The sequence below is a fragment of the Triticum urartu genome, chromosome 4A (genome assembly GCF_056163025.1).
Source record: "Triticum urartu cultivar PI428250 chromosome 4A, HENAU_Tu73, whole genome shotgun sequence".
Taxonomy (NCBI): Eukaryota; Viridiplantae; Streptophyta; class Magnoliopsida; order Poales; family Poaceae; genus Triticum; species Triticum urartu.
The window spans coordinates 78545315-78617403 of NC_141876.1; positions in this window are offsets into that span (position 1 = coordinate 78545315).

Below are 72089 nucleotides of genomic sequence, written 5' to 3' on the forward strand. Positions count from 1 at the left end.
CTAAAAATCAAAAAGCAATCACTATACTACGTTGTGGTTTTGATGCATAGGTAAGAACGGTTCTTGCTAGAAGCCCGTAGCAGCCACGTAAAACTTGCAACAACAAAGTAGAGGACGTCTAACTTGTTTTTGTATGGCATGTTCTGATGTGATATGGTCAAGACGTGAATATATAAATTGTTGTATGAGATGATCATGTTTTGTAACACAGTTATCGGCAACTAGCAGGAGCCTTATGGTTGTCGCTTTATTGTATGAAATGCAATCGCCATGTAATTGCTTTACTTTATCACTAAGCGGTAGCGATAGTCATAGAAGCAATAGTTGGCGAGAAGACAATGATGCTTCGATGGAGATCAAGGTGTCCAGCCTGCGACGATGGTGATCATGACGGTGCTTTGGAGATGGAGATCAAAGGCACAAGATGATCATGGCCATATCATATCACTTATATTTGGTTGCATGTGATGTTTATCTTTTATGCATCTTATTTTGCTTAGGTCGATGATAGCATTATAAGATGATCTCTCACTAAATTTCCAAGTATAAGTGTTCTCCCTGAGTATGCACCATTGCTACAGTTCGTCGTGCTGAGACAGCACATGATGATCGGGTGTGATAAGCTCTACGTTCACATACAACGGGTGGAAGCCAGTTTTGCACATGCAGAATACTCGGGTTAAACTTGACAAGCCTAGCATATGCAGATATGGCCTCGGAACACTAAGACCGAAAGGTCGAGCGTGAATCATATAGTAGATATGATCAAAATAGTGATGTTCACCATTGCAAACTACTCCATCTCACGTGAAGATCAGACATGGTTTAGTTGATATGGATCACGTGATCACTTAGATGATTAGAGGGATGTCTATCTAAGTGGGAGTTCTTAAGTAATATGATTAATTGAACTTTAATTTATCATGAACTTAGTACCTGAGAGTTTTTTGCATGTCATTGTTGTTGTAGCTTAATGGGTTGTGCTACTGTTCCTTTGAATTTTAATGCCTTCCTAGAGAAAGCTAAGTTGAAAGATGAAGGTACTAACTACACAGACTGGATCCGTAACTTGAGGATTATCCTCATTGCTGCGCAGAAGAATTATGTCCTGGAAGCACCGCTGGGTGACAAGCCTGTTGCAGATGCTGCTAATGACGTTAAGAACGTCTGGCAAAGCAAAGCTGATGACTACTCGATAGTTCAGTGTGCCATGCTTTACGTCTTAGAACCTGGACTTCAACAACGTTTTGAACATCATGGAGCATATGAGATGTTCCAGGAGTTGAAGTTAATATTTCAAGCAAATGCCCAGATTGAGAGATATGAAGTCTCCAATAAGTTCTACACCTGCAAAATGGAGGAGAATAGTTCTGTCAGTGAACATATACTTAGAATGTCTGGGCAACACAACGACTTGACTCAGCTGGGAGTTAATCTTCCAGATGATAGTATCATTGACAGAATTCTTCTATCACTGCCACCAAGCTATAAGAGCTTCATGATGAACTATAATATGCAAGGGATAGATAAGATAATTCCTGAGCTCTTCGCAATGCTAAAGGCTGCGGAGGTAGAAATCAAGAAGGGGCGTCAAGTGTTGATGGTCAACAAGACCGCCAATTGCAAGAAGAAGGGCAAAGGGAAGAAGGGGAACTTCAAGAAGAACAACAAGCAAGTTGCTGCTCAAGTAAAGAAGCCCAAGTCTGGACCTAAGCCCGAGACTGAGTGCTTCTACTGCAAAGGGATAGGTCACTGGAAGCGAAACTGCCCCAAGTATTTGGCGGATAAGAAGGATGGCAAAGTGAAAGGTATATTTGATATTCATGTTATTAATGTGTACCTTACTAATGCTCGCAGTAGCGCCTGGGTATTTGATACTGGTTCTGTTACTAATATTTGCAACTCGAAACAGGGGCTACGGATGAAGCGAAGATTGGCTAAGGACGAGGTGACGATGCGCGTGGGAAATGGTCCCAAAGTCGATGTGATCGCCGTCGGCACGCTACCTCTACATCTACCTTCAGGATTAGTTTTAGACCTGAATAATTGTTATTTGGTGCCAGCGTTAAGCATGAACATTATATCTGGGTCTTATTTGATGTGAGACAGTTATTCATTTAAATCAGAGAATAATGGTTGTTCTATTTATATGAGTAATGTCTTTTATGGTCATGCACGCTTGATGAGTGGTCTACTTTTACTAAATATTGATAGGAGTGATACACATCATATATACTTAAGAAGTTCATCCCCACTACTCTATTTATCTTCACAAGCAGACTATCCATGTCATCAAGTAGACCCCACATGTAAAATTCTTCCCCACTAGCCCATGAAGCCTGCCATGTCATCAGAGTCCTCCTTGATTTTCTTTCTCTGTACAGTAGGAACCCGAGGCAACGGTCTACACTTCCAAAGCATGTAGGACCGGCAGGTTCGCCTCCTCCGCTTCCACTCCACCTAAATTTCAGGGTGTCGTCTCCCCTTCACTTCTCGAAACAGTTCCTTTCCATGTGTATATATTCACTTCCTTTCCACGCCCCACCAGCGCCAGTTTACTGCCTTTCATTCAAGCTTCCTGCGATTGTAGGCATGCCTAGGCTCTTGCTCTCCTTCAAGCGTTAGCTCTTGCGCCAAATCCATGCCATCATTCCTGGAAGGAGAGATCGATGCCCCAAAACCAATGGTCATATATTCATCTTCATCTACCCTGATGAACCCCCATGGCTATTGCCCTCTTCTTCATCCCTCGGTCATCGCATCAAGCATGTTTCTCCCCCACCACACCAATACCGATCTTGTGCGGAGCAGAGGACTTCTTCTATGCAGTTTTTTTTATGATATCATCTTCCATATGCATGTGTGCAGATCGTTGAAAAAGGAAAAACATTACTCATCAGGCTGCCCCGTAGATGTGTTCGTTGTGTATTTCGCCATCGCACTGTTCTTTGTACGTGATGATGTGATGTATGCGTGGGTGGTTTTGATCCCTTACCTGATGGATGCAGGTATGGTGTTGATCCTTGACCTGATGGATGCATGGGTCCTGACTCCTGATCGATGCAGTAGCTGCAATCTCCTGTGGCTCAACTATCTCCACCTCTCCATGCTATGTTGCAATGGAGCGACCTGAGAGCACGACAACCTTTTATTTTCCTTTTCTCCCCCTCCCTACTATGTGTTATCTGATTATCTCTCTTAGTACTAACATGTCCACTCTCTTCTACATAAATAATTCATGGCAACCAGGAGAATCTATTCTTAAAAATACTCCTAACTGAAATAGGGTGGGATTTCATCATACGATGCTTGTGATTTCTTCTCTATCAACTGTAGTAATTATCCCGCGCATTCAGACAGGCATGTACGGGTGCGTGAGTGCGCTGCGGAGGCTAGCGGGTCGGCACGAAGGGCGAAGTAAGCCGACAAGGTCCGCAACAATAGCTACATGGACGTACATGCGTTCTCTTCTGTGGAGAACCCGAGCGATTATTTTGGGGTTGATCTCCACGTATTAACAGCCCCACTTTTTTTGAGGGATTAACTAGCCTCTAATTAATTATCTAACTAGGGCATTAGTCTTTTAATTAGGATGCATTCTACAATTTTGTTCTATCCAAGCTTTGATCGATTGCGTGTTAGATGCTCGGCAAAATTCCTCGACTACCTAACAAATTTCTTAGGTAATAAAAATTGTTACTCCCTTACCTACAATATTATCGTGTTAGCTATGCTACTTGGTAGAGTTGGAATCTTCCTAATATATGATTGCAACTTTACAAGTAATCTAGCGACGGGACTGAATAGACTATTGTTCTCTTTCTTTTAGTCTTACTTCTTTGTACTTTTTTTTGTGCAATATAATAAAAATTGCCGTAGAAACAATTGTTCTACTGTTTGTGCTTAATAAAACTTTTCACGTAATCAACATTGATCCGATTTCTCAATACTTGGACACTCTGCCCTCCAAACAGTGGGATGAATGGACAATTGAAAAATACATCTATTAAGTTTTTTCACTACACATGTTTCTATTTTTGCATATGTGCTTCTACCCTAATGAATGAACCACAATACACCTTACCCTAGTGTAACATGCCAAATTTTCAATTTGAAATGTTATACACTAGATCATCATTGCATATCATATTTATTGCATTTTGGTTGATCCTAGAAATTTCACGCAACTCAAGGACCCTCGGAGAGAGTTGGGGATTTCGTTATTTTCATATTTGAGTTGTGTCAAAATTTGAAAATAAGATCATTTGATTTTATTTATTTTATCATCAATTATTTCTATTACAAAAAATTATGAGAGGGAATAAAATGACTTTCCTAAACATAAATAAATATTGAGGATTTAATAAAAAAAATCAAATAAGATATTATTTGGATTTATTTGCTATTTTATTTGAATTTAGGAAAAATGCGCGTTTTTCAAAATCGCATTTAGGCCTCAAATAAATGTTCATCCTTTGCGGCTTGATTTTAGAAGCCGGAGAAAATTTATTTCGTGATTTTTGGAGTCCTTTTAGTATTTCTTTTGTTTTTTTCCCGAGCGTAATTATTAAAAAAAACGTCCGAACCGACCTTGGGCCGTAACCGACCAGGACTCTCCTGGCCGGGCCTCTTATAAGCCGCCGCCCCGCCCCGGCCAAAGCCCAAGTCGCCCCCCCGCCCTAACCCTAGCGTCGCCGCCGCCGCGCCCCGCCGCCGCCACGCCGCCGCACCACCGTCGCCGCGCCGCCGCCTTGCCGCTCCGCCGCCGCCGCGCCGCCGCCTCGCCGCCCCGCCACCGGAGTTGCCGGAGGTATTTTTCGCCTCCGGTTTTTCTCGAAAAACCGTTCGGTTTTTCCGACGGTTTTGTTCGTTTTTTTAGTTTTGGTTTTTTTAAATAGATCGGTTTTTCCGATTTATTTAAATAGTGAGCGTTCGTCCGTTCGTTCGTTTTAACGAACGTTCGTCGTTTTTCTTTTTCTCGGATTAAATCCGCGTTTTTTTGATCGCGATTTCTGATCCGATTTTTGTTTTAGTCTAACTTTTCGCTCGTTTATCGGAATCAGGCGATTCAAGCGCCTGGATTTACGTCTCGAAACCCTCTTTCCATTTAACCAACTAAAACAAGTTTTTGCCACTGTAAAAATTGCCCTAGATCCAGAATAGTAAACGAAGCTTGTTTCTTTTGTTGTTTGTCTTTCGTTGCTTCGTTCGATTTGATTATTTTTGCCAACCGAAGTTCTTAAGTTGAACTTTCTGGTTAGATCTCTTATTCGAGTTTTACCTGTGCATTAGATGAGTACTTATTGTATGCATGTTTGTTTGCGATAGAGTACCTGGAGTGCGCCGCTTGCTACTTCGAATCGCTAGGTTTCCCGGATCATCAGCAAGGCAATTAACACTTTGATCATGTATTCCCTCTACCCAGTTTTATTGCATTAGATCAATCCTCACACATTGCATGATTAGGATCTAATTAAATTGTGGGTTCGGGAAGTAGTTGAGGTAGTACCTATTACCTGTTTATTATCAAATATTTGGGAGTTACTTCTACGTTTGCTTATTATGCCATGCTATGCTAGTAGACGTGGATTGGGTGAGTGTATCCATAACAGATGTGAGATTGTTAATGAATGGTTTATCTAAGGTGGCAACTTAAACACATATCTGGGTGGATTGAGGCACCTGGGTATTCCAGGATTGCCTGTTTTCTTTTGGACCGCCACCTAGACTCAAAGGGATCATGAGATTATTCATGCTAGAAACTTCTATGTGCAGCCACAAGCTATTATGGGCTCTAGCATAGTTGACTATATTGTGCGAACTCTTACAGTGGTAGACTAACAGATGTAGGGGAAAGTAGGTGTAACGGTCTACCTGATCGTAAGGTGCTAGCGCTTCTGAAATACTATGTCTTGGTCATCCGTCTTCTCAAACACCATGAAGTGCGAGAAACCAAACGGAGGCGATCGAGTCTTGTGGGGAAAAGTGCGCAAACCTCTGCAAAGTGTATAAACTAATCATGATTAGCCGTGTCCCCGGTTATGGACATCTTAAGTATCTAGTACCTGGATTATCATGTGAATCTCAACATGTTACTCAAAATTTTTATTTTGTTGGGTTTTGTCTAATGTTGATGCTTAATTGGGATTGAGAATGCTGTCAACCATTCTCAATGTTTAACAACTACCATGATAGTTAAATAAATTTATTCCTTTGTAGTATGGAAAAATTGGCTTTACGCAAAACTGTAACCATAGAGCTTTCCACCAGCCAAATATGCATGTAGAATAGCTGTTTCATTCCATTACTCTCTATGTGTTACTTTGCCAGCATATTCCATGTGCTGGCCCGTTTCGGGCTGCAACGTTAATGTTGCAGACTTTTCAGACGATTATTAAGGAGTTTTTAGGTTGTGGTTCTATACTCAGTGATGCCGTTGGAGTTGATGGACTCACTTATCTTCCAAGCCTTCCGTTGTTATCGTTATTAGATGGCCTTAAGCCATATCTATTGTAATAAGTTCTCTTTTGAGACATTCGATGTAATAAGTGTGTGATTGCTACTCTGTTATAAATCCTTCAAGTACTGTGTGGTGTCAGCATTACTGATCCAGGGATGACACCTGAGCACAGAGATTGGTCCGTTTGAGGTCTGGTCGCTACAAGATGGTATCGGAGCATACGCTGACTGTAGGACACGACCACTAAGCTAAAGACCTAGATCACTACTCACTCTCTTCTCTTTTCTGACTTCTCATCTTTTCTACTCTTTTAGGATGGCGGATACAAGGAACAAGTTTACGCAACCGGATGAAAATACACCCTTTGGACGTCACTTGAAGGAAGTCACTAGATACCTGAACATAGGAGTACCAAGCTTCACCGGAACCTACAACGCCACTTTATCTGAAGAAGAGCGCTGGATGATTCAAGTTCAAGTTCCAGGAAGGACGTTCATGCCAGTCACTAAGCCCATAGAGTTTTCTTTTGATGCACCAACTTGGAGTCTAGGAAAGAGCATGGCAGCTCACATCGCCATGGGACGCATTGGAGAAGTCTACCGCAATGATCTTAAGGATACTATCTACCAGATTTGTGGGCGCCGAGATGAGCAATGGGAGATGATCAGCACTAGAAAGGATAGATCAGTTGCAGCTTTTATCCAGGATTTAAACCAGCGCATTCGACGTCAGGAGAACCAGATGTGCGCCGACATGATAGACCTGAAGAAGGCAAAGACAAGAATTAACGAACTGGAGGAAGAACTTAACACTACACGTGAAGATTATGAAGAGGAAATTGAAGTATTAGTGGAGAAGAATGACGATCTGATCAAGAAGATCGGAATATTCATGGGAGGCCCTACACCGGTAGAAGAAGACGAAGAACCCAAGGAGATTCGCCTGGAAGACTACATCATCATCGACGACACCGACTCGGATCCAGATGATAGCGATGATGACTATGTTGATGAAGCTGGAGCAGATATCATGGAGTCTGCAACCGAAGAATATTTCTAGTAGACCACCTCCTCAGTAGTAATAGTCCACCATGTAAATATAGTAGTCCAATAACTTTTGCGATAGTTAGATCATTTGTATGCCCATGTTTGATTGATTGAATGAAGTGAATTGTTTGCTTTTGCCTCATGAGCATATGGGTAGTGTTTTCTCTTTAGACCCCTCTCTATTCTTAAATCTCATCTTTTCTAAAACCCTCAGATGCCTCCGAGACGTGACCCCGGATTTACTTTTCCACCGGAGCTCACCCAGTTGATCCAGCAGCAGAACACGTTGATGCAGTTGCTAGTCCAGAATCAGAATCAGGGGAACAATAGCAACAACCCACCACCACCACCACCACCTGTTGATCACTTAGCCTGTTTTCTTAGGCTGAATCCGCCGGTGTTTTCCAGTAGCACCGAGCCGATAGTAGCAGATGATTGGCTCCGCAAGACAGCTAGAGAGTTGACCACAACAGGATGCACGGATGCGGAAAAGGTGAAGTTTGCCGCGCATCAGCTTGAAGGACCCGCAACATCATGGTGGGAGAATTTCACAGCCACTTTCCCTGTCGACACTATCACGTGGGACCAGTTTCAGCAGGCTTTTCAAACTGCCCATGTTTCAGCAGGAGCTATGGCCATAAAGAAGCGAGAGTTTCGCAACTTGCATCAAGGAGGACGGACAGTTGGCCAGTATGTGGAGGACTTTAGTAAATTAGCACGTTATGCCCCAGATGACATTGCTACGGATGCAGCTAAGCATGAGAAGTTTCTGGAAGGACTGAATGATGAGTTGATCATGCAGTTGATGGTAGCAACCTTCAACAACTACCAGGAGTTGGTAGATCGTGCTCTTATGATTGAAGGGAAGCAACAACAAATTGAGAATCGCAAGAGGAAGTATGGACAAGGGAAGCACACTTTAGGAGCTCAGCAGAAGCCACGTTTTACCCCTAGACCGGGAGGACATTTTCAGCATACCCATGGAGGAGGTAGCTCACACAATCACAATGGCACCAAGAATGGTAATGGGAATGGAGGAAGCAACGGCCAGAACCGCACCAACCCATCGACCCCAGCCAAGAGAGACCTGAGCCAAGTCACTTCTTTTAAGTGCCAGAAGACCGGACATTATGCCAATGAATGTCCTGAATCACAGAATGGTAATGGCAATGGAAGCTTTGGGAAGAAGCCGAACCCTTTCAACAGGGGACAACTGAACCACGTTAACGTGGAGGAGGTTGAAGAGCAGCCGGATGTAGTAATCGGTAAGTTTTTGGTTAAGTCATTTACTGGACTTGTTCTTTTCGATACTGGTGCATCGCATTCATACATATCAAGGGGATTTGTGGATTAGTATAACCTGCCCACCAAAGTACTTAGAACACCTATGTTAGTAAGCTCACCAGGAGCGGAGTATATGGCTAGCCAGGGATGTTTTCAAGTGCCATTAAGTATAGGTAGGCATGTGTTTCCCTCAGATTTGATAATATTGGAATCACAAGGTTTGGATGTAATTCTGGGTATGGATTGGTTGTCGATGTATGGAGGAAACATCGATTGCGCCAGTAAGTCAATCTTGCTTACCACCCCAGAAGGGAGAAGGATCAAGTATGTATCCCGGCATGTGCCGAAGAGGACTCAAGTAAATTGTTTAACGGGAGTTGTGAAGGAGGAAGTACCAGTAGTGAAGGATTTCCCTAATGTATTTCCAGAGGAGTTGCCAGGCATGCCACTGGATAGAGATATTGAATTTTTGATTGAGCTTTTGCCAGGCACAGGGCCAATATCAAAGAGACCATATAGGATGCCTGCAAAGGATTTGGTGGAGATTAAGAAGCAAATTAAGGAGTTACTGGATAAAGGATATATTTGCCCAAGCTCTTCGCCTTGGGGATCACTAGTACTTCTAGTGGAGAAGAAGGATGGATCGTTAAGGATGGTTTTTGATTATCGAGGGTTGAATGAAGTAACCATCAAGAACAAGTACCCACTGCCAATGATCAATGATCTGTTTGATCGATTGCAAGGAGCTAAGGTGTTTTCCAAGATTGATCTACGATCAGGATACCACCAGTTGAAGATTCGAGAACAGGATATACCCAAGACAGCTTTTACCACCAGGTATGGGCTGTACGAGTATACCATTATGTCATTTGGTCTGACTAACGCACCTGCATATTTTATGAACATGATGAACAAAGTGTTTATGGAGTTCTTGGATAAGTTCGTCGTAGTGTTCATTGATGATATCCTGGTTTACTCAAAGAATGAAGAGGAGCATAAGGAGCATTTGCGTTTGGTTCTTGGAAACCTCAGAGAACATCAATTATATGCCAAATTTAGCAAATGTGAGTTTTGGTTGAAAGAAGTTGGATTTCTCGGACACGTTATATCCGGAGAAGGTATAGCAGTAGACCCCACTAAAGTTGATACCGTGACCAAGTGGGAAGCGCCAACCACAGTTGGAGAGATCCAGAGTTTTCTTGGACTCGCAGGATACTACCGGAGATTCATTGAGAATTTCTCAAAGATTGCGAAGCCTATGACGGAGTTGTTGAAGAAGGATACCAAGTTCATATGGACTGAGGAATGTGAGGCTAGTTTTCAGGAGTTGAAAAAATGTTTGGTTACCACACCAGTGTTGATTTTACCGGATCAGACCAAGGATTATGAGGTGTATTGTGACGCTTCACGTCGAGGACTTGGAGTAGTGCTTATGCAAGAAGGAAGAGTTGTTTCATATGCCTCGCGACAACTTAAGCCTCATGAGTTAAATTATGCTACGCATGATTTGGATTTAGCAGCCGTAGTGCATGCATTGAAGACTTGGAGACATTTTCCCATTGGAAACCATTGCGAGGTGTACACGGATCACAAGAGCTTGAAGTATATTTTCACACAGAAGGAGTTGAATCTCAGACAAAGGAGATGGTTGGAGCTCATCAAGGATTATGATATGAAATTGCATTATCACCCCGGAAAGGCTAACGTAGTAGCTGATGCATTGAGCCGCAAGAGTCATGTCAACACCCTAATGACGGGAGATTTACCAAGGGAGTTAGCTGAAAATCTTCGAGAGCTATGTTTGGAAATAGTCCCGAAAGGTTATGTAGCAGCATTGGAGATTCAGTCTACGTTGATGGATAAGATCAGAGAAGCTCAAAAGACTGACAAGGAGATTGCTTCTATTAAGGAGAAAATGAGCAAAGGAAAAGCTAAGGGATTTCGTGAGGATGAGCACGACACCCTATGGTTTGAAGAACGTGTTTATGTGCCTAATGACTCGGAGATCAGGAAGTTAATTTTATAAGAGGCCCATGATTCACCATATTCGATTCACCCAGGAAATACCAAGATGTATTTGGATTTGAAGGATATTTTCTGGTGGACCGGAATGAAGAAGGATATCACGGAATATGTAGCAGTTTGCGACGTATGTCAGAGAGTAAAGGCAGAGCATCAGAAGCCAGCAGGGTTGCTACAGCCATTGCTGATACCCAAATGGAAATGGGATAAGTTAGGCATGGATTTTATCACATGATTGCCCAGAACACGTTCAGGCTATGACTCGATATGGGTTGTAGTCGATCCTTTGACAAAGGTAGCTCATTTCATTCCAGTGAAGACTACCTATACCAGTGCAAAGTAGGCAAAGATATACATGACTAGAATCGTATGTCTGCATGGAGTTCCAAGGAGCATAGTATCAGACAGAGGAACCCAGTTTACCTCAAAGTTCTGGAATCAGTTGCATGAGACCTTGGGAACCAGACTGGAGTTTAGCACAGCTTTCCACCCACAGACAGATGCACAGACTGAGAGAGTCAATCAGATTTTGGAGGATATGCTAAGAGCTTGTGCGCTAGATTACGGATCTAGTTGGGATAAGAACTTGCCATATGCAGAGTTCTCTTACAACAACAGCTATCAGTCCAGTTTGAAGATGGCACCTTTCGAAGCCTTGTATGGAAGGAGGTGCAGGACCCCATTGTCTTGGGATGAAGTTGGAGACCGCCAGTTGTTCGGACCAGATCTGATAAAGGAGTCTGAACAGAAAGTGAAATTGATTCGCGATAGGCTCAAGGTAGCTCAATCCAGGCAGAAGAGTTATGCAGATTCTAAACGCAAGGAGATAGTTTACGAAGTCGGAGACCGAGTTTATCTTCGAGTATCACCACTTCGAGGAGTTAAGCGCTTTGGAGTTAAGGGAAAGTTAGCGCCACGTTTTGTAGGCCCATACAAGGTTTTGGAGCGTATGGGAGAAGTTGCCTATAAGTTGGAATTGCCCGAAGGATTGTATCCCATGACGTGTTCCATGTATCCCAGTTGAAGAAGTGCCATGCAGAGATGGCTGACATACCGCTGAGAGATACAGTACCACTAGAAGCAATTCAGTTGGACAGTGATTTGACCTATGAGGAGAAACCAGTTAAGATTCTAGAATATGCCAGTCGAGTCACCCGTAGCAAAGTTATCATGTTTTGCAAGGTTCAGTGGATCCATCACACGGAGGATGAAGCCACCTAGGAACGAGAGGAAGATTTGTTGAAGGACCACCCTCACCTATTTTCTAGCCAACCCGAATCTCGAGGGCGAGATTCATCTTAAGGGGGGTAGGTTTGTAACATCCCAAATTTTCAATTTGGAATGTTATACACTAGATCATCATTGCATATCATATTTATTGCATTTTGGTTGATCCTAGAAATTTCACGCAACTCAAGGACCCTTGGAGAGAGTTGGGGATTTCGTTATTTTCATATTTGAGTTGTCTCAAAATTTGAAAATAGAATCATTTGATTTTATTTATTTTATCATCAATTATTTCTATTACAAAAAAATTATGAGAGACGGAATAAAATGACTTTCCTAAAAATAAAGAATTATTGAGGATTTAATAAAAAAAATCAAATAAGATTTTATTTGGATTTATTTGCTATTTTATTTGAATTTAGGAAAAATGCGCGTTTTTCAAAATTGCATTTAGGCCCCAAATAAAGGTTCATCCTGTGCGGCTTGATTTTAGAAGCCGGGGAAAATTTATTTCGGGATTTTTGAAGTCTGTTTAGTATTTCTTTTGTTTTTTTTCCCGAGCGTAATTATTAATAAAAAAACGTCTGAACCGACCTTGGGCCGTAATCGACCAGGACTCTCCTGGCCGGGCCTCTTATAAGCCGCTGCCCCGCCCCGGCCAAAGCCCAAGTCACCGCCCCGCCCTAACCCTAGGGCTGCCGCCGCCGCCGTCGCGCCCCGCCGCCGCCTCGCCGCTCCACCGCCGCCGCCTCGCCGCCCCGCCGCCGGGCCGCCGCTGCCGCCGTCGCCGGAGTTGCCGGAGGTATTTTTCGCCTCCGGTTTTTCTCGAAAAACCGTTCGTTTTTTCCGATGGTTTTGTTCGTTTTTTTTAGTTTCGTTTTTTTAAATAGATCGGTTTTTCTGGTTTATTTAAATAGTGAGCGTTCGTCCATTCGTTCGTTTTAACGAACGTTCATCGTTTTTCTTTTTCTCGGATCAAATCCGCGTTTTTTCTGATCGCGATCTCTGATCCGATTTTCGTTTTAGTCTAACTTTTCGCTCGTTTATCGGAATCAGGCGATTCAAGCGCCTGGAGTTTCGTCTCGAAACCCTCTTTCCGTTTAACCAACTCAAACAAGTTTTTTCCACTGTAAAAATTGCCCTAGATCCAGAATAGTAAACGAAGCTTGTTTCTTTTGCCGTTTGTCTTTCGTTGCTTCGTTCGATTTGATTCTTTTGGCCAACCGAAGTTCTTAAGTTGAACTTTCTGTTAGATCTCTTATTCGAGTTTTACCTGTGCATTAGATGAGTACTTATTGTATGCATGTTTGTTTGTGATAGAGTACCCGGAGTGCGCCGCTTGCTACTTTGAATCACTAGGTTTCCCGGATCATCAGCAAGGCAAGTAACACTTTAATCATGTTTTCCCTCTACCTAGTTTTATTGCATTAGATCAATCCTCACACATTGCATGATTCGGGTCTAATTAAATTGTGGGTTCGGAAAGTAGTTGAGGTAGTACCTATTACCTGTTTATTATCAAACCTTTGGGAGTTACTTCTACGTTTTCTTATTATGCCATGCTATGCTAGTAGACGTGGATTGGGTGAGTGTATCCATGACAGATGTGAGATTGTTAATTAATGGTTTATCTAAGGTGGAAACTTAAACACACATCTGGGTGGATTGAGGTACCTGGGTATTCCAAGATTGCCTGTTTTCTTTTGGACCGCCACCCAGGCTCAAAGGGATCATGAGATTATTCATGCTAGAAACTTCCGTGTGTAGCCACAAGCTATTATGGGCTCTAGCATAGTTGACTAAGTTGTGCGAACTCTTACAGTGGTAGACTAGTAGATGTAGGGGAAAGTAGGTGTAACGGTCTACCCGATCGTACGGTGCTAGCGCTTCTGAAAGACTATGTCTCGGTCATCCGTCTTCTCAAACACCATGAAGTGCGAGAAACCAAATGGAGGCGATCGAGTCTTGTGGGGAAAAGTGCGCAAACCTCTGCAGAGTGTATAAACTAATCATGATTAGCCGTGTCCCCGGTTATGGACATCTTAAGTATCTAGTACCTGGATTATCATGTGAATCTCAACATGTTACTCAAAAATTTATTTTGTTGGGTTTTGTCTAATGTTTATGCTTAATTGGGATTGAGAATGCTGTCAACCATTCTCAATGTTTAACAACTACCATGATAGTTAAATAAATTTATTCCTTTACAGTAGGGAAAAATTGGATTTACGCAAAACTGTAACCATAGAGCTTTCCACCAGCCAAATATGCATGTAGAATAGCTGTTTCATTCCATTACTCTCTATGTGTTACTTTGCCAGCATATTCCATGTGCTGACCCGTTTCGGGCTGCAACGTTAATGTTGCAGACTTTTCAGACGACGATTAAGGAGTTTTTAGGTCGTGGTTCTATACTCAGTGATGCCGTTGGAGTTGATGGACTCACTTATCTTCCAAGCCTTCCGCTCTTATCGTTATTAGATGGCCTTAAGCCATATCTATTGTAATAAGTTCTCTTTTGAGACATTCGATGTAATAAGTGTGTGATTGCTACTCTGTTATAAATCCTTCAAGTATTGTGTGGTGTCAGCATTACTGATCCAGGGATGACACCTGAGCATAGAGATTGGACCGTTTGAGGTCTGGTCGCTACACCTAGGGTACCACCTAATTGACCCGCAACAGAAAAGAATGCCATCGAATTCATGAAACTTACATATATTGCTAAAATTAGAAAGTTGATAATACTATCGAAGAACCACATCTGTATGATTATGCAGATGTGAATGTTGATTGTGTACGAGAAGGGACAATATATTTCCGTCGATTTTACAGAGATCACCGATCATAATTCCAAAGCATTACCGAAATTAATTTTGAACAGGAATGGACGTAGTCTAACTCAGTGATCATGCAAAAATTCTGAATTATTTGTAATCACTTATCCATGTTTTCTCTTTCACCTCTCATATTGCGAGTCTAACTACTATTTTTTTTTGTGGGTGAACTATTCTACTTCACTATATGAAGAATGATCCTTTTTTATCCTATACATTGCTATGAATTTCCATAGCAACGCGTGGGGAACATATTATATTACACACAATCAAACCTAATGAAAGTATATTACAACCGATTCCCGCAGCAACTTATTGAAGCCAAATGATATAAGTTTAATAATGATAGTGCAACTTATTTGTGGCACTGCCATTTAGGTCATATTTGGTATAAAGCGCATGAAGAAAATCCATGCTGATGGTCTTTTGGAATCACTTGATTATATATCACTTGATGCTTGCGAACCATGCCTCATGGGTAAGATGACTGAGACCCCGTTCTCCGGAACAATGGAGCGAGCAATGGACTTATTGGAAATAATACATACTGATGAATGCGGTCTGATGAGTGTTGATGCTCGCAGCAGGTATCCTTATTTTCTGACCTTCACAGATGATTTGAGCAGATATGGGTATATCTACTTGATGAAACATAAGTTTGAAACATTTGAAAAGTTCAAAGAATTTCAGAGTGAAGTAGAAAATCATCATAACAAGAAAATAAAGTTTCTACGATCTGATTGGGGAGGAGAATATTTGATTTACGAATTTGGTCTTAATTTGAAACAATGCGGAATAGTTTCGCAACTCAAGCCACCTGGAACACCACAGTGCAATGGTGTGTCCGAATATCGTAACCACACTTTATTAGATATGGTGCAGTCTATGATGTCTCTTACTGATTTACCGCTATCGTTTTGGGGTTATGCTTTAGAGACGGCTGCAATCACGTTAAATAGGGCACCATCTAAATCCGTTGAGACGACACCTTATGAACTGTGGTTTGGCAAGAAACCCAAGTTGTCGTTTCTTAAAGTTTTGGGCTGCGATGCTTATGTGAAAAAGCTTCAACTTGATAAGCTCGAACCCAAATCAGAGAACTGTGTCTTCATAGAATACCCAAAGGAGACTGTTGGGTACACCTTCTATCACAGATCAGAAGGCAAGATATTTGTTGCTAAGAATGGATCCTGTCTAGAGAAGGAGTTTCTCTCGAAAGAAGTGAGTGGGAGGAAAGTAGAACTTGATGAGGTAATTGTTCCTGCTCCCTTATTGGAAAGTAGTCCATCACATCAATCAGTTCCTATGATTCCTACACCAATTAGTGAGGAAGCTAATGATCATGATCATGATCATGAAACTTTTGATCAAGTTACTACCGAACCTCGTAGGTCAACTAGAGTAAGATCCGCACCAGAGTGGTACGGTAATCCTGTTCCGGAGGTCATGTTACTTGACTATGACGAACCTATGAACTATGAGGAAGCGATGATGAGCCCAGATTCTGCGAAATGCCTTGAGACCATGAAATCTGAGATGGGATCCATGTATGAGAACAAAGTGTGGACTTTGGTTGACTTGCCCGATGATCCGCAAGCCATAGAGAATAAATGGATCTTCATGAAGAAGACCGACACTAACGGTAATGTTACTGTCTACAAAGCTCGACTTGTTGCGAAAGGTTTTCGACAAGTTCAAGGAGTTGACTACGATGAGACCTTCTCACCCGTAGCGATGCTTAAGTCCGTTCGAATCATGTTAGCAATTGCCACATTTTATGATTATGAAATTTGGCAAATGGATGTCAAAACTGCATTCCTTAATGGATATCTTAAAGAAGAGTTGTATATGATGCAACCAGAAGGTTTTGTCGATCCAAAAGGTGCTAACAAAGTGTGTAAGCTTCAGCGATCCATTTATGGACTGGTGCAAGCATCTCGGAGTTGGAATATATGCTTTGATAGTGTGATCAAAGCATATGGTTTTATACAGACTTTTGGAGAAGCCTGTATTTACAAGAAAGTGAGTGGGAGCTATGTAGCATTTCTGATATTATATGTGGATGACATATTGTTGATCGGAAATGATACTGAATTTCTGAATAGCATAAAATGATACTTGAATAAAATAATTTCAATGAAAGACCTCAGTGAAGCTGCTTATATATTGGGCATCAAGATCTATAGAGATAGATCAAGACGCTTAATTGGACTTTCACAAAGCACATACCTTGATAAAGTTTTGAAGAAGTTCAAAATGGATCAAACAAATAAAGGGTTCTTGCCTGTGTTACAAGGTGTGAAGTTGAGTCAGACTCAGTGCCCGACCACTGCAGAAGATAGAGAGAAAATGAAAGGGATTCCCTATGCTTCCGCCATAGGTTCTATCATGTATGCAATGTTGTGTACCAGACCTGATGTCTGCCTTCCTATTAGTTTATCAGGGAGGTACCAAAGTAATCCAGGAGCGGATCACTGGACAATGGTCAATAACATCCTGAAATACCTAAAGAGGACTAAGGATATATTTCTCATTTATGGAGGTGACAACGAGCTAGTCATAAACGGTTACGTCGATGCAAGCTTTGAGACTGATCCAGATGAGTCTAAGTCAGAAACCGGATACATATTTTTATTGAATGGTGGAGCTGTTAGTTGGTGCAGTTCCAAGCAGAGCGTCATGGCGGGATCTATGTGCGAAGTGGAGTACATAGCTGCTCCGAAAGCAGCAAATGAAGGAGTCTGGAGGAAGGAGTTCATATCTGATCTAGGTGTCATACCTAGTGCATCAGGTCCAATGAAAATCTTTTGTGACAATACTGGTGCAATTGCCTTGGCAAAGGAATCCAGATTTCACAAGAGAACCGAGCACATCAAGAGATGCTTCAATTCCATCCGCGATCAAGTCAAGGAGGGAGACATAGAGATTTGCAAGATACATACATATCTGAATGTTGGAGACCCATTGACTAAGCCTCTCTCACGAGCAAAACTTGATCAGCAACAAGACTCCATGGGTGTTAGAATCATTACTGTATAATCTAGATTACTGACTCTTGTGCAAGTGGGAGACTGAAGGAAATATGCCATAGAGGCAATAATAAAGTTTTTATTTATATTTCTTTATATCATGATAAATGTTTATTATTCATGCTAGAATTGTATTAACCGGAAACTTAGTACATGCGTGAATACATAGACAAATAGGGTGTCACAAGTATGCCTCTACTTGACTAGCTCGTTAATCAAAGATGGTTAAGTCTCCTAACCATAGACATGAGTTGTCATTTGTTGAATGGGATCACATCAGTAGAGAATGATGTGATTGAATTGACCCATCCGTTAGCTTAGCACTATGATCGTTTAGTTTATTGCTATTGGTTTCTTCATGACTTATACAAGTTCCTTTGACTATGAGATTATGCAACTCGCGGATACTGGAAGTACACTTAGTGTGCTATCAAACGTCATAATGTAACTGGGTGACTATAAAGATGCTCTACAGGGGTCTCCGATGTTGTTTGCTGAGTTGGCATAGATCGAGACTAGGATTTGCCACTCCGTGTATCGAAGAGGTGTCTCTGGGCCCTCTCGGTAATGCACATCACTATAAGACTTGCAAGCAATGTGACTAAAGAGTTAGTTGCGAGAAGTTGCATTACGAAACGAGTAAAGAGACTTGCCGGTAACGAGATTGAACTAGGTATTGAGATACCGACGATCGAATCTCGGGCAAGTAACATACCGATGACAAAGGGAACGGCATATGTTGTTATGTGGTTTGACCGATAAAGATCTTCGTAGAATATGTGGGAGCCAATATGAGCATCCAGGTTCCGCTATTGGTTATTTACCGGAGATGAGTCTCCGTCATGTCTACGTAGTTCTCAAAGCCGTAGGGTCCGCATGCTTAATGTTCGATGACGATCGGTATTATGAGTTTATGTGTTTTGATATACCGAATGTTGTTTAGAGTCCCGTATGTGATCACGGACATTACGAGGAGTCTTGAAACGGTCGAGACATAAAGATCGATATATTGGAAGGCTATGTTTGGACACCGGAATGGTTCTGGATGAGTTCGGGCATTTTCCGGAGTACCGGGTGGTTACCGGAACCCCCCGGGGGGTCAATGGGCCTTATTGGAAAAGAGGAGGAGGCTGCCAGGTGGAGGGCGCGCCCCTCAAGCCCAATCCCAATTGGGATGGGGGGCCGGCCCCCCTTTCCTTCTCTCCCTCTCTGCTTCCTTCTTCTCCTACTCCAACTAGGAAGGGGGGAAACCTACTCCTACTAGGAGTAGGACACCCCCCTTGGGCGTGCCCTATGAGGGCCGACCCTCTCCCCCTCCCCTCCTTTATATACGGGGGAGGGGGCACCCCATAGACACACAAGTTGATTGTTTAGCCGTGTGCGGTGCCCCCCTCCATAGATTTCCACCTCGGTCATATTGTTGTAGTGCTTAGGCGAATCCCTGCATCAGTAACTTCATCATCACCGTCATCACGCCGTCGTGTTGATGAAACTCTCCCTTGGCCTCAACTGGATGAGGAGTTCGAGGGACGTCACTGAGCTGAATGTGTGAAGATCACGGAGGTGCCGTGCGTTTGATACTTGGTCGGTTGGATTGCGAAGACGTTCGACTACATCAACTGCGTTTCGTAATGCTTCCGCTTTCGGTCTACGAGGGTACGTAGACATACTCTACCCTCTCATTGCTATGCATCTCCTAGATTGATCTAAGGATTTTTTTGAAATACTACGTTCCCCATCATATAGTAGATGAGCTTCCTTTTGCATTTACTGAAAAAACTGGTTTTAGAGAAGTGATGTCAATTACATGTCCATGTTTCAATATGCCTTCTAGAAGAACATGCACTCGAGATGTTGTCAAGCTTTATTTTGAAGAGAGAGCAAAGCTAAAACTTGTTTCAAAAAATCATGTTAAAGAGTGTGTCTCACTACTGATGGTTGGACTTCTCAAACACAAGATTGTTATATGACAAGTCAGAACACATTTTATTGACCCTGAATGGAATTTGCACAAGAAGATCATTAGTTTTTTCTTAGTAAAAGGTCATAAGGGAGATGATTTTGGAAAGGCCTTTGAGCAATTCTTGATGGAGTGGTGAATAAACAAAGTTATGACAATAACTGTTGACAATGCTAGCGCGAATGATGGTGGTGTAGGTTACATACGGAAGAAAATGATCAAAACTGGAAATAGCATAGCTGAAGGTAAATATTTGCAAATGAGATGTGCACCCCATATTATAAATCTGATTGTCACTGACGGTCTAAAAGAGTTGGATGAATCAGTTAAGCGTGTGCGAGCTGCAGTTAGATATATAAGACATGGGCCACCTAGGATTACAAGATTTAAAGAGCTTACTGCATTTAAAAAGTTGGACAGCGAGGCATTCTTGTGTTTGGATGTATGCACTAGATGGAATTCCACATACCTAATGTTTAAAACTGCAATCAACTTTGAGAAAGTGTTTGCGAGGTATGAGGAATAAGATCCACTCTATACATTGGATTTAATGAGTGAGAAAGCTCCTAGTATTCCTGTTGATAGTGATTGGGAGAATGCCAGGAAAATGGATGAATTTATTGGACATTTTTATGAGCTAACTCTTAGTGTTTCCGCCACACTCCATGTGACCGTGAATCAATTTGTCATGGAGATTGCTGAAGTTAATGTTGTGTTGGAAGAGTGGGCTGATAGTGATGATATTTTGCGCAAAATAATGTTCAAAAAAATGCAAGAAAAGTATGATAAGTATTGGGGATGTTGGCATGAGGAGGTGGAGAAGGAGAATGAAAAGGGGAAGGGGAGAGGGAAAGGAAAAAAGAAGGAAGAGGAGAATGTGAACATGTTTGTATTTACTGCAGCTGTTCTTGATCCTAGATTCAAGCTATCAAATTTCACAAAACTAGCAATTGAAGAAATGTATGGTGAGTTAAATGGGGGCAAAGCTTGGGAAGCAGCGAAAACATTTGTGCATGCTTTTTTTGAAGAGTACAAAGCTAAGTATGCACCAAGTGATGCAAGTAAGCATGTGGGTGCTCCACAATCTGAACCAACTCAAAAAAGGGAAGGAAGGAAATTGGTGTCTCGGATAAATAAAAAGTTGAGAATTGGTGATGGTGGTGAAACTAGCATGAGCAAATCTGAATTGGAGAAATACTTGCACGAAGAGAATGAAGTAAATATGGACGATTTTACACTCTAAAATGGTGGAAGAACAATGCTGCTAGATTCCCAATATTGGCAAGAATGGACTGTGATGTGTTAGCTGTTCCGGTATCAACAGTTGCATCCGAGTCAGCATTTAGCACAAGTGGACGCATCCTAAATGAGTTTAGAACCTCACTTACGCCATTCATAGTCCAAGCTCTTGTTTGTACCCAAGATTGGCTAAGGGGTGCTATTACTATCGACATTGAAGAGGATGAAGACGAATTGTTAATCTTGGAAAAGGGTAATATATTGCGACTGTTTTCCATATATTTTTCTTTATTTCCGACTTCCTATGCTTATAATATGTTTTTCATTCTTCTCCAGAATTAATTGAAGAATTTGGTAGTACAAATTCATTTGTGTCGAAGGCAAGCACTAGCAAGTGTGTTTGCAAGCCATCTGGGGTTGGGTTATCTTGCCCGCCTCCATCCTCTACTTAAATGTTGGTTAGTGAGTTGCAAGAGATGCTCTATGGTTTACACATGTTTCACTTTGTAGAAATCCTCTTAATCATGCACATGTTTCACTACATCTCTGTTCAGTTTACAAGAAGGATGCTCCTGTTCATCTTCTTATAGCTTTGTACTCATTTTTTGTATTATAAATACATATCCTGTTCATGTTGATATTTATATATGTTAGAAGTTAAAGTACTCATGTTCATGTTTACATATATTACAAGCAAGATGCTCCTGTACATGTTGTTTTCCTAGTTGTTCATTTCTAATTATAACTTGTAATTTTTCCTACTGTGGCTACAGAGACCTACATGTTGCTTGGTGGCTTGCTGGGAGTGGGAGTCCTACTGTTGGCCTATTGAGTGAGAGTCTTGCTAGCTGCTCTTGAAGACTCCAACTTAGGAACTGGAGCACATCTGCAGTGCACTTTTTGGTGGCGCTTCAAAATTTGGATGTTTGCCTATGTTTTAAAGTGTAATAAGTAGACTTTGATTTTGGTTGGTTGTGTGCTGCACTTCATTCTTGTGGAGAACTTATCAGTTTGTCCTGTCTTGGAATTTTAGTAGACGCACTTATGAGATATGCTATTATGCACTTACGAGATATGCTATTATGCTATTTTGCTGATTCCTTTCTTGCACTTATGAGATATGCTGGAACTTCGTTGGTTGTGTTGATATGCTGCCAAATTTTTTCTTTGCAATATGCATGCTATCAAAAAATGTTCTGAAAGTGAAACTAGAATTTCTGAATATGGTATAGAATTTGGTTAACACCGGAAACCGAACCGAATTTTCGGTTAGTACAATTTTAGTACCAAATCCGGTTACTATATCTGCCAACCGAATTGATGAAAAAACCGAACAACAAAAACCGAAATTTCGGTTTCTACCGAACGCCCAGGCCTACCCTTCATCTTGCTGGTGTGGCACATCCGTGACATTTTGGGCCAAACGAATTTTTTTCCTGTCATACTTATGACACTTCTATGACGATAATTGTGACAAAAACAGGTATCATCATAGATGCGGTGGGCTCCTACTTCCATGACAAAAAATCATGACAAAAATGGGCTTTCAGTCCTGGGCAGGCCGGAGACGCAGCTGCATGACATTCTTTTTGCCGTCCATGATGGAAAAAACCATGGTAGAAGCGAGGGCGAGGAAAATATCGGGGAGTTCTCAGTTACGGTGGGTGGTCGGGGGCCGAGTGATGCACGTTTCTCTCATACGTACGCGCGTGTGTGCGAGGCATTGCGCTCTAACTGAACCCGAGCGAGGCGTTGGGCTCTAACTGAACCCAAGCGATTGCACTGCAGGCTACGCGTTACTGAACCCGAGCGATCGATCGGTCCCTTGCTGTTAACTGAACCCGAGTGATTCCTTCGCTACTGCTGTTAACTGAACCCTACTGATTCCTTCGCTACTTCTGCTAACTAAAGTCGATCGATGCCGCCTCTGGATGAACAGTGAGCGTTGTTGGGGGGGGGGGTGGATGAACAGTTCCCGGTGGGGGTTGGATGAACAGGACCCCGTGGTAGTAGAGGGCGTTGCTGCTAGATGAACACTACCCTGATCGATCGAGCCGGTGGACGAACATGACCCCGTGGAGGGTTGGATGAACAGGACCCCGTGGAGGGCTGGTTGAACAGTAGCCGGTGGAGGGCTGGATGAACAGTAGCCCGCGGAGGGGTGGTTGAACAGGACCTCATGGAGAGGGTTGGTTGAACAGTAGCTGGTGGAGGAGCGCGCGGTGGAGGCTGGATGAACAGGAGCCCGTGGATGAACAGTCACATGTGGAGGCTGGAGGAGGTCGACAATGGATGAACAGTAGCCCGTGGAGGCAGTCGATGGTGGAGATGCACAGTATCCTATGGAGTCCCGTTTTGCGGTACGCCACACCCCTCCCGATGAACAAGACCCATGTTTTAACCGTAGCGCTCCAACACAAGTCCGTTTCCTCTGTTTTGCGGTACGCCACACCCCTCCCGATCAACAAGACCCCGTTTCGACTGTAGGAGGTCCGTTTCCTCCGTTTTGTGGTATGCCAGACCCCTCCCGATGAACATGATCTCGTTTCGACCGTGGTCGGTCGAACACAAGGCCGTTTCCTCCGTTCTGCGGCACGCCATGCCTCGTTTCCATCGGCTGTTCCGTCCAAGACGGTTGGCTCCCAATGAACACGACGTATTCCGTTGCCTCCCGATGAACACAACGCATTTCATTGCCTCCCCATGAACACGACGACGGCGTAGCTTCTCCGTTCTGACCCAGCCATGTACACGAGCTCTGGCCATACGTATGCGCGAGTAGGCGTTCGAGACCCCGCCTGTATGTACGTACGTGGCCGTATTTACTTTCTTGCACCCTGGCCGCTGTACATACGTGTACATGCTACGTGAGCGCCTCCACTACGACACGTGCGCGCCTCTACACGACACATGCCCTTCCTTACATGACCACGGTTCATCGCTGCAGCCTACAGACAGACCGATCGTATGTACGTACACGTTCGCGACAAGAATGACAACACAACGTACGCTTCGACCGTGGACCCAGCTTCCTTGCTTGCAAAGATGTAGGTGGTGGGTCCTAGAAGTCAGGGGGCGAATCATGTTTTTTCCCCATAATATGGACGCACTTCCTTGCGTGCGAAGATGTAGCTGGTGGGTCCCAGTAGTCAGGGGAAACGTTTTTTTTGTGAAATACAGTGGACCGTCTGGTGGGTCCCTGCTGTCAGGTGGAGGAATAATTATTTTGCGCGTAATAAGGAGGCACATCCTTGCTGCGGCCGTGGACCCAGCTGTCGGCCTCTCCACGTACAATACTCTTCCGACGAAAGTCGTTTGTTGACCACATTGACCATGCCATGCCGAGAGCACCAGGGCGGTGGACGATGACGAGGGCTAGGAAGGGGACGACGCGGAGCCGGTTAAGATGCGGCAATGGATGCCCACGCGGAGGGGAGTACGTGGGTTGACTGCTTCGGCTACGGTGTGAGGCTGCCGTCGCCGGAGAATAGCAGGAGGTGTGGGTGAGTATAGAGGGATGGCACGACCAGTGGTGGTAGCACACCTGGACACGGGAGGCAGGAGTAGGCGGCACGGCCGACGTTTGTTTGGGCGGCTGGAGCAAGAAGACCAGAGGTTGAAGAAGCACTACGGCCGTTGGATTGACATCGTACGGTCACTAGAGCTAGAATCGTTCATATTGACTAAGTTGACAAAGACCTCCATCCCCGTCATCTTAGTAGACCCACAAGCCAGCCTCCCACTATGGTGGGTCCCAGCTAGTAGGGGGAGTATTCATTTTTGTGTGCGTAATAATGAGGCACTTCCTTGCGTGCGAAGATATAGCTGGTGGGACCAACCTGTCAGCGAGGGAACGTTTTTTTCACGAAATACAGAGGCCCTTCTGGTGGGTCCCAGCTGTCAGGTGGAGGAATCATTATTTCGCGCGTAATAAGGAGGCATTTCCTTGCGTGCGGCCGTGGACCCAGCTGTCAGCCTCTCCACGTACAGTCCACTTCCAATGCATGTTGTTCGTTGACCATGTTGACCACGCCGCGCTGAGAGCACCAGGGCGGTGGACGACGGCGAGGCCTAGGAAAGGAATGACATGGAGCCAGGGAAGACTCGGCAGTTGTTTCCCATGTGGAGGGGAGTGCGAGGGTTTACTGGTTCATCTGCCATCGCTGGAGAATAACAGCAGGTGTGGGTGAGTAGAGGGATGGCTAGGCTAGCGACGGGAGAACGATGGGGCGGTGAGGCCTGCGCGGCAGCATAGCCGGCCACGGGAGGAGGGAGCAGGCAGTCCCGTTGGCGCTTGCTTGAGCGCCTGGAGCAGGAAGAGTAGAGATTGAAGAAGCACGACGGCCGCTAGGTGGACATCCAACTTTCACCGCTCTCATCTGTTGACTAAGTTGACACGGCGTTGCATGTGCGTCAATCTTATTTTTTAGGAAAGCATACGCGTCAACCTGTAGTAGGAGCACAAGTCAGCCTCAAATCTATGGAAAATAGCAAACATCCCATCTGCTATTATTTCTAACAATTTACAACCCATTTGCCAATTCTTAATAAATTTTTTGGAGCCCATCTTCTTTTTGTTAGCATTACACCCCATATTGTGGCCACGGTTACAAATTATACAAAATTTTGCATATTTCGGTCCAGTTAACTATTTTAATCCGAAATATCGAGTCAAATTCAAACTATTTTAAAAAATAATTCATATAAATATAAAATCCAAATAATTGTCCACGCATAAAAATCAATGGAATTTAAAATCTTGTAATGAAAAAATTTGAAACTAATTCCCGGTTTGATGTGTTTTAAAAATGTACAACCCATTTCTGGGCAAACCGAATGAAACTCTCCTCGTCTTGAAAGATTTGCAGCCCAGCAGGGCTGATAAAGCAAGTAGGCCTTGTTTGGGTATTTCTTAAAAAAATAGAACCGGGCTAGCCATTTTCAGCAAGAAAAAAACACAACTAGGCTCATGAGTGGTAAACATAAATAAAACCCTAGCTAGATGGGCCACAACCCCCGCATAGCCCCGTTGTTACCCTGATCCATCACTAAAACTAGTATAAATAACAACTGCTTGTTCCTCGAAAAATAGTAAATAACAACTTCGCGACCTGCTGGGTCCCTGGTGTCAGCCGCTCGTTGTGTAATTCTCTCGTTTATGGACTACGTTGACAATGGTGTGAGCCCCAGATGTCCAACCATTAGGAGGAACCATTTTTTGGGGCTTATAATAACAAGGCACTTGCTTTCGTACTGCCATGATGCTAGTAGGTCCCTATTGTCATCCTCTCCACGTACAGTCATATCCTTGTTCCTCTCGGTTGTTGACGATGTTGACAATGCAAGAGGGTGGCGCACCGCGCACAGCGAGCGAACCAAGGCCGAGGACGACAGCGAGGCCTCGAACGGAATGAATAGGAGCCGTGGAAGATGCGCAGGTCCAGTCGCAGGCGGAGGGGAGTATGTGGGTTGACTGGTTCGGGTGCGGGTGCGTGTTGGGGCTGACGTCACCGGAGAATAACAGGATGTGTGGGGGAACAGAGGGAGGGACTGGCCAACATTGGAGGGTATGGTAGGGCAGCGGAGGTGCAGCCAGCCATGGGAGGCGGAAGCAGGCGGAGCCGACGGGGTGGTTTGGTTTGCGCGGCTGGAGGAAGAAAACAAGAGATAGAAGATACATGACAGATGTTGGATGTCAATCCAATGGCTGGTAGGCAGAATTGTTTGTTGACTTGCTAGTAAGTCGACACCACATTGGATAGGCTATTTCCTCGTGGGTCCCAAATGTTAGAATCCAAATCTGTCATGGTCATGAAGTCTTTCCTATGAAAATTTATAGCCCATTTGGTGTGCTAGTTTCAAATAAGTTTGTGGTTGCTGGTGGGGGATAATCACTAGGCTTCTGTAATGCACAGTGAGCTCAAGCAACCGGCGAGAGTGATGTTATTTCCCTTGGTTGGGATTTGTTACAATATTTGACTCTAAATTAAATGAATGGCAAGCCATTTTCCTTGTTTCAAAGAAAATATTACAGTCACAGCCGAGTTGAAAAGGGCAACAACATCTAACTCCAGCTTACAAGCTGTACAAAAGCACGAGGGTTAATTATTCATCAGGTTTAGAAAAAACCCAGGTTGAAAAGGGCAACAACATCTAACTCCAGCATTGTTTTCGGCAGTCACGGTCAAATGGATCGGGCAGGTCCATAGAATGAACATCCGGGTCATAAAATTTACTGGATTATGACCACAATATGTTGTAAATAGAAGCTCGGTACGTTCAGAAGCTCTTTTGCCCACCTAAAACAACTTTTTTTCTCTTCGACATACCCATCCGTCAAAACCATGCTGCTGGTAAACTTAACCCTGATGGACAATAGTAACCTCGCATTCAGCAGGAAGAATGTGACAAATCTAGTGTTTGCATGGTTGGCTACATATTGTTCTAGCGTTATTGTCTTTAATCGAATGTCATGAGAAGTGAGAAAATCCCAGTGCTTACAAATCCACCGATTGGTTATAATTTTCTTACCCCGTCGTGTTGCCTAAATAGACATGAAGATTGAAAACAGTTAAGGTCTAAGGAAAGAGTGTGGAAAGAGCAACAGTTGAACGGTTAATTCTAGTACCATATGCGGGCTTCCAATGTGCGTGAAATTATCACCTTTATATACAACTTCTCCAGACATGGGAAGCATTGCAGCAAGCCAATAATCTTGTTCAGATCAAAAATATTCATTTGGATATATAAGATCTTAACAGAATCCAGCACCATTGATAGGCTATCCATGGAGAAACTCTTCATTGAGCATAGAACATAATATTAGTACAAAATGTGTACTCCGAGATGATATATAACTTATGCGCAGAAATTTAAAATGCAGCTTATGGTTACAAGTGTAGATGATAATATAAAGTACCTGAAGAACTGTGGAGCCAAACACCATCTTGAAATGAGCACAGAGATCATGTATTACACCCAAGGTCTCCAGTTTAGGCGCAGAGAGGACGGTTATTTGCGACGGTGAATAACTAGAATCAAGGATCAATATTTGAAGTGAAGGGGCATTGAGGGAGTCCTGGATTAGGGGGTGTTCGGGTAGCCGGACTATACCTTCAGCCAGACTCCTGGACTATGAAGATACAAGATTGAAGACTTCGTCCCGTGTCCGGATGGGACTTTCCTTGGCGTGGAAGGCAAGCTTGGCGATGCAGATATTCAAGATCTCCTACCATTGTAACCGACTCTGTGTAACCCTAACCCTATCCAGTGTCTATATAAACCGGAGGGTTGTAGTCCGTAGGCAATCGACTCCATACACAACAATCATACCATAGGCTAGCTTCTAGGGTTTAGCCTCCTTGATCTCGTGGTAGATCTACTATTGTACTACCCATATCATCAATATTAATCAAGCAGGAGTAGGGTATTACCTCCATCGAGAGGGCCCGAACCTGGGTAAAACAAAGTGTCCCCTGTCTCCTGTTACCATCCGGCCTAGACGCACAGTTCGGGACCCCCTACCCGAGATCCGCCGGTTTTGACACCGACATTGGTGCTTTCATTGAGAGTTCCTCTGTGCCGTCACAATAAGGAAGGATGCCTCTTCCCGTCTTTAAAGACGGTGCCGTTGCTAAGGGAGCCTTGGCTGTTGGCCAGACCCTCCAGCTAGGTGGTTTCCTCATGACCACCTGTTCGGCTGTTGCACCGACGGTGACCTCTCGGGTCATCAAAAGTAACCTACACGTCAGCTCGGAGCTCGTCGAGCAGCTAGATCCAATGGAGCTCTCTTCTGTAGACGAGCTCTTGGATCGCATCGCCGCCCTGGGGGTCGCTACGGATTACGACCAGGTTGGGCTTAAACCCGATCTAAGAGAAATTAACTCTCCCCAAGTCACCCACCACGTTGCCGTGGTAGAGGCGCAGTGCGGCGACCCTTCATCTATTTTAAGGACTAGCTATGTTCGAATTCCCGACTCCTCCAAGCCGGATACCCGCGAAGGGGAGGATGTAACTCAAGACCTGAGCTTAGGATCAGGCAATGGGCTAGATTCGTTGGACAACATCCAAGAATCCGAACTTTAGAGTTTGGAAACTCTTTGGCCTCCGAATCTTGGATTGGGTGAGGTTTCAGATTCAATGACACCCGCCCACCCGAACATAAGCGATCTCTCCCAAATCAGGCAGAGGCCCGAGGAAACAGTACATCATTACTGGGCCAGATTCCTCCTGGTTATGAACAGGATAAAGGATTGCCGCGAGGAAGACGCAATCTCAATTTTCTGCAGTAATTGCACGGACGAGGGAATGCTTAACGCCGTAAGTCGTCGTGATATTACACGCTTCACTGACTTGGCGTCCATAGTACAAAAATATTGTGTGATGGAAAGCACCTGGAAAACCGAAATAAAATTTTGGGATAATCCGGCCTTGAATAGTAATCCCGTCCGAACTAAGAGGGTGCATCATCATAGGACGCCCGGGATAAACACCAAAAAGCCAAAACCCTCTACAGGGCATGGAACCGTACTAGGAAGGTGGCTTGATGGACCCTGTAGAATTCACAGTACAAAGGACGCCACACCAACTCACAGCATTAGAGCATGTTGGATACTCCGGCACGTGGCCAAAATCGGCGAGGACCTCTTAATCCTGGAGGCCGCAGAAAGCCAGCCCGAGGACACCAGTACCGTTCTCACAGTCCTCGAGACTTTCGCATCAAACAATGTGCGAAAAAGAACACTCCGCAGCCCCGCTGAAGTCTATCAAGTTGCAACAATAAATCCATGGAGCGACACTGCTATTACCTTCAACGCAAGTGATGAACCTAAATTCTGAACAACCCGAGCACCAGCCGCATTGGTCCTCAGTCCCATAGTGGACGGCTTTCGCCTCACCAAGGTGCTCATGGATGGAGGCAGCGGACTGAACCTCATTTATGAGGAAACCCTTCAAAAAATGGAAATAGACTGGAGCCGCGTCAAGCGAAGCAGCACAACCTTTAGAGGAATAATCCCCAGTCGGGAAGCGCGCTGCACAGGAAAAATCACACTAGATGTGGTGTTCGGCACGCCGGATAATTACAGGTCCGAAGAAGTCACGTTTCAGGTGGCCCCGTTTAAGAGCGGACATCACGCTTTACTGGGACGGGAAGCATTCACAATCTTCCAAGCAATACCCCATTACGGGTACATGAAGCTTAAGATGCCCGGGCCGAACGGAATTATCACTCTAGCTAGTGATCCAGACGTTGCATTCCGCACCGAAAACAAGACGGCCGCATTAGCCCTTGAGGCACTATCCGAAGCCCTAGCGGCCGAGGAACTAACTGCGCTGCGCTCCACGGTTAACAGGGATGATGTGATATTCGATAAGAGATCCAAATCCACATCCTTCAAGCCAGCTGACGAAATAGTCAAATTCCAGGTCCATCCAACGGACCCCAATAAAACAGCTTCCATCGGGGCACGACTGAGCCCTGATGTAGACGCCGCACTGTGAGAGTTCCTACGAGAGAACTGGGACATTTTCGCCTGGCACCCTTCAGACATGCCAGGGATCCCACGCAAGCTGGCCGAACACAACTTAAATATCCTAAAAGGATTCAAACCTGTCAAACAAGCCCTTCGGCGTTTTTCCGAACCCAAGAGATAGGCTATGGGAGAGGAGCTAGCCAAGCTATTGGAGGCCGGATTCATTAGAGACATAAAACATCCGGACTGGCTAGCAAACTTGGTGATGGTACCAAAGAAGGACAAATCCTGGCGCCTGTGTGTCGATTTTAAAGACCTTAACAAGGCTTGCCCAAAGGATCCCTTCCCCCTCCCCCTGATCGATTAAATTATCGATGCCACCGCAGGACACGACTCGTTGTGTTTCCTTGACGCATACTCCGGTTACCATCAAATCAAGATGGCAGAATCAGACCAAGCTGCAATAGCGTTCATCACACCATACGGCCCATTCTGCTTCAACACAATGCCCTTCAGGCTGAAAAACGCCGGCGCAACATATCAGCGCTTGATCCAGACATGTCTGGCAAATCAGATCGGCAAAACAGTGGAGGCGTATGTGGATCACGGTACCCGCATTATCAAAAGATTGCATACGCGGTATTCATGGCATCCCGGAAGCTACGACACTACTTTCAAGAGTGTTCCATAACAGTAGCCACGAAAGTACCACTCAACGATATTATCAACAACCGTGACGCAACGGGCCGGATTGCAAAATGGGCCATCGAGCTTCTCTCGTTCGATATAACCTATAAGCCACGGCGAGCTATGAAATCGCAAGTTTTGGCCGACTTCGTCGCAGAATGGACGGAGGCCGAGCTCCCTAAAGAGTACGACACATATTCAAACTGGATTACGCATTTCGATGGCTCCAAAATGTTGGCCGGACTGGGGGCTGGCGTCGTCCTGACGTCCCCCACAGGAGACACAGTCCAATATGTGCTCCAGATCATGTACATGGATTCCAACAATGCAGCCGAATATGAGGCCCTCCTACATGGTCTCCGGATAGCAATATCCATGGGTATCTAGTGCCTAGAGGTACGCGGGGATTCAAACCTCGCGATATCCCAAATAAATGGAGACTTCGACGCCAAGGACCCAAAAATGGCAGCTTACCGCAACGCCGTCCTAAAAATGTCAGCTCGGTTCGAAGGGCTGGAGTTTCACCATATAGCCCGAGAAAACAATCAAGCAGCGGACGTCCTGGCACGCATCGGAGCAAAACGCGATGCAGTCCCCCCCAACATCTTTTTGGAAAGATTGTTCAAGCCATCCGTAACATGGGAGGGGGAACCCGTAAATAACAGCCCAGACGCATCCGCACCACTCGACGCCGAACAATCTGACACAATTGGAGGCTCTGCCAATGAAATTACACCTTCAGCCCATGTAATAATGGCGGTCATCGCCCCGTGGACAGAACCATTCCAAGCCTACCTTACTAGGCAGGAACTCCTGGAGGACCAAAACGAGGCCCACTGCATAGTGCGGCGATCTAAAGCCTATAGAGTCCATGAGGGAGAGCTTTACAAGAAAAGCACTACCGGAGTCCTTCAAAGGTGCATCTCCAAAGAGGAAGGGCGGAACCTTCTGGCTGAAATTCATGCCAGACTCGGTGGTCACCACGCCGCTGCTCGGTCCCTTGTTAGCAAGGCTTTCCGTACAGGCTTTTATTGGCCGACGGCCCGGGCAGACGCTCAGGACTTAGTCCAACGATGCGCTGGTTGCCAACTTTTTGCCAACCAAAGCCATATGCCACCCACCGCACTCCAAACTATACCCATCACCTGGACTTTTGCGGTCTGGGGGCTTGACATGGTTGGACCCCTTAAAGGTGGGACCGATAGGAAAAAATACTTACTGGTCATGGTGGACAAATTCACCAAATGGATAGAAGCCAAGCCTGTTAAAACGGCCGAATCCGGACCTGTGATAGACTTCATATCCGGGGTGGTACACCGCTATGGCGTCCCCCACAGCATCATAACCGATAATGGTACAAACTTTACCACCGACGAGGTAAAACTCTAGTGCAAAAACATGGGCATCAAGCTCGATTATGCTTCCGTCTATCACCCACAAACCAATAGCCAGGTCGAACGTGCAAATGGTCTTATAATGAGCGGCATTAAACCCAGACAGGTGCGGTCCCTCAAGGAATCTAACATGCACTGGGTAGAGGAGCTCGACTCCGTGCTATGGGGGCTGTAGACCACGCCAAATCGCACCACCGGATACACACCATTTTTTATGGTGTACGGTGCAGAGGCAGTTCCGCCCTGCGACATAATTCATGACTCACCTAGAGTGCGCAAGTACGAAGAAAGAGAAGCCGAGCTCGATCGGCAGGACAACTTGGACGCCCTGGAGGAAGAGCGCGACGTGGCAAAAGCCCGTTCCGCATTTTATCAACAGCAGGCCCGAAGATATCAAAGAAGAGAAGTACGGGCCAAAAATTACAATGTTGGCGAACTAGTTCTACGCCTGCCGAATAAGAAAAAGGACAAACTCAAGCCCAAGTGGGAAGGTCCATTCATAATCGACCAAGTCCTGACTGGCGGGTGTACCGCCTGCGAGATGCGTCGGATAACCGACTCGAGCCGAACCCGTGGAACGCCACCCGTCTCCGAAGATTCTAAGCCTAGTGCCGGACTCTGTGTTCGTCTCCTTCCTCTGTCCATTTTTTTGCATTTTTCTGTCTTACATTTCTCTCCTTCCCCTCTTTTCTTTTATAGCCCTTAAAGGCTTATCTAGTGACGCGCCACTCGCGCTCATTAAACCTGGGGGCTTCTTTAACAGAAGCTTATTTATACGGGCTTCACGCCCAACACATGCGTCAAACTTCCACATGTACCTTTTTCTTCACCATTATATGCATCGATATGACTTAAGTTTTAGCCAAGCTGGGTTGCCTAGCTCCTGTGCTAACCCCTACGTTCCCGATTGTTCGGCTAGGTGGTAAAGGGAGCACCTCTGCGATTGTTACTGCCGGGTCAGACAGATGTGTACCTCAGACTAGGTGAAGCCGAAAGCTAGCGTTCTTAAGGGAATATTCGGTCGGTGAGATAAAAGATGATCTTTTTTTATATGTGCCCCCAGATGCTTTTTTCTGCATCTTTTTACGCAGTCCAGACATGCACTTTAGGGCATGCCTCCCAGCGAAAGGAACCCCTAACGGAACTATTCTCTCTGGAAGATGTTTCTGACTGACCATGTAATATAACATAACTAGTTGGGCACTTGTCTGATAAAGCACTAATGACCCCTACGCCTGGTCTCCACGCATACCATGGTTCTTATATAACCGCTATGGTATTCGGACACACTCCGGACCGTCAGGTCCCGAGGTCGAAGCGAAAAGGTCGGCAATGACAAACGATCTACAATCCGGCTAGAAGGCATTACACATGTCAATTCAAAATTACATAGCCATTCTGACTGATTGTATTCCTCTTCTATACCATCTAACAGGTTGTCTAATTTACAGTCCTGCTGGGAATACTTCGCGGCCAACTCTACTTGGCCGTATACTAAGCTCACAGGGATCTCCTTCCCGTCAGGCCCCACTGGTCTGACCTCGGCCATATGGTTTGGGTTAGACTTTGCAAAACGGGTCTTCACCATGGCCCAGGCTTCCCTAGCGCCTTGTCGGCAGGCCGATATCTTCCACAACCGGAAGCGCCGCCGAGCTCCCTTCAGCTTCTCCACAAGCTCTCCAAGGCCCTCGGGCATGAAGTGGGCAGGCCATAAGGCTTGGGCAACACCTCGCATCGCCTGCCGAATTCGCTGGTGCAGTTGCATGAGTTCGGGAAGAAGGTCACCCGTAGAACCGGTCATCTCCTCTGTAGGACGACCTGTGAGCATACCTACAGACATTACTCTGTTAGTCGACTTCTTCGCCGAACTCTTTTTTCAAAGTTCGTTCAAGCACTTACTAAAAATGCCGCGTCGAAGCCGCTGATTCTCCTTCGTGGAGTCCGACAGTTGGCCACGAACATCTTTAAGTTCGACGTCCAGCTTGGTGTTGGCATCCTGAAGATCATTCTTTTCTCGCCTCACCCTTGTCAACATACTCTCACCGGCCTTTAGCTGGCGTAAGAGTTGTTGTTTGTCCGGATCGAGTCCGGCGCCATCTGCAATATGATTTGTCAGATTTACACCCACACCGCACAATACTAATCTTTCGAAGTGTATCTTACCTGAGGGGATCTCTTTGGACTCCCCTGCTGCGGCTAGTGCGGCCTCTAGTTGGGCCCTACACTTTTCCAGCTCCTGGGACAGTACAGTATTCTTCTCTGTAAGAACCTGCATATTAAAAGATCCTTAAATCAGTTGCTCTAACTATTTCAAGTCTCAGGGGCTACTGGTATATATATATATTTGACCAAAATTTTCTTACCCGTATGACTTTTACATACTGCTACGTGGCTCTGGCTAAACCATTTTGAGTGGCACGGAGGTACGCATCTCCCGAATTAAAGGCATCTAAAGACTCTTGGGAGAAACAAGCGTCGTGTAGAACTGTCCGGTGACGCCTGTGGTTCATGGCACTCTCCACTTCAGAATTTGTGGCAGATAGCCTGTCCTCATCCTCTGTAGGAGGAGCGTCCGGTACGCGCCTTGTGCTCGCCTCCGCTTCCTGGCCAGCCGTTGGAGCCTGGCTGGTGGAGGCGCGATTGGCAACCTCTCTAGATGTAGTCCGGCAAGGTCTCTTCATTCCGAAGATAGCACGAACGTTAATATGCCCTGACAGAATAACACCAGGGAAACAGAGGGTGCGCTATACCTTTGCACCGGCATCTCAGTCCGGACTTCATTCCTTTTTGCCCCACGGGGCCCTGCGGCCCCTCGTTGGCTGGCTGCCGCAGGTTCGGCCTCCTGCCTTGGAAAACTCCCCTGCAAAACACGGTTGTCGTCAGAAACACCGGAATACGCGAGAGTGCAATTTCTCTCGAGGGAATGAGACTCCGGCTTCTGTCACCTGGGAGGCCGGGATTAACCCTGGGTAATCAGCCGTGATGGCTACCAAGGTATTGTCCTTGCTTAGCTGATGGAACACCCCGTCGATAAGCTCCACCGATATGTCTGGATCCTCTTCGGAGTCCAGATCGAGGGACCGTTCTGGGTCCTCAGGCTGTGGAGGGCAGCTGTTTATATCCTTTACCTCCTGTCGCAGTTCCTGCACTGAAGTCGTTAGACTACATATCTAAGCGTGGGAGTATAGAACAAACAGGAAAGCGCGATTATTCACTTACCCAACTTGGAGGATCGTACATAGTAAATCCGGCCTGCGGATTGACGCGGAGGAATTCCTCATTTCTCCCTTATACAAAGAGGATAAGATCTTTACTAAGGCAGCGGCTGAGTCCGGCCCCTTACGACCGTAACGTGTGGCCTCATCCTCCCCGTTGAAATCCCACATGAGGTGGCCTCTATGTTGAAGCGGCTGCACCCCCCGGATAATGCATGCGGCCATGACTCCAATCATGGTTAGTCCGGAATGAGCCAACAGTCTTATCCGGCCCATCACATAAAGAACGTCTCTGTCATTTTCTCTCTGAGAGCTCCGCGGACGCCAGCTCAAGCGTTTCTTCAATGGAGCACTGTCGAACTCAGGGAGACCGACCCGGATAGGGACTGGTAGCGGGACGTCATCTATGTAAAACCATTCCGAAGGCCAGTCCTCGGACGCCTTCTTTGGGGTTCCGGATAGGTATCCGGTCCCGGCGATGCGCCATACTTCGGCTCCGCCCACTTGATATATAGACCCCTTTTCAGAACGGGGCACCAGGCAGAATAACCTCTTCCACAGTGTGAAATGAGCCTCCACGCCTAAAAATAGCTCGCAAAGGGCGACGAAACCTGCGATGTGCAATACGGAGGCGGGCGTGAGATGGTGCAGCTGGAGGCCGTTGAACTCCAGAAGCCCGCGGAGAAACGGGTGAATTGGAAATCCCAGTCCCCTTATTAGATAGGGGACGAGGCACACCCGCTCTCCTTTAGAAGGATTGGGGGTACTCTCCACTTGTTTTCCGCCATTATAGGTGGCGACACCGGCTCGGACCAGGACCATGTATGCCTGAGGGAGGAATCCCTTGGCCTGAAGTGACGCTAACTTGCTATGCGGGATGGTGCAACTCTCCCAGTCCCTGGGTTTGGGACCGGAGGGGCGAGGGGAGGAGCTGCGACGGCTGGTCATGTTGGAATGGACCTTTGCTGGAAGCGCTCTGATGATAACTCGAGGAAAGGAGGAGATGTGGTTTGGACCTAAATCCCCATCCCGTTAAATAGGCGGCTCATTTATACAGCTAGGGGTGTGGATGTAAAAACGCCCCAGCTTTTCGCATTTGTTTGAACACGTGGAAGACGGGCATTATTGGGCATGGAAGCCGAGGAGGACTACATTACAGAAATCGGACATTATTCCTACAGGTACACAAGATTTGGAGAAGAACCCGCCTTGCAATGCCGAAGAAATCTGCGCGCCGGACGCATCGTCATTGAAGCCTGGTTCGGGGGCTACTGAGGGAGTCCTGGATTAGGGGGTGTTCGGGTAGCCAGACTATACCTTCAGCCGGACTCCTGGACTATGAAGATACAAGATTGAAGACTTCGTCCCGTGTCCGGATGGGACTTTCCTTGGCGTGGAAGGCAAGCTTGGCGATGCGGATATTCAAGATCTCCTACCATTGTAACCGACTCTGTGTAACCCTAACCCTATCCGGTGTCTATATAAACCGGAGGGTTGTAGTCCGTAGGCAATCGACTCCATACACAACAATCATACCATAGGCTAGCTTCTAGGGTTTAGCCTCCTTGATCTCATGGTAGATCTACTCTTGTACTACCCATATCATCAATATTAATCAAGCAGGAGTAGGGTATTACCTCCATCGAGAGGGCCCGAACTTGGGTAAAACAAAGTGTCCCCTGTCTCCTGTTACCACCCGGCCTAGACGCACAGTTCAGGACCCCCTACCCGAGATCCGCCGGTTTTGACACCGACAGGCATCTTGGATGATGAGCTGCCTTCCGTCAAAAGAAATTCCAATTCTTACAAGGTTAGGCGACTTTATTTGGAGACAACTGATTCTAACTGTGAAAACAAGCACCAAGCACTACAGGGCAGGGCAACTAGAGTGGATGATGCTATGCAATGAGGCCTCCGATATACGAACCCGCACAAGTGAAACTTTCTTGAGAAATGGGAGTCGAAGGTTTAGTACCAGATTTTCTGGTAGGTAGCACAACACAAAGGTGGCGGTGTGGACAAAGGAGGAAAACCATGAGATGGACATTGGTGCTGAGGGCACAGGTAGATTGTGTTCGGTATGTGGTAGGTGATTTCTAGGGGAATAGTAGAACTCAAGCAGCTATAGTTCTGTGAATTCAGGGATTTCAGCCAAGCGTCCACCATGCAGGGCATGGTATGCTTGCTCAGGTAGCCTGACGGGATGTAGAGGTTTTGAACGGAGCCCTGGTGGGAGGAGATGATGGGTCTGGGGATTTCAAAATCATTGAAGAGAGATAGCTGACGATAGTCGAGATTAAGGGGCATGGTGCGCCATAGAGGGCGCCACCGAATTGAGAGGACTTGGGTGCAGCAGCAATCCTTGGTGGGGAGAAGCAAGATGATCTCCCCAAGGACGGCGTCCGGGAGATCACGCCGAGATTCTACGGCTTCCTGGGATCCAGTGAGGGCGGGGTCGCCGCTTCTCCCCTTGCTGCCGGGTGCGGGATCTACAACAGGCGTCGCTGCTGGCGGGAGCCTAATCTTCTTGGCGCTGGGGTTAGCCGACTCCATTTTCCTCAAGGGCGTCGCGTCGCACTCACGGATTTGAGCAGAGTTCTTAGGCTGTTGGATCCTGGAAGCCATTTTCTCTTATACCAATGTCGAGTTGTATTCCAGCGTCACTGTTGTCAGGCGTGTTGTCCAGGGTGTACTGATTCACAAGAAGTTCAAAGCTACTCCTTGGTTTTTGAGGCATACTGTTCTTGTCAAGCTTACACGGGAAGGTGACGTGGCATGCCTCCACAAACAAGTTTATGAGTGGCAAGGCCACAAGGTTATCTTCATGAAGGTTCACAGGATTGAGCTACTGCCGGTCATCCTCGATGATGTTCATGGCAAGGTCCATCTTGTGTCCAGCCAAAATTAGATCGAGGCATGAAATAGTTGCCCCAGCTAGTGTTTAATACTAGTTTGGATTGTGTCTACTTATCCGAACCTTGCGTATTATCGAGCCCTCTGGGGCTAGTAGTCTGTTTGAATCCGTCTATGGGAACTGCTACTACTTCTGTGTGCCCATGAATCATGTGAGAACCATCATAATTGTTGCCGAAACAGATGCGTCCTCACTAGTTTTCTCATGAATATGGCATGGTAAGACATAACTTGTCACAGTGTATCATACGAGCAGTGTGTGTTTGATGAAATAGAGTACTCGTTCGAGAAATGTGCACCGACGTATACATAAGTACTTGTAAACACCGTTGGTGCTACCCCACTTGTAAGCAGTTGTGCAAAACACGGCACATTGGCTCAGCTCGCTTCAACACCAGGCTATCGACCAACTAACAATCAATAATCTGCTGTCTGACATATAAGCAACTACGTATCTTGTTACAGTGGTTCATGCAGTTAACTGAGGCCACAATGTAAATTCCAAACATTCACAAGCTAGTCCAGCGTTCATGTGGAACACTCACATTAAACTCGACTTCATAAAAAACTTGAAAATCATAAGTTAAGCAATTTTATACATCTCAATGATTCATAGAACATAACAAACATATACTAGTTCACAAAAAAAGATAAAGTTGTGAGAATGTTTACAAATAAAGCAAAATCAAGCAAGGCTTCTTTGAGCAAAGGGCCTCCCCAGGCAGGCTTAAATTTCCTGGAGTTCACCCTGGTTTTTCCTGGAGTTCACTCTGGAATGCTGAAATGAACCATGTAGTGTAATGACTAGCTAAAAGTCATGTGCATTCCACTAGATTTAAGCACCGCTATTTGCAGAAATAAGCAGACCACAATGCCTCTTGTCCGTGTACCTGTCCCAAAAACCTCCGTGCAGCCATGACAGGTTGTCCTCGGTCAATGGATGAATTGGTAGAATGTTCATTCCGGACTAGGATACAGTTGTTTTCTCTCGTCCCTGCACTGCAATCAGGACGTAAAATGTATGAATCAACTTCTTTTAGATTGCGTTGGTCATTCTACCTAGTTAGAACCAATGTAGGAATACCTGGAACACTGGTGGTTAGAGGACGACAGCTAGGAATAGCCATCTCATTTTGTGTCGTTGTACTAAAACTGAGGTGTGTACTTTTGATTGCACAGATAGAAACGATATGGAGACAGACATCCCTGTTTGTGCAAATACGAAATTTGGTTATTTAAACAGTGACAGATATTTGCAGTGGCGTGTGATTCACAACAACATCTATTGTGTTATAATTGGCACTAGACCGACAATATGAAAGTCCCTTAAGTAAGTAGAATCACATCACATCAACACTGCCACTAAATTAACATGCAGAATAATAGCATTAGTATTACTGTCATGAGAGTAGCACATGGTCAGTAAATGTGCAATCGAATTTGTGCAGTTCCACTAGGATGAAGCAATGTTAGCGGTGTGAGATTTAAGTGTAACTGCAAAAACACAATTCATGGGAAATGAAACAAGACGGAAGCACTTCATAAAATGGTGGTGGCATTGCTTAAATTTATTGACGGCACTAGACCATTACTTATAGTGACATTAGGTAGCATTGCTTAATGCTTCATGTGATTTTACATTAATGGTGGCGATATGGGCGTAGGGACAGCACTGGCATAAAGTGGTGAGGCAGATGTGGTTGCTGAGAGCAGCAAACACTCAGGCAGCATGTCTGCATTTGTCCCATTTTTTATCTCCTCGGCAACATTTTCCTATGTGAGGCATAGGAAATCTAGAGCTGCTCATTCTCATTTGCGTTGTCCCCCAACACCCCTCACTTTCTTTCCTTTTTCAACCAAGAGAGAGGTCCACTTCCCCCACCCTCCAACATCCACCATGCTTTCTTCGCCTTTTCAACCAATAGACCGGTTGGGTAGCCAGTATCTACTACTTTCCCTCGCTTCCTCTTAGAACCAAGTCCTAGATTCATGCTACAGCTTTCCCACTTTCTTCCCTGTTTGAACCAACTCTTAGATTCGACTGTATGAACTAGCTTCACCTCTAATAATAGTAGAAGTCTAGGTGGCTTTGGAACAGTTGATGTAAGTAGAAAAAGATCCACACGCAGCCACGTGGGGAGCTGGGGCAGTAGAGCAAGGCAGGTTTTGAAGGAATATATACCTGAGGGTCGTCGGTATGTGGCAAAGACGGCGTCGGGAGGCCACATCTTGGCCACAATACCATAGGGAGGAAGAAGGGGTCAGAGGCCCTCCCGAGCGGGCACTCTCTCGGAGAGAATGGCACGGCCACCGATCGGGACGCGCGGGCAGCCATTGGTCTCCTCCCTCACCGCCGACGATAGCGTGAATGATGCACCTACACCCCTGCCCCAGTCGAGGTGGTCCGGCCGGATTTGTGACTAGCTGTGAGCATAGAGAGAGTGTGGCCACCTATGTCTTGCTTAGATCTAGAGAGCATGAGAGAGTGAAAGAGAGGAACCCTAGTAAAGCAAGCGCTAAGGCTTCTGCTTATATATATAGTGGAATGATTTTGTTGTACCATCTTCAAAAAAATGCGCTCCTACATGTACCCACGAGTGCGTGTGTGCACCGCTTCTCTTCGTGAGAGTACAATATACTATGCCCAAAGAATGTTCGCCACAAGAGTAATAGTATAAGCGTGTGACGTGTGAGCTAAAATAAAAGTTGTGCGACGTCTTTTGTTTTTTAGAAGTTCTGAGGGTAGGGTGTGAAGAGCACATATGTGTGTGACGTCTACCTGCAGATAGACGGTGGGTGCGAGAGGACTCGGGAGAGTCGTGACTCGTGAGGGTGCGTGTGTGCGTGAGAGAGAGGGGGCACGTATCAATGCAATGGATGTGTCCGTAAATCATTATCCGACGAACGTTCACCACAAGCCATTTCCTGACAAACGCCGTAAGAACCGTTAGATCGGCATCCGACAGTGTCAGTTTTGCCATGTCATTTAACAGAGAAGTCACTCCTCCTACACACAAATCTTCCACGTGTGTGTTAGCAACTGTAGTATGCTCCTCCCTCCGTTCCAAAATGTAGTGCATACAACTTTATTGAAAATTCGAACCTCGCAAACTTTTATCAAGTTTTCGTCTACCAAAATGCACATATGGAATACCTAGTATATATCCTTTCATTCACCTTTGAGAGGTAACTATAAAGATGGGGGAGGAGTCTACAAAGAAAGACCGTCATATCACTTGCAGCAATTTCAACCATCCTTTGGTGTGGAGGAATATCATAGGAACTCTATATGATATGTTTTTTATATGATTTTTTTCCTTTAGAGCCAATTGGTTCATAGGAATAGATTCATATACTCCACATTTCAAAGGAAATAAACATGATATCATGTTTATACCTTTAGAGCCACTTGGTTCATATGAATGGATTCCTATATTCCCATAATTTCAAAGGAAAATAAACATTAGCATATATTCAATAGAAAAGTTCCTATGATGTGAACCAAATGACATCTCTTTTCTAATCACTCCTCATAGGAATTGAGATACATATCATCTCTAGATTCAATAGAAAAGTTCCTATGATGTGAACCAAATGACATCTCTTTTCCAATCCCTACTCATAGGAATTGAGATACATGCCATCTCTTTCCCTACAACTTCATACATCTTCTATTCCTAAATATCTAGTACAACCCAGTAGTAGCTTTTTTCCTAGACAAGCAACTATGGCACAAGAACACGTCATGCATGCATGTCATAAATCACATTGTTTTTTCTACTCTATGCATGCAATTAGCACCACATCATCAATTCGTGCATGTTACTCATAAGTTATATCTTGCATTAAATTTTGCATTGACAATGTATGTGCTGGTCACGTGCACACATATGTAGTTCACATTCACATTTTTGTTAGAAATGTCATTCTTTTAACTGCAATTCATTTTTTCTCTTTGTACTCCCTTCATCAAGGTGTGTAAGTCATCTTCCAAAAACCAAATAATCCCAATACACTTTGCCACAATACATTAACTCCCTCCTTGTTTCTTGTTTCGTGGCATATCAACCAATAAGAGATGTGGGCTGTGCATGCTTTCCCAAAACACAAGCACTTCTCCTTTGTTCTAGAATCTTTTGTATCATAATTGCCCAATTTTTTCTAAATGAATTGCCATCATTTGTTTTTTAGTTTATGCTTTACAATGCACAATCCCATGAATCTTAACCTTCTTATAAAACTAATTGATTTTGAATGAGATTAACTATAAGAACTAAACGAACATCTACATCATGCATGTATGACTCAGAGCTTTACATGTTATAGTGTGTATTTATTCATAATTTGGTTTCCAAATCTCATGCATTCAATGCATGTGTACCTTACTAGTTTTGAGTAGAGTAGCAAATTTCACGCGGCCGCGGGTATATCAAAATGCAGGGCCCATACATCATTGCCTTTCGGTCGAACCTACATCCACAATTTTTTGTATGTATATCTCCACTGGTCCCTGAACCCAAAATGCTGCCTCATTCCCGTAAAACCCAGCGGGCCACACATATTAAGGCGTCGAATCAAACTCAATCCATCTCCCGTTTACTACGACGTGGCCCCGCACGCCATAGTACTCCTACAAACCCTACCGCCGCACGCATCATCGGTTTTCTTCAAGAGGATGATGGAGAAGAGGATTTGTAGTGGAGGCGCTTTAACAAAATGGATTTGTAGTGGAGGCCCCTACCCTAGGGTGCCCTAGGTAGCTGCCGCACGCATCATTGGTTTTCTCTTTTCTTTATACTCTTGCGCCCTATAGTGAAATGATGGTTGCTTCGTCCATCCAGCTTAATGCGGGAAAGATGGGGCTTTGTGATTTGACCCCTCATCGCTCATTTACTACTACCGCGGCACTACGACCGGCGGGAAAGATGGTCCAAGACCAACTGCTGCTCCGAACTGTAATTTGGTGCATCACACGTGGAACAAGACGGTGGATGAGCCACATGTCGGCCAAAGGGGTCCTGTTAAGTGTGTCACCATTTCATGTGCGGACTGACCCTGCTTGAGTTTCTACGCCAACACGACAGGAGCAACCTACCACTTGGTTTTGCACCTGTGTGAATCTCGACTATATTGATCTAAAAAGATACATATTGTACTACCCTCTCCATCTCGGTTTATAGGGCGCGCACGTAGTTCTCAGTCATCCATTTGAGTAACTAAATATGAGTTACTATGTCACAAAAAGTATATCATTCGATTCTTAAGCGGATGTAGTTTCTAAACATATACTGTTCATCACATATATAGCCAGTTAAATTCTCAACCTAGAACGAAGTGCATGCCCTGTAAACCGATATGGAGGAAGTAGTAAAAATGAGGTGATTTTACCGAGCGATGGGCGGGGGAGCATGGCCTGTCATGTGGTCCCATGTGTCATGATGTACCAAGCCGATGCGCGTGTCCCTCTTGAGGCAGAACAATGGAAGAAGCAATACTATGTGGTTTTCTTGAAGGAGATGATGGCGAAGCGAAGTGTGAAATAATGGTTGCTTCGTCCGTCTGGGAAGGTGCAACATTGTGATTTGACGTCTCATTGCTCATTACTACTACTAGGGCGGTACGACTGGGGTGCGTCCCCTGCTGTTCTGCACTACTATTTGGTGCATGACACGTCGACCCGGTTGCTATATGTCCCACATGTCGGCGAGAGGATGTACATAATTCATGAAGCGAGCGTCGACGAAGGAGTACAAGACATGACTTGGTTTTTGCTGCTTCGCACGATCCATCGATACAAACCCGGACTAAAAAAGGCGAGGGTGGGTCTTTTCCCGCGCGGCAGGCAGGGGAGTTTGGCATAGTCTGTTCAACGCAACGAGGTAGGAAGGGAAACAAGCAAATAAAGGTTGAGCGACTTAGTTTTGGGAAAATCTGATTTTACTGAGTACGTACCCACTATGGAGGTAGTATACTACTTACTATTCCCTCCTTTCCGGTTTATAGGGCTCGTCTAAAAAATCGGTTTTCTATTTTATAAGTCTCAATTCTACTAGTAGTAGTAGTACCATCACATGTTGGATTTCGAGGTGCGTTAAATCACCCGATGCAAGCATTGTCAAGAGAGAACTCACCAATGCATGTAGAAGTTCATGGGAATTTAGTGGTCATGCATGAATTCATTCTAATTAATGCCTTGGTAAACATAAATTCTTGAGAAAAACGAGCGTACATTACTTGTGCAAACTACACAATTAATTCCACCACTCACTGTCAACCATGGTTGGACAGACTTTGAAATTGAGACATAAACTGGAAAGGACGGAGTAGTAACATAGCCTAGGGTAGCTTGCTGCACCATGGACTCCAAGGAAATTGTTGTAGTAGTACTACTCCTATATACTACTATACTATTCCTACTACTACTCCTACTAAAAGACATATATTCCAAACAATATGATAATCTCTCTAACCAAGGTAGGGACGAGGAGTAAATAGAGGGAGTAGTAAAATTTTCTCCTCGTCCTGCGAGCCACCGCACGCGTGGGCAAGGGAGCGGGCGTAAGGTGTAGTACTACTACCTCCGTCCTGGTTTATAGGTCACCTTTGTAGTTCGTGCCAAATTTCGTCCTGCGAGCCACCGCGCCCGTGGGCGGGGGATACGACGTAGTAAGCAAGCTTCTCCTCGTTCTGCGAGTTGACGGGACACATCAAAAGTAATGCGTACAGAGCATCTCGGGTGTAGAGAACCTTGCCTCTAAGGTTGGCCCCACATGGTTTGCCTCTTTCTTAACATAACACGTCAAGTCGCAATTTGTTTGTTCACCCGTGGTAGACGATCCTCCATCAAGTGGACAACCAGTACACGTGTCAAATTACCACATGGGCTGCCTTTTCGTACAGAAATGAGCTCCACCGTGTACTCGCGCGGATGTGGTTGGGAAAGAGACGGGAGTACGTGCGCCATGCGTGCACCTCTTCTCTTCCTGCACGTCCCCCACCTACGTTGGTGTGTGTGAGAAAGATACAGACCTAGACATAATGCGCCGTCCGTCCACATGCCTCCGCCCAGTCCGACCACCAGTCACCACCACACCCCACTCCTCCTCACCTTATCTCTCATCTTTCTCGAGATATCATTTTTTCGATGAAATTCTCGAGATACCATTTTTCCGGGTAAATTCTCGAGATATCATTAGTTTTTACTCATGGGATTACTCCTGCATGGGTCAATCAGAACAGGTGTTTTGTAAAAAAATGCATCTTGATGTTCCATGCAATGCACGGGCATCTTGCTAGTCCGTGAAAACAACAAATGTAAAAATTTCACGGCGATCGAGGGATTTGAATCTGCTGGGAGGGGCTGTTTGGATTTTGCTCGGGGTAGCCAAAATATTGTTGACCCTTTTGTCCACCGGTGCCTTTGCCACTGATGAACGAGGAATGGCTCGGGTACTCATGCATCCTCCAGCGCGCACATTGGAGACGAGCTCGCACGAGCTATGCTTTTTTTGTCCCATTACGCATTCCAACTGTAGTCGCACACATTCTGACAGCAACTCAACCAACCGGATGAAATTCATGCAAACACGGCTATATTTCTCATAAACAATGACGGAATTCATATAAAATACCGGATTTTCACACAAACATGACGAATTTCATTACATTCAAATCAACTAAGCGGTGCTAGTTCTAGACAGCACATGTATATAATACCTGGCCTAAATGGTTGCCTGCCGATCCATTTGTGTTCCTCATGTCCGGTAGCACGATCATCAGACTGCCGGGAGCCTCGGAGGTATATGCTTTAGCGCAAAGGACGGCTCGCTTCCCCGCTACCCAACTGATATTGTTGGCTAATGCCCAAGATGATGGTGAAAGGGGGCTTCTCCACTTCCATGGAGCCCGTGCGGGGTCGACAAAGGTCCTTGCAACAAAATGATCCGGCAAGACACCTGTTGTGTACGCCGGCGTGGCCTCCGCAGTGGCCTTCATGGGATCCAAGCGGCGGCGGCCTCCCGTGTTCTACTTCTCCTCGATGATGGCGGCGGACGCGGAGGCGCTGGCCACCGACTCGTCGCTCTCTGCGCATGCGGCTTCTATCTCTGCTTGCATGGCACGGCCGCCGGCATGGGAGTCTCGGCCACTGAAATGGGATACGCGGTCGCAGACACGGGAGGCGCGGTATGAGGTGGCGACGATGCCATTGCGCCGCTCCTCGTCGAGTTGGCCTGGAGCGGTGAGTTGTTGAACCGCGCGCCGGCTTGGGGCGGCAACTGGCTCGTCGGCCGAGGGAAGGGAGGTGGATCAGCGAGCTGCATAGCTCGTATCCGGCGGGCTCGGCGGGCCACCCAGCCGGCTTGGATGCGGGATAACTACTCTTCGTAAGCCATTGTAAGAGTGGACAAAATGGTGAAGGAGGAGATAGGTGAGCGGCGAAGGTGTGCGATTCTTGGCTGGCGTTTGGCCTCGTCTAAATAGGAGGATGGGAGGAGCTCGGCTGGTGTTGCGTTTAATGCCGGACTGGTCATGAACAGACGTGTGTCCAGGGTGGGTTTCTCGGCTTCCACACGGGTTTCATGGAGGCATTTGAATGCCGCAAGGAGGCGTGTTCAGCCAGGCGTGCATTGAGTGGGGCCCTCGACTCTAACGTACGACACCACGCCGTTCTTCCACTGGCGTGTGGGCTCTTTGGGTACATGGCCTACATGTTAGTGACCCAACGCAGGCGGCGCACGACAGAGGAACTTTTTGTGGGCCAGGGCGGTCAGAAAGGGGCATTTCATAAACTGATGATTGTTCATTGAGTGTGACATCATCTATTTCATCTAGATAAGCCTACTATATAATGTAAGAGAATTTTAAAATTTTCATATATACGTTGATAGCCCATTCGATACGTTGTGATTCATAAAGACTGCTGCAAACATCAATTTTCTGCTCATCACAGATAAGATTGGTTAAACCTTGCAAAAAAGATAAGATTAATTAATACCCGTGACAATCCATGTCCTTAACAAAGGGTGTGTGCACGTATAGGTTGAGCGTGTGTCTTGCGTCGTGTAGGGTGTGCATGCAGGTGTGCGAGTGTTGCGTGCATGCATGTGTACGTTTTACTGTTGCATGCATGTGTGCATACGTGCGTGTGTTCGTGAGTGCATGTGTACGTGTCAGTGCACTACAAAAAAAATACACTTCCATGATGATACGTGTTTGTCACAGTAGGTCGCTTTTTTTGTCATGCATGTACATCCATGACAAATTTATGACAGAATCAAGATAGTCATAGATGTGCTGTCGTAGAAGTGTTCCATGACATTACAAAAATTATCATCATGGAAGTATCCACTTCCATGACGATAAATCACGCGTCACAGAAGTGCTTTCATCAAGGGTGACCGACATGTGGCATCCACCGTAACGGAACGCCGTTAAGCTATCGGGTCGGGTTTTGGATCCGATAACCCGTTAACAGCCCCGACCAATGGGGATTTTCCACGTGTAAAATCATCATTGGCTAGAGGAAACACATGTCGGCTCATCGCCGGGACAGATGTCATCCACTCACTAGACAGAAGGCGCCTATGATACGTCAACACGTGGCACGGCCCAACAAGTTTAAATGGGCCGGCCCAACTAAAGGCCCACAAGATTTTGCGGACCATAATGGGCCGGCCCAGCTAAAGGCCCATGAGATTTTGCGGACCATAATGGGCTGGCCCAGCTAAAGACCCACATGATTTCACGGGCCATAATGGGCCGGCCCAGGTACAGGCCCACAAGATTTTTGTGTGCCATAATAGGCCAGCCCAGGTAAAGGCCCACAAAATTCTTGCGGGTCATAATGGGTCGGCCCAGCTAAAGGCCCATGAGATTTTGCCGACATTAATGGGTCGGCCCAGCTGTAGGCCCACAAGATTTTGAGGATCCTAGTAGGCCGGCCCGTTAACTGGCTGCCATGTTTTAGGCCAAATGCCGGCCCATATTTGATACGGTCTATTAATGGCCTGCCACGCTCCGGGCCTAATAGTGGCCCATATGAGATCCGGCCCGTTAAAAGCCTACCACGTTCTGGGCCAAATTACGGCCCAGATCAGGTCCGGCCCTTTAAGAGGTTTTGGGCCTAATTATGGCCCATATCAGATTCGGCCCGTCAACTGGGCACTATGCTTTTGGGCCCACTTGCTAAAGGCCCACTTAGTAATTCGGCCTGATATTAGTTTTGGCCTGTTAAGGGCCTGTTTAACATTTTGGCCCTATATTAATTTCAGCCTGTTAAAAGCCCGTCATATAGTTGGGCCTAACTATGGCCCGGTTTGCATCCGGCCTGCTCGCAGCCGATATCTGATTGGGCCAAACAAGGACCGAGACAATTTTTCGGCCTGTTAAAAACCCGTGATTTGATTCACACAATCAGGGAACGGGGTTCATTTCGGGCTGCTGCCGGCCCGTGAGCTGATCGACATGTTTCAGGCCCAACCTACATCGTGATTGCATGACGGCCCGATTATGTACCGTAATTTTACGGTTTGGCCGGTTTACTGCGAATACAGGATATATATACAGTAAAATAACTGCAGCATCATGAATAAGAAAAAACCTATACTATACAATAAAGAAATTATGGCATATTACGTCCACTAGGCATCAAAGTTTGCCACTGTGATAATAAAGAACAAGCAGACAGCAGATTACATACACTGGGCATCAAAGATTGCCACCAGTGCAAATAAGCACGCTGACAAAATAATATACAAAACCGACAGCACTTCAATAGAGTTCAAGAAAGGTTAGCCCTGCTGGGGAGCTGCAGCGCAAGCAGCTGAGCAAGATGATGAGACTGCGCTTGTTCAACACTTATATCTTCCTCACTCTGAAAGATAAACAAGCTGACAGATGACATGTTTTGCACATAAAAGTATCAGTGCTGACAATTCATCACATTTCTTACTGACGAATAAAATGACACATTTTAAATTTGCATTAACACAATATGGTATTGTTCAGGTCAAGACATGGCAGGAAATGACATTATGAAGGAGTTGGCAGCTTCACGACACCACTGGATTACAAATCAAGAACTCATAAGTATCAATGGTTAGTGTGCTGTCAATTTATACCATTTCAGATTGGCAAATAAAGAGACGGTTTAAATAATAGTAGAATGATATGACATTTTTCATAGTTAAGACATTGCAGAATATGACATTGTGCTGTATTGGGTAGGTTCACCACACCACTCGATTACAGATGAAGAACAGAAGCATACATGCAGTGCAAAAGAAGATCACTTGCTCTGTATAGTTTAATTTACATGGTATGAAGAAGGAACTTGTTTGTACAACTGAAAACTTAAATTGAGAAAGGATGAACTTTTGTTTATGAACTACATATAATAAACTTTAAACAAGCAATTTGATCCAAACACCAAAAATAAACAGTTGTTGCAGTGATGCCTAACCAAATATATACAACAAAGTTTGAAGGCTTGAGATGGAAAAACTTACATTATTGGTGAAGCCAGGCTCTATAAAGGCCTTGTCCATGCCGATGGGGGGCCAATTCAAGAAGTTTACCACAAAATCTTCTTCAAAAGCATTGCCTTTATTCTACATTTTGTTAAGAGTAAATATAGATGTGATAATATACGAAAAAATGGAGAATATTTAAGATAAGATGAAGAGTGATGCTACATAACCAAGTACCTATAAATGTAAGTGCAGCGATACAGGCAAAAGGTATGGCCAAGAGCAATGCACAGCTAAACTTCTTCAGTACCAACCTTATGGTAAGAGTAAATATAGATCTGATGTGTAGAAAATGGAGGGCAAAGGAAAATAAGCTACAGAGTGATGGTACATGAACAACTACCTGTCATTATAAGTACACTGATAAAGGACATCATGTACTTACAAGAACAATGCAGAGCTAAAAAAACGTTGGCATTGGATATATTCTACACTAATGTAACCATTCATACAGATCAGATAATTTGGAGCGAACAATTGATAAGCAAGCTATCATGCATACTGCTGTCACATAATGAACCAGGTATGTATGCAAGTACAGTGATATAGGACAACAGGTACTAACAAGAGCAAAGCAGCGGGCAACATATTTGAGATATCCTGTCATTCTTGTCAAACCGGAATTCTTCTTCGAGCAGATTTCCTGCAAAAAAGATCCGTAAGGCACATGCAGAAAAGTAGAAGTTCAAATTGTCATGTGATTTCATAGACAGTACCTCATCCTAGGAACGAGACCAGTGCATAACAAGGTTTTTCCATTCAATGTCTTCTAAATTTAGCACAGGAGACTTCACCAGGAATTCGTTTATAGACTTGCCATCAAAGTGTGATTTCCTCAGGTAACACCGATACTGCTGCAATGCTTCCTTGAAAAGCACAAGCAAGCTTTGCTTGTCATGACTATCCAGATTGACCCTCGCCTAGTTACAACAATGTAATGTAAATCATTCATGTGTTCAATCAGCAGAAAACAGGAAAATAATAACCATGAATAATAGCACTTACACGTAAGTTGGACAGGAAGATGTGAAAATGGTGTTTTCTTCACAATAATCTTCCCATGATGGGAATATATGCACGTTGTCCCTAACAACACTGAAAGCATTGTCTTTTAAACTAGGAATAAATGGAATGGGGTCCAATCTGCAGGAACTGGCCATCTCTGCAGTTGGGATAGGTCTTCGGCCAGTGGACTTGCTGTACTTTTTGCAGAAGTGGGATTTTTCTATGGTACAACTAGTGCTATGGCAAATGAAATCGGTATACCTTTTGCTGGAGTGCAGGTCCTGTGTGGTGGGGCTAGTGGTGTGGCTAGTGAAGTATGGGTACAGTCTACTGGAGTCAGTCCTACGTTTTGTGTCACTGGTTGTACAACCAATATAAGTGGGGTGTTGTCTGATTTCTCCGGCACCACCATGTTTTTCAAGGACTTTGCTGGTGCTCCTTCAGGTTCGGCAATCACCCTCTTCCTTTTTGATGTCTGATGCACAAGAACAACATTTGAGTGGAAAAACATGGTATGATGACAGATGGAATATGTATTGATAATGGATGGGCATGGCATCTTGACATATATGATGAGTAAACTAAGCAGATGGCGGTGCAACAAAGTAGAAGAAATGCAAGACAACATATGCAAGATACCCGCAATCAATAAAACATTGCCAAATTAGAACAGGCACCTTGATGGGTGAACAGGACATGCCATCTGCCTTTGACTCCTCGAGGTTAGAATAGTCATTAGGATGATATTTTGAACAAGAATCAATAGGTGGGGAGCGTATGAGTTTCATTGCATCCAGAATGGCACTCAATGCCTTGGTGCCAATTTTGTAAGTCATTGCACTGTTTAGTTTTAAGAGTGGACTGCTGCTAGTGCGATACAAAGTAGCTACACAGATCATAGTGTAGATATAACGGGAAAACCTTAAGCATCAGAGTAAAATCAGCAAAGTGGAACTTGTTGGAATATATGTGCTAGTATTGCCGGTATGGCTAGAAAGGCTTCGGATACCAGCTCTCTTCAAGCGAAGGTGCGGTACTGTTAATATCAATGTAACTCTCAAAGGCAACACAGCTCCCCGCATTTCCTTGCTATTCTTATAGGATTCAAGTGGGCAGGCCACTACAAATCCTATTCCTATGTTTACAAGATCCTACGAATCAAAGAGGCTCAAAGTGTCCATCACAACCGGCCGTATAGACCTCTACACTGCAAATGTCCCTGCTCATCTTCAGTACAAGGAACATAATGTACTACTATCATACTCCCTCCGTTCCAAAATATAAGTCTTGGTAGAGATTTCCACTATGGATCACATACAGATGTATACAGGTACATTTTAGAGTGTAGATTCACTCATTTTGCTCCATATGTAGTCCATGGTGGAATCTATACAAAGACTTGTATTTAGGAACGGAGAGAGTACATATTAAAGAAGAACGGAAGAGGAACATGGTAAAGAAGAGCAAGCAGATTTTGGACAATAAAATGTTGGTTGCACAGTGCCCACACATGATGAACCAGAGCGCATTAAGAATGCAACTCCTAGCTATCTCTCGACCATTTCAGGCGGTTGGATGAACACCCTACGTCTCCTAACCCTTCTTCTTCCTCGTCTCTGATTCTTCCCATACAGAACACCGCACGGGCCGCCGGCCGGACCACCGGCCCCCACCGCCTGTGTTCCTCCACCACCCCCACCCCCACACGCGTCGAGTTTTCTTCGTTCGGCGAGGCCCACAACCACCCGAGCCCCTTCGATCGCACCGGCGAACTCCGGTGAGCTATGAAAAATCGACTGACCCAATTTTGAAATTTAGTCTACTGTGATTTAACTAGTGTGGAATATAAAAGGGGAAAACCATAAGCATTGCGAGTATGGTGTTGAGCGTGCCATGGCAGATCTGAAGGTGCAAACCGGACAAAGGCAACTTCGCAACCAAGACAAGAAATCAGAGTAAAGCAGTGGCGATCTATTTTCTTGCTGTGATAAATAAGTTGAGCAGATACGAAAGAGTACTGCCTTTGGTGCGGTGCCGTGTAGGCATCTGCTGAGAATTTGACGGTGCTGCGGTAGCGATGGCTGTCGGCGGCGTGGAAGCAGATCTAGGAGGGTAGACGATTGCAGCGGGGCGCGGTGGATGAGACGGTTGTAGGAGCGGCGCCGGCAAGGTGGGCGACGGCGGGGATGAAGCGAGAGGACGGGATGCAAGGATCCCGGTCTGAAGCCGTGGATGAGAGAGGTCGATCTCTTGTAATGGACGGCGGCATCGGGGTATCAGCTCCGGCATGATGGAGGAGGACGGCGGTGGATGGGGTGGCGGACGGCGGCGGACGGAGGAGGGTGGGGTGGAGAGGGTGTTTTGGCGCCCACGGAGTACGAATGGGGAAAAGGGAGGTAGAGAGGAAGGGGGGAACCATGTATTCAGGGCGCTCTTGTCTCAAATGCGAGGAAATTTACAAACTTAGCCCCGGTTTCAAATTTGTACTACATCACAGCAACACTAGTCGGTCGGGGATAGGACGGTAATCTCGCATACATCGAATATTTGCCGACGAGAGTTTGTTTTTGGCGCTCACCGTGTATGAATATGAATCGGGGAGCGAGTCGATTTCGGCCGAGGACACACTGTGTTTTGGCGCCCATCGTGTATGAATCCGGGTGAGAGGCAGTTACATCACGTTTGGGTGAAATTACAAACCTACCCCTATCGAAACCTATAGAAATCCAGCATATAAGCTTTGCGTGGCAGGGATAGGCAGCAGTTATTTCCATCTCGCAGATTTTGGTTCCGGGCGGTTACTGCGACTTTCCCGGCTTTGTTCAAATTTTGCAGAGTGCATGTTTACCGTGCCAACTCAATTTGAATCCCGTTTATATTCTATTTTTTCGGGCGGGATCCATTTCCAATTGGAATTACATTCTATATACATCATTTTTTGTATACTTTCAAAAGCACAACACCATTTATACATAAATATGGTTTACAAATGGCAGGATCTCAGATTCATAAGGTTGTATCCATCAATTCGGATTTTCAAATATTTGAAACCACTTTATGTTGAAATCCAATGTATGCATTCCTCGCTAACTGTCTCCAATTAATGTGTGTTTCATGCGGGTTTTTTTTACTTCTCAAACATGTATAATGTGTTTCACACACGCAACATATAGTGTAATCCCATTTAGACATTAATTGCATATAAACCATGCATTTTTTGTAATTGAAGAATCTATGGATCACCAATATTGATAAACTATATAACATTACATGTGTGCCCAAATTCAAATGAATATGCATGTTTGATACACCAATTTGCGTTATGATATTATCGATGTCGTGATCTCCAGTTTAAATATTTGAATCCCCTTTAATCAAGATATTCGTCTCATATAGCTATCACTCATGCTTATATAGGACTATCTCTCTGGACCTATACGCGTTCATCGTCTCTCAGGTATCTCTCGTGCTACTTGTATGTCGACAATGATCTTTTATCTTCGTAACACACTGACGGTACTCTCTCCCTCGACCTTCATCACTCTATCTCTCTCTAAGTATATCTCGCTCCCTGCTATGTGTCTCTAACTATGATTCTCCATGTGGAATCTCTTTCTCTCACACAAACACAAAACTTTGTCTCCCGGGGTCTCATTTCTCTCTACTATTCCCATGTGTGCCACTCGCACACCCCTCATACAGAGATGTCTTTCACTCCTTAGATATGAGAACCTACGACTCTTCCTCATCAATATCTATTTCTCACACACAAACACAAACTCTGTCTCCCAGGGTCTCATATTTCTCCATTGTTCTCTTGTATGTCGCTCACACACACCCTCTCTACCTAGAGATATCTTGCGTTCCCTCGTATGTCTCTCTAGCTATCACTCTCGTTGTGAAATATCTTTCTCTCTCGCAGACACAAAACTCCATCTCTCTAGATCTCATTTCTCTCTGATATCTGTTTGTATGTGACTCACACGCACCCTCTCTCTATCTCTCTCACACCCACACACATAACCCAGCCTTCTGATCCACTTGACTCCTATCTCTAACGCACACTAGCTAGCATCTTTATCTTTCTATTTATCTATTTCTCCATCAACCTTCTTTCTCGCCCTCACTCTTGATTCCTATCACGCACACTACATATGTTTCTCTCTACATGCAGTCAAGTGCCCTCTCACACACATATATAACTTCACCCTTTGAACCACCCGATGGTCATCTCCAACACCCAAACTAGCGGATGTCCCTCTAGCTAGCATCTCCATCTCTGTATCTATCTGTAGTTTCTCCGTCAACATTTCTTTCTCGCATGGAGTCTTTCTTCCTATCGCCCACACTATATATGTCTCTCCATACATATGCATTTATAGGTTGGTCTCTTTTGCACAATCGTTGCGCCTCACTCCCTCTTCTCGCCATAGATGCATGCTCCAGCCCACGCCACTATCTCTTAAAGACAAAAACACATGCTCAATTGTTGGGACTTCTTCCATGCATTTTCACATGCACGCATATTGTCATACCGATCTGTCTCTCCCATGTCGTTGATCTTATGACTTATGTCTTCTTTCTTTTATCTCGATCATGCGCGCGCACACACACATCCCACATATACATGTATACCTCTCACACATGCACGTTCAAGGTCTCTATGTCTCCATACGTAGTTAATTACCCTCAATCCTAACGCCACATCGAATCGTTCTCCTCTTTTGTGCACATAACTTCCGCCTAGGTGGGTAAAACACACACTCACACTTAACAATCTCCTTCTAGCTACCCCCCCCTCGCCTCTCACTCTTCCCCTATATCCCCGAAACCAATAAGACCATCCCTTAGTTTAATTCCTGCCTACATGCACCATCGATATATAGTAGTATTCCTCGGTGTCTCTCGAACAAACACGTTCTCTCGAACTTGACTCCTCTCATGCATATAGGTCCTAATGCGTTTTTCGAGGCTAACTTTGACCAAACGTTAGAGCAATAATATATGACATGCAACTTACACAAAGCATACCTTCAATTTTGTATGTCAAAGGAGCTTCCAATAATATAATTTGCATAGTATACATCTCATGTGCTATTAATCTTGTCAATAGTCAAAGGCTGTCTTGAAAAACACATTAGGCCCTATATAGATGGAAGGAGGGAGTAGGTCCCATGCAAAAAATGAGAATAAAATTCAAACATATGGGCATCGTGGCTCGGTCGATAACATTGAGAAACTTGGTTTTAAAATCATGAAACTTGGCATGGTGTCATGTCATGGTAGTACCATGCCATGGTAAAAAAATTGGCTGAATTGGAACAAATTTTGGTATAAGCTTCTTGCGAATCGGAGCTTCTCTCAAGAAGGCTCGTGGTTCTGGGAGGGAACGTGTCACCTTTGTGTGCATAATTCAAATTTGAAATACAAGCACATGTTCCAGTGCACCAAAGTTGGTTGAAAAATCACATGTGTGTCCTCGGGTAAATTTCTAGGTTCCATGCAAGAAATGGGAATGAAATTCAAAATTCTGGGCGTCGTGGCTGGGTTGGAAACATTGAGAAACTTAGTTTTTTAATTCCTGTAAATCCAAAACACGCATGAAAATAATGAAACTTGGATTGGTGCCATGACATGGCACCAACATGTTGTGGTAAATTTGCAGTCCAATTTGCGAAGGCGCACACATTAACAATCAACAAAGTCATTTTGAAAGAAGTGTTGTCACGTTACAATCGGAAACACAAGTATTATTGAAACCGTGGGCGTTCTACTTACTAGTACCATTTACGTGCCGCCACGCGTCCCCTTTTTTATTAGCTAGGAGGCGACGTGCAGGGTAGCTATTTGAGTACGAGAGGCGTGCAAACAGACCCCTCCACGTGCTTATCGAGAGGAGAGCCCTTTGACCTCCATCTGCCGTCCACCTCTCTCCCAAGGTCTCCATTAATGGCGCCCGAGCCTCTGTTTAATGGCGTGGGCACTACTAGGAAAAGGCCTACTAGTGTCGCACCAGTTTTGCTTACTAATGACGCACTACTGGTGCGCCACTAGTACCACGCCACTAGTATTTTTTACTATGCGCACCACGGCTGCGCCATTAGTATGCCTAGAGGTGCGCCATTACTATCTAACTTAGTAGTGGCGCACCACATAGAAGTGCGCCATTAGTAATAATTTTTTTATAATTGTTTTTCAAGAAATTTAATTTCCAAAAAAATAGTTTTTTTTTATTATTTTCTTAATCTCGGGTCACTATGGCTTAATCTCGGGTCAATATGTTTAATCTTAGGTCACTTCACAGGCACTTGTTGATATATCTAGCATATCAATCCTATTAAACCTTGTTGATGTTTAGGACTTTGTTCATGTTCATGAGTGTGATGAAATTTTGAAAAAATATTTCAAACTTCCGTTCATATTACGTATCATATTTTGAAAAAAAATCCCGAATAAAATCGAAACTAATTTTTTTCTGTTACTAGTGGCGCACCTAGCATATGGTGCGCCACTAGTAAGTTTGAAGTTTTTTGAATTTTTTTGCCTCCAGATCTTAAAAGCCGCTAACTTTTTTCTGTTAGGTTTTTGAGGATTTTGAAAATGTTTAACAGGGTTCCCCCAGTTAAACTCGGATGCAACTTTTCGAGTAGATAATTTTTCATATAGAAAACTGTTTAATCCGAGTTCGTATGCAAAAGTTATGCCCATTTTACAAATTCTAGAGAGATTTTGCAAATAAAGTCAAAATTCATATTTGTAAATTTTCCCAACAACTAGACCACATATCACATGGGAAACTTATTTTCTTTTAATTTTTTGACATCTTCATCATTTTTTTTATTTTTTTTAACTGAAAAGGCGGTCCACGGGGGGGGGGGGGGTGCATGCGAGGGAATTTTTGGGCCAAGTTAGTAATGGCGCACCGTGGGAGTGGTGCGCCATTACTAGTTGAACTAGTAATGGCGCACCACTCCCACGGTGCGCCATTACTAGTTTTCAAAAAATATATAAAAAATTTGAAAAAAAATTACTGATGGCGCACCGTGGATGTGGTGCGCCATTACTAGTTTAACTAGTAATGGCGCACCACTCCCACGGTGCGCCATTACTAGTTTTGAGAGAAAAATAAAAAAAATTGAAATTTTTTTACTAATGGCGCACCGTGGATGTGGTGCGCCATTACTAGTTTAACTAGTAATGGCGGACCACTCCCACGGTGCGCCATTACTAGTTTTAAAAAAAAAATCTTGTTACTAATGGCGCACCGTGGATGTGGTGCGCCATTAGTATTTGGACACTAATGGAGCACCAACACATGGTGCGCCATTAGTATATAGCAGTGGCGCACCACATGTCTGGTACGCCATTAGTGTCAATTTCATCTATAGCCCTTTTCCTAGTTGTGATAATGCAGTGCATGTAAATTTTTTAGAAGTCAAACTTTGGAAACATTGATCAGGTTTATGCAAATGTTATTTATATCTACAATACCAAAGATACATCATACAAAACAACATCTCATCGTGAATCTAATGGTATATGTTTACCGTACTAGATGTAATTCTTTTTCTCCACGTACATGGTCAAACTTTGTGATGTTTGACTTTTCAATAAATCTATATGCTATGGACCGAGGAGAGTGCCTCAGTCGAGACAGATCAAGTGCGTGTGAAGGAGAATGAGTAAGTGTGCAAAAAGAGTATGTGTGTGAAAGAGAAAGTGACAACAAACGATAAACTAGAGAGAGAGTGTGTTTTTTCGTTTCTTATGCGAACATATCACGCATGCATCTCCGAGATGGAAAAGAGAGGCGAGGAGATACACGAAGATAGCTAGTGTGTGATTGTTTGCAACAGGGAGAGAGACACCCCTGTAGCACATGTCTAATATAGGTCTGGCCAACAAGGAACAAAGGTCGAGAGGGACACATGGATGGCATGGACGCATGGGGAGGGAGAGAGGGTGTGTTTGTCAAAGAGAGACCCCGTCGAGATCGTGAGGGGACTATATGGGTGGGAGATTGAGGGAGTGCGTGGACGATAGAAAGATGCCCCGAGAGAAATTGAGATAGACCATGAACATGTTTGTGATGGAGACTAAGATTAGCTAGTCATATACATATAGGGGGACTGCGTGTGCCTACAATGGAGTGAGAGACCATCATACTTGGCTAGCTGGGCATGAGATTGTGTGTGTGCGTGTGTGAGATGGAGAGAGACCGAGGGGGAGAGATAGAGTTTTAGATGGGCCTATCGAGTGCGAGTGAGATATGCATGTGTATGTGTGACCCAGGTGGATGGAGAGTTTGAGAGAGGGGGGAAGAGCTCTGAGACGACATAGTGGTGCGCGAGAGAGTTACGAGCAAAGAGCCAAGGAATTTGTGTGCGTACAATGAGTGCACCCAAGATATATAGCTTGGACTAGCTAGAGTATCATACATAGTGTGCGAGAGAGACCTATAGATGGTGTATATATGCATGCGAACTAGAATGACCCCCCCCACCCACACACACACACACAGAGAGAGAGAGAAAGGGAGAGGGACTAACAAGGTTTTTGTGTTGAATGTGTGCGACAGAATTGAAGATTGTCGGAGAGAGAGAGAGAGATACAGAGAGAGAGAACAGGAGTCCGGGAGAGGGGGAGGTCGCGTTTTATGCATCAAAGACTAATATAAACCATGTTTCGATATAAACTTGCATTCAGGTATTTAAATTGGAGAACATGTTGTCTGCAATCCACACATGAATGGATATATGCGTATATCAAACAAGTTCATTAATTTGACTTTCAACATGTTCATGGAGTACTATAATACTGTACAACATGCTACACGATTGAGGTGTTCAATTTTGGATTTAGTTCACTATTTTGACCTACTGAACGAGCTATTTCATTGAATCGAGATATTTCATTTTGGGTTTGATTCGTGTTTTTGAGTGGGTCAACTATTTGTCATATAGTAAATCGCTAGCAACGAGCATGTAAAAACACATTACTCCCGAGCATCATCTCTCCATCTAAAAAAGAAGTGGCAAGCTAATATTTCAAAATTTGATCCGAATCGACTTGGTAAGGTAGACGTTGATACGTCTCCAACATATCTATAATTTTTGATTGCTCCATGCTATGTTATCTACTGTTTTGGGCAATATTGGGCTTTATTATCCACTTTTATATTATTTTTGGGACTAACCTATTAACCGGAGGCCCAACCCAGAATTGTTGTTTTTTTGCCTATTTTAGTCTTTTGAAGAAAAAGGAATATCAAACGGAGTTGAAACGGAACGAAATCAACTGGAGAAGTTATTTTTGGAAGGAAAGCTACCGGATGGACTTGGACCCCATGTCAGGATCCAAGGGAGGTGCTCACGAGGGTGGGGGGCGCGCCACCCTAGGGCGCGCCCCCTGCCTCGTGGGGCCCCGGAAGCTCCACCGACGTACTTCCTGCACCCATATATACTCATGTACCCTAAAACTTCCAGAACACACAATAGATCGGGAGTTCCGCCGCCAGAAGCCTCTGTAGCCACCAAAAGCCAATCTAGACCCGTTCCGGCACCCTGCCAGAGGGGGCAATCCCTCTCCGGTGGCATCTTCATCATCCCGGCGCTCTCCATAACGAGGAGGGAGTAGTTCTCCCTCGGGGCTGAGGGTATGTGCCAGTAGCTATGTGTTTGATCTCTCTCTCTCTCTCTCTTGTTCTTGATTTGGCACGATCTTGATGTATCACGAGCTTTGCTATTATAGTTGGATCTTATGTTTCTCCTCCCCCTCTACTCTCTTGTAATGGTTTGAGTTTCCCCTTTGAAGTTATCTTATTGGATTGAGTCTTTAAAGATTTGAGAACACTTGATGTATGTCTTGCCGTGCGTATCTGTGGTGACAATGGGATATCAAGTGATTCCTTGATGTATGTTTTGGTGACCAACTTGTGGGTTCTGCCCATGAACCTATGCATAGGGGTTGGCACACGTTTTCGTCGTGATTGTCCGGTAGAAACTTTGGGGCACTCTTTGAGGTTCTATGTGTTGGTTGAATAGATGAATCTGAGATTGTGTGATGCATATCGTATAATCATACCCACGGATACTTGAGGTGACATTGGAGTATCTAGGTGACATTAGGGTTTTGGTTGATTTGTGTCTTAAGGTGTTATTCTAGTACGAACTCTAGGGCTATTTGTGACACCTATAGGAATAGCCTAACGGATTGATTGGAAAAATTAACTTTGAGGTGGTTTCGTACCCTACCATAATCTCTTCGTTTGTTCTCCGCTATTATTGACTTTGGAGCGACTCTTTGTTGCATGTTGAGGGATGGTTATGTGATCCAATTATGTTAGTATTGTTGAGGGAACTTGCACTAGCGAAAGTATGAACCCTAGGCCTTGTTTCAACGCATTGCAATACCATTTATGCTCATTTTTATCATTAGTTACCTTGCTGTTTTTATAATTTCAGATTACAAATACCTTTATCTACCATCCATATACCACGTGTATCACCATCTCTTCGCCGAACTAGTGCACCTATACAATTTACCATTGTATTGGGTGTGTTGGGGACACAAGAGACTCTTTGTTATTTGGTTGCAGGGTTGCTTGAGAGAGACAATCTTCATCCTATGCCTCCTACGGATTGATAAACCTTAGGTCATCCACTTGAGGGAAATTTGCTACTGTCCTACAAACCTCTGCACTTGGAGGACCAACAACGTCTACAAGAAGAAGGTTGTGTAGTATACATCAAGCTCTTTTCTGGCGCTGTTGCGGGGGAGGTGAGTGCTTGAAGGTATATCTTTGGATCTTGCAATCTAGTCTTTTAGTTTCTTGTTTTATCACTAGTTTAGTTTATAAAATAAAATTACAAACAAAATGGAATTAAGTTTACCTCATACGCTTCATCTTTTTAATATCTTTCATGAGTATGATGGAAAGGAAAATTGTGCCAAAGTATTAGAAGAAGAATGCATTAAAATGTTTGGCACTAAATATTTGAATGATGAGCATGATTGCTAATGATATGCAAAGCCACAAGCTTGGGGAAGCTATGTTTGATGAAGATGATATTTTTTGTCCCCCAAGTTTTGATGAGCAAATTTATTATGATGAAAGCATGCCTCCTATCTATGATGTTTATTGTGATGACACGTATGCTTTAAGGAATAATGATAACCATGAAACTTGTCATCTTGATCTTAATTTTCAATCACATGATAGTTATTTTGTTGAGTTTTCTCCCACTACTATTCATGAGAAGAAATTTGCTTGTGTGCAGAGTAGTAAATTTTCTATGCTTGTACATCATGAAAAGAATTCTTTAGGTGCTGGTTATATTGTTGAATTCATTCATGATGCCACTGAAAATTATTATGAGGGAGGAATATATGCTTGTAGGAATTGCAATAATATCAAGTTTCCTCTCTATGTGCTTAAAATTTTGAAGTTATGCTTGTTTTACCTTCCTATGCAAGTTGATTCTTGTTCCCACAAGTTGTTTGATCACAAAATCCCTATGCATAGGAAGTGGGTTAAACTTAAGTGTGCAAGTCATATTCTTCATTATGCTCTCTTTATGTTTCAATTCTTATCTTCTATATGAGCATCATTGAAATCATCATGCCTAGCTAGGGGCGTTAAACGATAGCGCTTGTTGGGAGGCAGCCCAATTTTATTTTTGTTCCTAGATTTTTGCTCCCGTTTAGTAATAAATAATTCATCTAGCCTCTGTTTACATGTGGTTTATGCTTTTAATTAGTGTTTGTGCCAAGTAGAACCTTTGGGAAGACTTGGGTGAAGTCTTTATGATCATGCTGTAAAAAACAGAAACTTTAGCGCTCACGAGAATTGCTGCCGTTTTTAATTGGAGAGTGATATTTAGTTAATTCTTTTTGAAGATGATTAATAGACAAATTACTCAGGTCCAGAAATTTATTTTAGAATTTTTGGGGTTCCAGAAGTTTGCGTTAGATACAGATTACTACAGACTGTTCTGTTTTTGACAGATTCTGTTTTTCGTGTGTTGTTTGCTTATTTTGATGAATCTATGGCTAGTAAGAGAGTTTATAAACCATAGATAAGTTTGAATACAGTAGTTTTAACACCAATATAAATAAATAATGAGTTCACGAGTTTTCTGTTAAGTTTTGTGTTGTGAAGTTTTCAAGTTTTGGATAAAGATTCGATGGACTATGGAATAAGGAGTGGCAAGGGCCTAAGATTGGGGATCTCCAAGGAACCCCAAGGTAATATTCAAGGATAACCACGCGTCTAAGCTTGGGGATGCCCCGGATGGCATCCCCTCTTTCATCTTCGTTCATCGGTAACTTTACTTGGAGCTATATTTTTATTCACCACATGATATGGGTTTTGCTTGGAGCGTCAATTTATTTTGTTAGTATTTGCATGCTTTTATTTATAACAATTTTTTGCATCTTTTATTTCAATAAAAGTGGCATTGATAGCCTTTACTATGCCTATGTTACAAGTATACATGTTGCTGTTTGAAAACAGAAAGTTTACCGCTGTTTCAATAATTCCCTAGGAAATTCAGAATGTGATAAAATATTGAAACCTTTTGCATATTAAGCTCTGATAAATTTACTACAGTGAGAATTTTATTTCATAATTTTTGGAGCTAGGGAAGTATGGATGTTGCAGAATTCTTTACAGACTATCCTGTTTAGGCAGATTGCTGTTATGTTTGCATATGTTTGCTTCTTTAATGATTCTATTTGAGGATAGGACCATTAAATATGCAGAGGTATTTAGTATGCAATGTTGAATAATAACTTTAGTGATTTGCTACAGTAGAGTATGATAAGGTTTTTGCAATGGTTTATACTAACTTATCTCACGAGTCCTTGTTGAGTTTTGTGTGGATGAAGCTTTTGAGATTTAGCGAGACCGTGATATGAGAGGAATTAAGGAGACACAAAAGCTAAAGCTTGGGGATGCCCAAGGCATCCCAAGATAATATTTCAATAAGTCTCAAGCATCTAAGCTTGGGTATGTGTAACGCCCTCGATGCGGCTATATTTCCCACGTGTCGAAGCACGACTTAGAGGCATAACCGCATTGAAAGCAATGTCGCAAGTGAGGTAATCTTCACAACAACCCATATAATACAATAAGGGAAAAGGATACATAGTTGGCTTACACTCGCCACGTCACACATATAGCATAAACAAGTCATTACATTCATCCAAATACACTCAAGGTCCGACTACGGAACCAAAATGAAGATAAACCCCAAAAGCAACATAGTCCCCGATCGCCCCAACTGGGCACCACTACTGATCATCTCGGAAAGACACGTACTATCGTCCTGAGTCCTCATCGAACTCCCACTTGAGCTCAGTTGAATCACCTGGAGCGGTATCATCGGTCCCTGCATCTGGTTTTGGAAGTAATCTGTGAGTCATGGGGACTCAGCAATCTCACACCCTCGCGATCAAGAGTATTTAAGCTTATAGGAAGGGTAAAAGTATGAGGTGGAGCTGTAGCAAGCGACTAGCATATTTCGTGGCTCACATACACAGATGAGAGCGAGAAGAGAAGGCAAAGGCACGGTCGAACAACTATGATCAAGAAGTGATCCTAACACAACCTATAATCAAACATTACTCGAGGCCGTGTTCTCTTCCCGGACTCCGCCGAAAAGAGACAATCACGGCCACACACTCTGTTGATTCGTTTTAATTAAGTTAAGCTTCAGGTTATCTACAACTGGACATTAACAAATTCCCATCTGCCCATAACCGCGGGCACGACTTTCGAAAGTTCAAAACCCTGCAGGGGTGTCCCAACTTAGCCCATCACAAGCTCTCACGGTCAACGAAGGATATTCGTTCTCCCAAGACAATCTGATCAGCCTCGGCATCCCGGTTACAAGACATCTCGACAATGGTAAAACAAGTCTAGCAACACCACCCGAATGTGCCGACAAATCCCGATAGGAGCTGCACATATCTCTTTCTCAGGGCAGACCGAATAAGCAATCCGTACAACTAAAACTAGCCCTCGAGTTTCCGCGAGGTGGCGCTGCAAGGGGCTCTAGTTTGGACCAACACTCAGAGGAGCCCTGGCCCAGGGGGTTTAATAAAGATGACCCTTGGGCTCCAGAAACCCGAGGGAAAAAGAGTCTAGGTGGCAAATGGTAAAACCATTGTTGGGCATTGCTAGAGGAGTTTTATTCAAGGCAAACTTTCAAGGGGTTCCCATTATAACCCAACCGTGTAAGGAACGCAAAATCAAGGAACATAACACCGGTATGATGAAACTAGGGCGGCAAGAGTGGAACAATACACTAGGCATAAGGCCGAGCCTTCCACCCTAGTATATAGGTGCATTAAGATAAACAAGATATAATAATGATATCCCAACAATAAACAATGTTCCAACAAGGAACAAACTTCAATCTTCACCTGCAACTAGCAACGCTATAAGAGGGGCTGAGCAAAGCGGTAACATAGCCAAACAACGGTTTGCTAGGACATGGTGGGTTAGAGGTTTGACATGGCAATATGGGAGGCATGATAAGCAAGTGGTAGGTATAGTAGCATAGGCATAGAAATAGAGCGAGCATCTAGCAAGCAAAGATAGAAGTGATTTCGAGGGTATGGTCATCTTGCCTGCAAAGTTCTCTGAGTTGACTTGATCCTTGTAAGCGTACTCAACGGTCTCCTCGATCACGTACTCGTCTCCCGTCTCTACCCAAAGCAAGACAAGAAGCAAAAGGGAACACAATCAACCACGTGCAAAGCTCAAACAACATGATGCAAACATGGTATGATATGCGGGATGCGATATGCGATGCGTATGCATGATTTGGAAAAGAATGATTGAACCTGGCCTCAACTTGGAAAACCAAGAGTGCCATTGTAAAGGTGAGTTGATTTCGGTTGAAATCGATATAAAGATCGCCGGAATCGGATGCACGGTTTGGAAATGGCAAGCAAAACAAATATGGCACCGGTCTGCGATTTACAGCACGGGACCATCTAAATGCATCAAGAACAGCAGGCTACAACACTCCAACATGACAACAAAATCACATGGAAGGGATCCACTCAAGATGCTTGACAAAAGATGAACACTGAGCTACGGCTAATTCACTCATTAACAGGTTCAAACAAGCATGGCAAAATGGCAAAAGATAACAGGTTTCAGACTTAGAGAAATTAACAACTCAGGAATTTAACATCAAGAAGCAATATTTAGAGCACGATAACTATATGCTACAAAAACATATCAAGGCAAGGCAAGGCATGGCATGAAGCTACTCAAATCATACAACAAAAGTCCCTTACTGACGATAAGCCAAAAGGGATCAGAAAATACAATTGCAACCACGTGAACATAGCAATAATCGTTAACAGATTCAGACTTGGTGAAAAACTGGAACATGGCAAAACAGATAACAAGTAGGCATGTTTACGAGCTCGATGCACTCACTACGAGGCATTGCATGATAATCTAAGCATACACCCAACAAGTAGGCATGTCATGGAAGCTAGACATGGTAAGAACAACATCATAGCATGCACGGATCAACTACAACAAGTTCGGCAACATTGCTAAACATGTTAACAATCTGCCAGGAACATTTTATAGCAAAAGTAGAGCTCGATTGACTCAAGCTAGGGTGCTCCATAATTGCAAACAAAGACATGGATGGATAGAGCACCACAATATCTACAAAACATCCTTAATGATCATGCTCAAAAGAGGGAGGATCACTAGGTATCAACATGAACATATGGCATAAAAAATAAGGACAGGGCAAAGACTTAGAATATTTCAAAGTCCCTGAAATCAGCAACATTAAGTAAGCTACTTTGCATGCTTTTGCTAGTCACCACAGAGATCACAAAAACACATGGCATACACCCCTGTAAAGATGGCATGGCATACTTCAAAACACATGTAGAGCTCAAGATCATAGCATGCATGCATTAATCATGGCAAAATGACAAAAGTGCATTTGCTGATACGGATCTAAAACTAACATCACATAGCCCTCTTCCAACAGCATTTCGGGCATCAAGATGAGCTCAAATGAAAATGATGCAATATGATGAAATGAAGTACTCCTTGAGACGAACATTTTGATATGCTACACACACGAATCGGAGCCACGGTGATGAAGTTATGATGCGTCAAAGTATGCAAAAAATTAGGGTTTCTGGGAGAAGTCAACCAAAAACAGATCTAGATCTGGCGGGTATTGTAGCAGTTCGTCTCCTGAGGATGGCCGGCCGGAATCGAGATCGCCGGAGCTGTGGACGTCGCCGGACTTGGGGATCCGGGGAGGAGGAGGCTGGCCAGCCGGCGAGGTGGCCGCGGTAGAGGACAGCGAGGGCGGTGGCGTGATGGCCGGCCGCGGGCACGAGGGGCGTGGGGCGTCGAGGTCACCAGCGACGAGGCACCCCGCGGTGGCCGGCGAGGTCGAAGAAGTGCGATGGCGGCCGGAGCGCTAGCGACGAAGGCGCTGCGGCGCGCGGCAGGAGGAGAAGGGCGGCGGGCGCGGCGCGATGGAGATGGGCCGGGAGGGCCGGCTGCGTGCTCCCCGGGCCTCGGCGGCGACGGGCGGCGGTACAGGCCACGTGGCGGCATCCTATTAGTGGCGGCGGTGTGTCCGGCGGCCGGCGGACGTGTCCGGCCGCGCAGAGAGGGAAATTAGGGTTTCGGGAAGAGGAGATCCGGGAATGAAATGGAGGGGTCTTTATATAGGCGTAGAGGGAGCAAGGAAGCTCCAAATGAGGTGCGGTTTTCGGCGACGCGATCATGATCAAACGATCTAGATGATGGAGGAGGTTTAGGTGGGTTTTGGGCCACTTTGGAGGGGTGTTGGGATGCAACACACACGAGGCCTTTCCCGTTGGAGTATCAATCGAAGTCCAAATGGTACGAAACTTGACAGTCGGTCTACCGGTAGTAAACCAAGGCCGCATGACAAGTCTCGGTCCAATCCGAAAACGTTTAATACCCGCACAAGAAAAGAGGTAGAAAAGGGACATCGGAGGACGTAGGAGTGCCGGAATGCAAAACGAACAACGGGGAAAATGCTCGGATGCAAGAGACGAACACGTATGCAAATGCAATGCACATGATGACATGATATGATATGCACGACAAAGACAAAAAAACACGAAGGCAAAAACCCGAGAACGAGGAAATACCATAACTTAGTGCCGGAAATGGCAAGAGTTGGAATACAAATAAGGTAGGTTACATCCGGGGTGTTACAGTATGCCCCGGTTGGCATCCCACCTTTCTTCTCCAACCACTATCGGTTAGTTTCAGTTGATCCTAAGTTTTTGCTTCTTCACATGATGTTCGCCATTCTTAGAATGTCATTTTCTTTTGCTTTGCTTGTTGTTTGAATAAAATACCAAATCTGAAATTCTTAAATGTTAGAGAGTCTTCACATAGTTGCATAATTATTTGACTACTCATTGATCTTCACTTATATCCTTCGGAGTAGTTTGTCATTTGCTCTAGTGCTTCACTTATATCTTTTTAGAGCATGGTGGTAGTTTTATTTTATAGAAATAGATGAACTCTCATGCTTCACTTAGATTATTTTGAGAGTATTAAATAGCATGGTAATTTTCTTAAAATCCTAATATGCTAGGTATACAAGATTAATAATAAAATTCTCTTATGAGTGTGTTGAATACTAAGAAAAGTTTGATGCTTGATAATTGTTTTAAGATATGGAGGTAATAATATCAAAGTCGTGCTAGTTGAGTAGTTGTGAAATTGATAAATGCTTGTGTTGAAGTTTGCAAGTCCCGTAGCATGCATGTATGGTAAACGTTATGTAACAAATTTGAAACATGAGGTGTTATTTGATTGTTCTCCTTATGAATGGCGGTCGGGGACGAGCGATGGTCTTTTCCTACCAATCTATCCCCCTAGGAGCATGCGCGTAGTGCCGAGGTTTTTGATGACTTGTAGATTTTTGCAATAAGTATGTGAGTCCTTTATGACTAATGTTGAGTCCATGGATTATACGCACTATTACCCTTCCATCCTTGCTAGCCTCTTCGGTACCGTGCATTGCCCTTTCTCACATTGAGAGTTACCGCAAACTTCGCCGGTGCATCCAAACCCTGTGATATGATACGCTCTGTTACACATAAACCTCCTTATATCTTCCTGAAAACAGCCACCATACCTACCTATTATGGCATTTCCATAGCCATTCCGAGATATATTGCCATGCAACCTTCCACTGTTCCGTTTATTATGACATGCATCATTATTGTCATATTGCTTTGCATGATCATGTAGTTGACATCGTATTTGTGGCAAAGCCACCGTTCATATTTTTTCATACATGTCACTCTTGATTCATCGCAATCCCGGTACACCGCCGGAGGCATTCATATAGAGTCATACTTTGTTCTAGTATCGAGTTGTAATCATTGAGTTGTAAATCAATAGAAGTGTGATGATCATCATTTTCTAGAGCATTGTCCCAAGCGAGGAAATAAAAAAAGAGAAAGGCCATAAAAAAGGAGAAAGGCCCAAATAAAAAAAATAAAAAAATGAGAGAAAAAGAGAGAAGGGACAATATTACTATCCTTTGCCACACTTGTGCTTCAAAGTAGCACCATGATCTTCATGATAGAGAGTCACTTGTTTTGTCACTTTCATATACTAGTGGGAATTTGTCATTATAGAACTTGGCTTGTATATTCCAACAATGGGCCTCCTCAAGTGCCCTAGGTCTTCATGAGCAAGCAAGTTGGATGCACACCCACTAGTTTCTTTTGTTGAGCTTTCATACATTTATAGCTCTAGTGCATCCGTTGCATGGCAATCCCTACTCCTTGCATTAACATCAATCAGTGGGCATCTCCATAGCCCATTGATTAGCCTAGTTGATGTGAGACTTTCTCCGTTTTTGTCTTCTCCACATAACCCCCTCATTATTCTATTCCACCCATAGTGTTATATACATGGCTCGCGCTCATGTATTGCGTGAAAGTTTATAGGTTTCAGATTACTAAAGTATGAAACAATTGCTTGGCTTGTCATTGGGGTTGTGCATGATGAGAGAATTCTTGTGTGACGGAAATGAAACATGACTAAACTATATGATTTTGTAGGGATGAACTTTCTTTGGCCATGTTATTTTGAGAAGACATAATTGCTTAGTTAGTATGCTTGAAGTATTATTATTTTTATGTCAATATGAACTTTTGTCTTGAATCTTTCGGATCTGAATATTCATGCCACAATTAAGAAGAATTACAATGAAATTATGCCAACTAGCATTCCACATCAAAAATTATCTTTTTTATCATTTACCTACTCGAGGACGAGCAGGAATTAAGCTTGGGGATGCTTGATACGTCTCCAACGTATCTATAATTTTTGATTGCTCCATGCTATGTTATCTACTATTTTGGGCAATATTGGGCTTTATTATCCACTTTTATATTATTTTTGGGACTAACCTATTAACCAGAGGCCCAACCCAGAATTGATGTTTTTGCCTATTTCAGTGTTTCGAAGAAAAGGAATATCAAACGGAGTCGAAACGGAACGAAATCAACTAGAGAAGTTATTTTTGGAAGGAAAGCAACCAGATGGACTTGGACCCCATGTCAGGAGCCAAGGGAGGTGCTCACGAGGGTGGGGGGCGCCCCCCCCTAGGGCGCGCCCCCCTCCCTCGTGGGGCCCCCGAAGCTCCACCGACGTACTTCCTGCACCCATATATACTCACGTACCCTAAAACTTCCAGAACACACAATAGATCGGGAGTTTCGCCGCCAGAAGCCTCCGTAGCCACCGAAAGCCACTCTAGACCCATTCCGGCAACCTGTCGGAGGGGGCAATCCCTCTCCGGTGGCCATCTTCATCATCCCGGCGCTCTCCATGATGAGGACGGAGTAGTTCTCCCTCAGGGCTGAGGGTATGTACCAGTAGCTATGTGTTTGATCTCTCTCTCTCGTGTTCTTGATTTGGCATGATCTTGATGTATCGCGAGCTTTGCTATTACAGTTGGATCTTATGTTTCTCCTTCCCCTCTACTCTCTTGTAATGGATTGAGTTTCCCCTTTGAAGTTATCTTATTGGATTGAGTCTTTAAAGATTTGAGAACACTTGATGTATGTCTTGTCGTGCGTATGTATGGTGATAATGGGATATCACGTGATTCACTTGATGTATATTTTGGTGACCAACTTGCGGGTTCCGTCCATGAACCTATGCATAGGGGTTGGCACACGTTTTCATCGTGATTCTCTGGTAGAAACTTTGGGGCACTCTTTGAGGTTCTATGTGTTGGTTGAATAGATGAATCTAAGATTGTGTGATGCATATCGTATAATCATACCCACGGATACTTGAGGTGACATTGGAGTATCTAGGTGACATTAGGGTTTTGGTTGATTTGTGTCTTAAGGTGTTATTCTTGTACGAACTCTAGGGCTATTTGTGACACCTATAGGAATAGCCCAACGGATTGATTGGAAAGAATAACTTTGAGGTGGTTTCGTACCCTACCATAATCTCTTTGTTTGTTCTCCGCTATTAGTGACTTTGGAGTCACTTGTTGTTGCATGTTGAGGGATAGTTATGTGATCCAATTATGTTAGTATTGTTGAGGGAACTTGCACTAGCGAAAGTATGAACCCCGGGCCTTGTTTCAACGCATTGCAATACCGTTTACGCTCACTTTTATCATTAGTTACCTTGCTGTTTTTATAATTTCAGATTACAAATACCTTTATCTACCATCCATATACCACT